Here is a 70,533-nt window from a genome sequence, read left to right on the forward strand (position 1 = left end):
AGCGCCGTCTATTGGGGCGCCGTCCTCAGTCTCAGCGCCGTCTATTGGGGCGCCGTCCTCAGGCGCAGCGCAGTCTATTGGGGCGCCGTCCTCAGGCGCAGCGCAGCCTATTGGGGCGCCGTCCTCATGCACACGCAGGCGGAACCGCGCAAGCCGACGGTAAATCCAGTTTGGACGCCCGACTGGAAACGCCTGACCCAGAGCCGCGTGGAAGGGGCGGGGCCCGGCGTGTGGGCGGGGCCGGAGCGCGGGCGGAGGGGCGCGCCCGCCAGTGGCCCCGCCCAGGAGCGCCCGGATCTCGCGAGAGTGGCGCGTGGTGACGCGCGCGCGGGAGGATCGCGTCGCTGGCGCGGGCGGGCGGTTTTGAATCTGGTCCGAGCGCGGGAAACGGCGGGTCCCGAGGACGAGGTGAGCGCCGGGGGTGCCGACCACCAAGGGCGCGGGGCGGGGGGCCGGGAACGGCGGGTCGGGCGAGTCGAGCCCCAGCCCGCATCCTCCGCGTGGGCCGCGTCCGAACCCACGGCCCGGCCGGCGCCTCTGAGGAGGCGACAGAGGAGGGCACCGGGCCTGGGCCCACGACGCCCGCGCCTTTCCCGGGACTCACCCCCAGGAAGGACCCCGCCCGGCTCGGGACTCACCCCCAGGAAGGACCCCGCCCGGCCCGGGACTCACCCCCAGGAAGGACCCCGCCCGGCCCGGGACTCACCCCCAGGAAGGACCCCGCCCTTCCCGGGACTCACCCCCAGGAAGGACCCCCGCCCGGCCCGGGACTCACCCCCAGGAAGGACCCCCGCCCGGCCCGGGACTCACCCCCAGGAAGGACCCCGCCCGGCCCGGGACTCACCCCCAGGAAGGACCCCGCCCGGTTCTCACCCGAGAAGATAGCCCGGGTCGTGCGCGCGAACCTGCTGTCAAGCGTCTCGGTTCTGAGGGCGGTTAGCCCGAGGGGCTCTGTTCTTGGTGCCGGCGCCGCCCGCAGGTGGCGTCGGACCTGGGGGGTGATGGCGGAGCGAGGATCCCGCGCCCTGGAAGCCGCGCGGGGTGTGCGCACAAACCGCACCGCGCCGACGGCGTGGCTTTGGGCGGCGGGCTGGCGGGAGGTGGGCGCGGTGGGCGCTGGTGGCAGAGCGAGGGGACGCGCAGGGTGCGGGAGGCGGGCGCTCTGCGCAGACGGGACCCGGGACCCGAGGCCCAGGAGGGACCCGAGCCCAGGAAAGGCGCGGGGCTCCCAGAGCCGCCGGTGGAGAGCCGAGTCCTCGTAGTTGGCTACACTTCTCCGTCCTGTTGCTTGGTTACTTATTTATTTTCATTGTTAATCCTCACCTGAGGATACCCCGCCATGATTTTTAGAGAACGTGGAAGAGGGGCGGGGGGACGACGACCATGAGAGAGACACACGTGGGTGGGTTGCCTCCCAAGCATGCCCTGGGCCGGGATCGAACCTGCAACCCAGGTCCATGCCCTTGACTGGCAATCAAACCCTGACCCTTTGGTCCTCCAGCGGATGCTCTAGCCACTGAGCAGACCATCCAGGGCCAAATGTTGCTTGTTTTTTAAAGTGGTGAGCGGGCACCAGCCATTTTTGGTTGTCCAGCTGTGGCCCTGCTTGGCCAGAGGAAGTTCGGCTCAGAGTTGGCGGGAGGTGTGGAAGGAGGTGGCCAGACTTCACTGGTACTTGTATGGGGAAGTTATTTTCTACTTTTGTTGGTTTAATTTAGACCCTCAGATCTGAGATCCTATATTTAACTTGGCTCTTTTTCCCCATAATCATTGCCATTGGTACCAGTAATTTTCCATATTGCTTCATGTATAACTGCAGGTTTTTGTTTATTATAAAGTGAGGGATCCTGTTGCATATATGGGGTGGGCAAAAGTAGGTTTCTTGTGCCATTGTAACATTCTCTTGAATTAATAAAGCTACTGTAATAATAATAACCTGGGTGTCTTTTCCATATAAACAACTGTAAACCTACTTTTGCCCACCCCTGCATGTTTCATCATTTGGCTGTGACTTCATCTTTGGGTTGGTGTCTTTCAGACGGCATGGGTAGTTCAGGTAGTATCAGTGGAAAACAGGGTTTCTTGGGGGACACAAGTTGAGCTTTGGTTCCCGCAGGGGTTGGGAGCAGTGTGCTGGGCTGAGCACACCTGATACTCACGCTAACAAGCTCCCAGGTGAGCCTGTGTCACACTAAAAAACAAGCAGCTGTAACGGATTTTTCTGGAGGCCCTTCGGAAAGGGACCGTCTTCAGCATTTAGCAGCCAGGACCAGCCTGTTGTTTGCTGAGTAGACACAGACCTGCTTGAGCACCTTGTGGAGGTAACGAGGTACATGGTCCTCCTGGGGCCATGTGGGTTTTTCGTTCCTTAGTTGGCAATTTCACTAACAATCGATAATAACAATGTTATGTTGACACTATCCTCAGTCATGAAAATAAGGAAATTATGTTTTAGATATGACTTGTTTTATGTCAGAATATTGTTAGACACTGTCTACCATAGGTGGTCTCTACAGTTTACCATAGGTGATTTCCTTGCAGTTTTGGATGTTAGTACCAAATTACGTCATGTAGAAGATATAATTGCAAATGCAAGTTTTCATGCATTTCCCACCAGGGTTACAGAGTAAATGACGTGTGAGACGCGATTTCTTCTGCCATGGAAAAACGTGAAGTGTTCATTCACGCGGTGTCTAAGGAGCTGATTGGGGAGTTTTTGCAGTTCATTCAACTTGATGTAAGTTTTATGTTTGGCTTCATTGTGATTTTCTCTGTTAATGTAAACAGTTTTCTAAAATTATGTTCATAGATGAAATATAGTCATCTCAGTGAATCCTTAGGGATCAAGGTTTACTTAAAAAAATAAAGTGCAGTAATACAGACCTGCTGATGGACAGCTACTCACAGATTGTATTTCCTGCTTTTAAGAGGTGGTGAAGGAAGCGCAGTGAGGTAATGCATGTGCTCTATTTACTTAAATATTTGCTGCTCTGTTCTATGTGCATGGTGGCATAGTGAGGAAGACAAGACACTTCTTTGTCCTCAGGTTAGTATAGTGTTGTGGATCTAGGTGTGTACATGCAGCAGAGTACGTGGCAGAGATGGGGGAGGGGGCAGCCCCAGCCGTGGACTGCTTCCCATCCCCATGGAAAGACTATGAAGCTCAGCCCTGGAATATGGCACATAGAAGTTGGCCGGTCAGAGGCACCTTGTGTTTGAGCATGAAGGGTCAGTGGAGTGTATAAATGCAGCATGAGGGGAGGGGCACAGGGGGCAGAAGCTGGGTCCTGGCTTTCTTTACCACGTGAGAGAGTTGAGACTGTCCTGAGGCATGGGACCTTTGAGCTGAGAGTGACCTGTGTGCAGAACAACCAAAGGGAAAGAGCAAGTGGGGCAGAAGAGACTACAGAAAAATCAGAGCTGCCCTTTGGCTGCACGTGGAAAATAGGTTGAAGAGAGGTACACGGAGGCAGAGAGTGTGAGGAGGCTGTTCCCTTCAAATGGCTGGATTAGGACACAGAAACGGGAGGGGGTGGGTGCCGGCACTGTGGATTGCTTGGACACGGGTGGGGAAAGGGCCTGGGAGGGTCTCTGTTTTCTGACTTGTAGAGCCATTCAGTGAGGTTGTGAACTTGGGCAGGGGGCAGGTTTGGGGGAGAAGATGGCTCAGTTTTGGGCGTGTGGAGTGACTGCTGGGGGACGTGAATAGGACAGCCCAGGAAGCGGATGGTAGATGTGTCTGAAGCCTGGGAAAGGTCTGGGCTAGAGACAAAGTCGAATGTCATCAGCTCCAGTAGAAACTTAGTCATGGGGTCGTCTGTAGTGGAATAAGAGAAAACGAGCCTAGCTCAGGACTCTGAGGAACCCCAACGTTTAAGGCACTGGCCCCAAATACTGTGACTATGGGCAGAAGAGGCACACCTGGCTCGTGATAATGCACTAAAAGCAAGTTACTGATAACTCAGAATTAGAGAAGAACCTAATAAATTGGTAGCAACATGCATCAAGTTATTTTTCTTTGTGAGGGAAATGAGCTTATACTATGATTTGTATTATAAAATGGTGTCCTGTAAACTCAAAAATAACCAGCAGAAACTAGGCTGCACTCACCACAGAGGTGTCCATACGAAAACTGTGTAGGTGATTTGTCTGAGGCACATAGTACACGAGTGGTTTGAAGTCTAAGATTATCGCAAACAGCATACCATAGTGCTAAATAAAATCACAAACCAAATTGATGATGAAGCTAAGTCAATATTAATTTAAAATCTAAAGGCAAAAGTTAGCAACATCTGGGTAGCACGGTGGACGCAGGGTCACCTGGTGCCGTGATGAGGAAGGTTCTTGGAGGTGCCTTCATTCGTTCCAGCTATCCCATCATGGGCGGGAGAGCCTGAAGGGTACGGCAGCTGCTTTGTGGCATATCCTTCAGTTTGCCTTTGTTTGATGATCTGGTTAAATTCATTGTGTGGGTTTTGGCAGAAACGTGCCGGGGAGGCCCCGTTATTGGTGCTATAATTTTGATTGTCGCTTAGGGTGGGTGTCCACCAGGTTTCTCCATTAAAGCTTGGTAATTAATAAGTGACCTGTGGGGAAGTTGAGACGAGGTAACTACCCTACTTCTTATCATACTTGCACACACTGGGTTTAGCAGCCATTGGAGATTGTTGCATGAATCAGTAATTACTATCATGGTTCTAAAACTGATTTTCCAACCCCATATTCCATCTGTATTTTTCCACTGGCATTCTGTAACGTGCCAGTGTGTACATGTGTGTATTATCAGCATGGCCCCATGATGATTACTCTATTCATGGGTTATAATTCACTACTGTCACTATTTTGGTGGTCAGGTTGGCTACAGGGAGTCCCTCTAAGCTGGATTCTCTGCCCTTTGATAATGGCCTCTATTTGCTGTGTCAAAGAGGAGGTAAGGTCACGTGCTCAGAGGGAGAGGAAGTGGTGGTTGGAACAGTGGTTTTAAGGATAGTTGAGGGGCTCTGAAATAATCTCATTGGCTAAGGGGAGAGAAGGATGTTTACAGGTGACTAGAAGGTGGGTGTTGAGGTCTGCCACTGGGTTGAAGACCAGAAACTTAATCGCAATCAGTTGGCCTGGCCGCACTGTTACTTTAGCTCTGGCACACTTCTGTAACCTAATTATAGGCCTGAAAATGGTAGACATCTGGATGGATTGATTTTAGGGACGATTTTGCTAAGTGGGTGAAATTTTAAACTCAGAAGATTAGGATACTTGGCTGAATAGGTGGAGGAGGGGTCTGCTGCTTTCTGCTCGATGACCCTGTCCTTCCTTGTGGGAATGGGTTTTGAAAACTGTAACAAACTTTTTTTTTTTTAATATATTTTTATTGACTTCAGAGAGAGGAAGGGAGAGAGAGAGAAGCATCAATGATGAGAGAGTCATCGATCAGCTGCCTCCTGCACGTCCCCTGCTGGGGATCGAGCCCGCAGCCTGGGGCATGTGCCCTGACCAGGAATCGAACTTCGATCTCCTAGATCCTAGGTCGATGCTCAACCACTGAGCCACCTCAACTGGGCCAAACTCTTGAACTTGTATCAACATGAGCAGTTAAACTTTTCCTCTGATGCCTTTATGAAAAGGGTAGAACTGATATTTTGTGTTCGAAATGTAACACTTGCTGTTTATTTTATAGGAAGATGCTTCTGACCCTTTCAACCTAAATGAATTACTAGATGAATTATCAAGGAAACAGAAAGAAGAGCTATGGCAGAGGCTCAAGAAGTTATTAACAGACGTGCTCTTAGAAAGCCCCGTGGAGGGGTGGCAGCCCGTGGAGGCCCAGGGCACAGACAGTATGGAAACAGAACATGGTTCAAAAATGGTAGTATTGGTCTTTGAGAAACAAAATATTTTCCCTTTTTTGGTTAAAAGATAGTTATTGTGTATAGTTGAATTTTAAGTTAAGTAAAATTTAAAATTTGAAGTCAAGAGTATTAGAAGTTTGTTGTACTTTTACCCTTTTATAACCCTACATCATTAACCTAGTAGTCAGTGCTGCTGTGCTTTTTGGACAACTGAATTGTTTGTATTGAACTTTAATTCACTTTTTAGAATAAGCTAGAAGTGTGACCTGACTTTTATAAATTTAGTAGCTTTTACATTTCTTTTAAAAGTTGAATTTTACATTGATTTTAGTTCACTCGTACTTTGATTTTTCTTTATAGAAAAAAATCCTAGAAATAATTCATGCAGTGACATCTGTGACTCTTGCTTCTGTATCTGTAATAAATGAAAGTGAGAACTATGAGGCCCTACTGGAATGTGCTGTTATATTGAATGGTAAGCTGCCTGTTGCCGTGGGGAATATTTAGAAGGGGGGTGATGTGAAGGGAAGGGGTGCGAAGGCTCCCTGTTGCAATCGGGCTCTCTCACTTCACGCAGACAAGGAGTAGAGTGTTCTTCCATGGGCTGTCCTGTGTAGTTACTTTACTTTAAGCTGCATGTAAATGTTTCAGGTGGCGCAAATGTGCATTTCTGGGCAGCTGACTGCCATTGTTTGCAGGCTTCCAGGAATGTCTCACCTGACCTAGGGACCAACACTTATTAAGGGAAAAAGGCCTGATTCTAAATTTCTCAGCTGGTGGTTCCTGCCAGGTAGTTTAAATTTAACCAAACGTTTGTGACATTGAACTTTTTCTTTACATATGTTATGACCCTGACCATGGAGTAATTGTTGACTCTTAGGGGAGTTTTCCTATACAATACTAAAATTTATAGCATGGTACTTTTCAAGTTTTAACTAAACTGTAAAACTGTAGTTATTAATTTAGGAGGAACACTAGACTGAATTAATTAGAAGATGTGATTATAAAATATTGTATAAAATTATTTTATAGATATAAAAGTAGTTTCAAGTAATGATTTTTAAGAAAAACGTCCCGTGTGCCCTCATCTCCACTGTGTGGCTGTGAGGAACTCTGTGTGCCACCTTCTCAACAAGCTCTTCGTTTTCAGCATCACTCAGACTCCTGTGTCTGTGTAGTGCATGTGACGTTGTATTCAGAATCTTGCACTGAAATGGTGTCTTATTAAGAAGTTGTACCTAATCAGTGTGAAAACAGTTCCCAGGTGCTTGGTGAATGTTACCACAGTTTACTTATTTGCACCATCTCCAAATAACTTCTGTAAAATGATTGGTGCTGGTATTGTTCTTGTTTCCAGTTTTGCAGTAGTGAGATGGATTCAGAGGTCTGTGGGTTATAATTACGGTGCATTGTTAGTATTTTAATTATTGAGCTTTTCTGTTAATAAAAGCACTATAGTTTTTGTATTTATTATAATAGTTGCTTTTACTATTTTCCACCAATGAGCCAGAATTTGAAGCCAACACACTGAGGGTGGTTGTAGCGGATTCGTGGTTGCAGACCTGCTGTGACCCTGTTGTGAACTGTTTCATAGTGTCATTGCACCTATTTTGGACGGCTTCAGTGCCTGCCTCTTCAGTGAGGGGGTTGGCAACATGCCCCTGAGTCTTCCCATTCTGAAGTTCTCTCTTCTAATGGATCTGCTTTATAATAGCAGTAAAACAACTTTTTAATTACCATCATTTGTGGCCTATAAATAATGTATATAAGCCTTTGGCAAGTCAAACATAAACTAATATTTGCTTAGCAACCCTTTATAAGCCATAGAATCTATACCAGCGATTTTCAACTTGTGCTGCAAGAAGTTTTAAAACCTGCAACCCCTGACTATTGAGTCGGGCGCACTGACTTCTGTTCCCTTCGATTGTCAAATAAAAAAATGACAACAGCCAACACAACAATAGCTGTCAGCGTGAATGAATCAAAATTACACCTATTTTTTATGCCAGGCAAAAATTACATTTTTGGTGTGCCTCAGAATTGTAGAAATTAGTTTGTGTGCCGTGAGATGAAAAAGGTTGAAAATCGCTGCTCAGTGCTATTGAATTTGAACCAATATTGATTTCCCTTACCAGTGGAACAGTTATGGCCTCTCTTTTAGGAATCTTATATGCACTACCGGAATCTGAACGAAAGCTGCAGAGCTCCATCCAGGGCTTGTGTGTGACGTGGTGGGAGAAGGGCCTGCCTGCCAAAGAGGACATGGGGAAGACGGCCTTCACCTTGCTGCTCAGGAAGAGTCTCCAGACGAAAACCGTATGTTTGCTTGTTAAGTGTGCACTTGACTTAAAAAGTGAGCGCATTTATACCAGTTAGGAAATGTGTTTGCTCGTGAGTGGCCTGACTTCAGTGGCTTCTCCTTTGTCTCGCATGAGTGGCCCTGGCCTCCCTTGTGTCACTTCATGGTCACAAGGAGACTACTCCAATTCTGCCTGCCCGTGTGAGCTCAGGTGGGAAGAGAGACGGGAGTGGCAGTCCTGAGACAAGAGGCTGGGTAGCCTCCATGCTCTTGTGGTCCTCAGAGGCAGGCCTCCTGCTGGGACAGGACAGATGGGATGTGCACAAAGGAGGACTGGGGTGGCAGTCATCAGGCAGAGCCTTTGACCCAGGTGCAGTGCCCACTGTCGGAGTGGAAAGGGACTGCTTCAGACTGCAGCCCAGGCCTGGGGACCAACAGACAAGTGTGCTGGAGGGTTGGATGTAACTTGGGCTATTTCTCATTGTGTAATTTTTGGCATACAGTTCACAAGTCCAGAAAAAGAACTCCTTTCTCCCCCAGTCAAGCAACAGCAGATACTTATATTCATCTTAGAAAATGGAGCAAATAAAGAAAAGGGGAAATGGAGATAAAGCCACCCACAGTTCCACCCCCAAGGTGATGGTTGTCACTTCAGTGATAGTTAGGAATTTCTCTGGCATTCCCTACCTTTTGTCTCTCCTACCTTATGGCAGGTTTCTAGAAATGAAATCTGTAGGTCGGTGGGTTTGAGCTTGCATCTCTTGATGCACATTGCCAACAGTTCTCTGGAAAGTGCGGGCTACTCATGTTCCTAAGTCCTTGTGAGAGTCACTGGCCTCCAGGGAGCAGTCAACTTTATGACAGAACCCTCAGCTGGCTACGTGACTTCTCCTGCCGGCCCTGGAGTGCCAAAAAGCCCTGTTATATGTCAGGACTTACCTGTACGCCAGCATTGACTTTAAAAAAAAAAAATCTATTTTCTGGCTATTTTTGTTAGGTTTTAAATTGCATCTTCCTAATGTTCGACACCTGCACTGTTCACTGCAGTAGCCAGTAGTCACATGGGGCTACTTAAATTTAAATTTAGTTTAAAGTGAAGGAAAGGAAAAGTTTTTTCCCCAGTCGCTCCAGTCATGTTTCAATTGGTGCACAGCCTGATGGCCTAACAGCTGTCACACTGCACAGTGCAGACGCAGACGTTTCAGTCACAGGAAACTGGGGGACAATGCTGGGCATCAGTGTCTCTGCTGGCATTTCCTGTTTTAAAAAAGTGTTCTCTCTCCCTGGCTGGGTGACTCAGTTGCTTGGAGCATCCCTTGACCAAAAAGGTTGTGGGTTTAGTTCCCGGTCAGGGCACATACCTAGGTTGTGGGTTCAATCCCCAGTTGGGCTGTGTATAGGAGGCAGCTGATCAATGTTTCTCCCTCACAGCGATGTTTCTCTCTCCCTTCTCTCTCTCTCTCAAAAAAAAAATCAATAAAAACATATCCTCCTGAGGATTAATAAGTGTTCTCTAGAGTTGCAAGTGACATTTGCAAATTTTTAACTGTTTTCTCTTGTCATTCTTTCTTTTTGATAATCTAGAATTGTAATTATTTATGATATAAAATATTCTTATAGTTGTTTTGAAAAGTGACCTTTCTGTTTATTGTAAACCTCTCACGTTTTTTCTTTTTTGCCCTTCCTAGGGTGCAGACATAAGTCGACTTTGGCATGTTCATCAAGCTTTGTATTGCTTTGATTACGACTTAGAGGAAAGTAGAGAAATTAAAAATATGCTACTTGAGTGCTTCATAAGTATTAATTACATCAAGAAAGAAGAGGTAACCTGTTTTTCTTTTCTGGTGTATCTGTGAACTGCTTTTTATTAATGGATGTCTTCTCCAAGTTCACATGGTTGCTGTTAGTACTGTGCTCAGTGTGGTAATGAGTCATCTGAGCCACTGAGAGCTATTTATTGCAAAGTGTTTTCACTGCCTGGCAATATTAAGCAACATTTACAAGTCATTGCTTATTTCATCATTAAATCAGATGGGGGGGAGGGGCTGTGCCAATCCTGGCGAAACTGATTGCATTTTAAATTAACAATGATTAAAAACAAGGTTGAGAAATCTCTTCCCCATGGATTAGGTCTGACCCTCAGACTTAATTCCTAATTGGCGTACACTCAGAATTGCCATCACACAGTCTTTTTTTTCTGCCCATCCAGTAAATCCATAGAGAGGCTCTGGCCCTCTGCTGCACTGTCCATTCTCATGGTCCCGCCCATGTGTGGCTGCTGAGCACGTGAAATGTGGCTAGTTAAATTGTGACCTTAAGTATAAAATACACTTGGATTCAAAATTTAGTATGAATTATACCAACACATGACCAATCTTGTATCCTTTGTATCCTACCTCCCCACCCCACTCGGGTTGTTCTGAAGCGAATCCTGATGTCATTTAGAATGATGTTCTAAAGGGGTGGAGTGGGAGTGACTCAGCTTCTGTGATTGGTGGTCTTATGTGAAAACCTCTGATTGAACACACTTGTGTGACATGCTGGCTCTTCTGCCACAGCTGTGTGGCCATGTGTGCCCATGCTGCACAAAGGGCTGGAACAACTGGGTGGCCCATCTCTCTCCCTGCCCAGGCTTGTTCACAGGGCTCTAGTGCTCTAGCTGAACCTCTGGAGCAGGAGGAAGTGGGGTGGGGGGACTTTCTGGCCCTCCTACTTAGTCCGTCATCCTTCCGGGCTGGTGAAGTCACTTGCTCAGACCACTCTGTTGGATAGGGACACTAAAGTGACACAGAAAAGGCTCTGAAATTACTGTTGCTTTGGATTTGAGTTTCAGTTAAGAGGAAAAAAATAATTAAGATCCTCAAAAATTTCAAGGTGAAGTTTTACAAAATACACATACTTTCTCAATCTTAAAAAAACCTTAGTATGAAAAAGAATGTAAAACGTTTCACTAATTTCATATATTTATGCCTGGCCAGCGTGGCTTAGTGGTTGAGCATTGACCTAGGATCCAGGAGATCGAGGTTCGATTCTTGGTCAGGGCACATTGCCCAGGTTGCGGGCTCGATCCCCAGCTGGGGGTGTGCAGGAGGCAGCTGATCAATGACGACTCTCCCGTCATTGATGTTTTTTTCTCTCTCTTCCTCTCCCTTTTTCTCTCTGAAATCAATAAAGATATAGTTTTAAAAAATAATGATACTTTTATATATTTATTATATATTTAAATGATGATATTTTGGATATATTGGCTTGCATAAGTATGTTAAAGTTAATGAATTCTTTTTACTTCTATTAAGGTGGCCACTAGAGAATTAAAAACTACAGCGTGGCCTGCGTGGCTCTGTGGGATGATGCCTTTCAGTAGTTGGTCATGAGCTGTGACTTTTTCCCATGCTAGGGGCGCACAGCAAACTTGCTCGTGTTTAGGATGTAGCCTTTGTGTTTAGTGGCCCAACAGGCATATATTTGAGGCAAAGAGGAAGTGGTTGCTCCTCCCTGAGCGAGGTGGGGACAGACTTCCTGGAGGAGGAGGAGTTCCAGTTTCAAAGCTTCTACATGGAGAATCTGCTTGAGACCTCACAGCCAGTCAGAAGTAGAGACAGGGTTTGACTGGTCTGCCCTTACCACAGTGCATGGTTTCAGCCAGCCAGGTGCCAGGGCCATATGTAGTTACCGTACTGACCCAGATCTTTGGCTTCTGGGGTCTGAGGGGCTGTGTCCAGTTCCTTTACATGCGCTTCATGAGGGCAGACCCTGACCAGACCACTTCCAGCCTGTGTTCCCTTCTGTAAAGCAGGGGTAGAGCTGTGAGGAGCACAGGAGGTGATGCACGTGGTACTTGAGTGCGGCGCCCAGCAGGCCAAGCTCACAGGAAGTGCTCTGATTGCACTTATTGCTGTTACTGCGTTGTCATCCCTGGAAGAGACTCTTCACACGGCCTGTGCCTCAGTCTCCAGGATTGTCAGGAAATTTGGGGAGCGTGAAGAAGCTGAGAGTGGATTCAGACATGTTAACTTTGTTTTCATTGGCCTACACACAGCAGTTGATGAATTGCATTTGTCTAACTTACATATACGTGTGCAAGTATATGTCAGAGGCACAAATATATACCTGTGAGCGTTACAACTTTTTTACTGGCATGCTCTTTTGAATTTAAGATATCTGAACTTGGTTTCCTAACCAGTCATTAATTTGGTTAGGTCAGTTTTCAGTCATTCTGAGTAAACAAAAAATATCTTGTACTCTACAGACAAGTTATTTCCAGTAAATACTTTTTTTTTTTAACTAGCCTGTTGCATGCAGGTTCCCCTGCCATGTGTGGGAATGTGTGTTGCATTTCCATAGTATTCCATAGACAGTGTGCTGGGAGCATTGAGGAGGTGCCGTCCCCAGGGAAATCCTTGGTAGGTGTGTTTTATGCACTCTACAGAGGGTGAACGTTTTTGCTTCTTAGGCTCATACGTGTGATCCAGCAGTGAATATAAATTAACATTGCATGAATGTGAATGCCATCTGTAACTTGAGGACTGTATGTACTTGGAAATTCTAGCCGGGCAACTACTTAGCCTCTTAAATGTACAAGTCATCTGTTTTCTCATTTATTAAAGATGAAATGAACTGATGTTCAATTCCATTCCCACCCCAAAACGGAAGATTTCAAGCATTTTTTGTTATGGTTATGTAGACACCGTGGCAGCCAGGCAATAGGTGTGCACACCGTTTAGCTTACTGCAGGCAGTGTGGTCACTGCCTGTCTGTAAGTAGAGACAGGAAGGAGCTTGGTGGCGTCTGCCACCACCTGCCTGTCCTGCAACCGCTGTTAGTGCAAGGCTCCCCTGGCCGTCCCACCCAGGAGGAGCCGCTTACCCATCTCACTTCAGTCTGCAGGTTCCAAGTTATAATTACAGATCTTCCTTTGTTGGGAATAGCAAACTTCAGTGTTACTAAACATTCAAAGAATTTTTTGTTTTTTACCAACTGGGAACTTTTTATTTGGTTTTAATTCATCATTGTATCCTATTTTCTAAATTTACAGGGAAGGAGGTTTCTTAGTTCTCTCTTCAATTGGAATACAAATTTTATTAAAATGATCCATGGAACTGTTAAAAACCAGCTACAAGGATTACAGAAGTAAGTATTAAAGGTAATATTTTGTGCTGCCTTAATCTGATTTTGAAAGATTCTATTTGTCTTGACTTTTTAAAGTTACATTAATCTTTTGGAAGCTTTAGAAATGACCTCTTATGTTATTTATTGTGGTCTGTTTTGTAAGTGGGTGTTTTATTTTCCATGGATAGGAAATCATTGTTTTTCAGTAATGACATTAAAATTGAGATGTTAATATGTGGTAGTTCTTTAAATAGTCAAATTATTCCGCTGTTAAACCTCAGCTTGGTCACAGTAAAGCCTTGCTGTGTCTCAGTGGCACATTTGCCACCATTTGAACTTCACACCTGCTCCCCGTTTACTGACACTGAGCTGTGTGACTTTGCAGGGAGAGTGCAGAGACACACCCCCGCCAGGGCCCACCCAGAGTTGGGTGCTCATGGGGAGGGCCTGCTGGTTGCAGAGCCAGTGCTGGATCTGCTCTGGGGCTGGCACTTAGTCTGCCTTTCAAAGTCAAGTCCTCAGGCTCTGGAGGTGGGCTTGTTGCTGCATTAAAGGACCCTCTGCCAGCAGCAGTGTGAGCACCGGGTTGGAATTGCTCCGGAATCTCGCTGTGAAGGGCCTGATGTTCACTAGGCCGCTTCCATTTCCTCATTTGCACAATGTTGGGGGAACCAGTGGAGTCCTAACTGCTGCTCTCAGGTCTGCAAAGTTTTTAGAATTAGTAGCCTGCAAAGTTTTGACAATTTTATTTAGATTTAAATTTTATGTAGATTTAAGAATTTGGTTCTAGGCTTATGTCCTGGTAGTTTCACAGAAAATAGGAATGTTCTGGGGAGGTCTTGACTGAGAAGGAAGAAAATAGTTTATACTTCAGTTCCAGTCTCAAAACTCTCCTTTCCTACTCACTGCGGAGGCAGTGGACAGTCTACAGTCACTCTGCACCAAGATTCTTCCCCGGGGTAGGGAGAACCTGGAATGATACATGTTAAAAGTATAATTCTTTGCATTAACTTTAAAATTTTTTTCATAGATCTTTGATGGTACACGTTGCGGAAGTTTATTTCAGAGCTTGGAGAAAGGCTTCTGGGAAAATATTGGAGGTATTTTCATTACGTTAGCACTTGTCTTTTGTTTTTTTAAGGTATATTTTTGTTAATTTCAGAGAGAGGAAAGGAGAGGGAAAGAGCTAGAAACATCAATAATGAGAGAGTCATGGATTGGTTGCCTCCTGCACGCCCCCTGCTGGGGATCGAGCCTGCAACCCTGGGCATGTGCCCTGCCCGGGAATCGAACCCTGATCGCCTGGATCCTAGGTCGACGCTCAACTGCTGAGCTGTGTCAGCCAGGCAGCACTTATTTTATTACATTCTCCTCCTGAGTGGTCACGAAAGAGGCTCCTGTTAGTGTCAGTAGTGCTTGGGTACATTGGGTTAAACAAAACATAGTATTAAAGTAATTTTACCTGTTTCTTTTTTCTGTTTGTAACGTGGCCACTAGAACACTTAAAACTGTGCTTGTGCCTTAGCTGGTGTAGCTCAGTGGTTAGAGCGTTGGCCCTCGGACTGAAGGGCCTTGGGTTCTAGTCTGGCCAAGGGCCGTACTTCAGATGCAGGCTTGATTCCTGGCCCCGGTCAGGGCACGTGAGGGAGCCAACCAGTTGATGTGTCTCTTTCACATCGATGTTTCTCTCTCCCCTCCACTCTGAAAAATCAGCTGGCAAATATCCTCGGGTGAGGAGAAAGCCAGACAAGGAAGGAAGCCACTGCGGCTTGCCGGCTCCTGGTGGACAGCACTGCGTGCGAGCCACAGGCTGCTCCTTTTACTACATTACTTTTGAGAATTTAGAGACATTTGTGTTGAATATGGCTCACCTCTAATGACCATACAGTGTCTGTATCATGAAGATATGTCTGTATGTATAATTCACAATCACAAATATTCAAAAATGTCAAAAAGTACCTGTCTGGTATCCCTTACATTTTCTCATACTAGCTTCTCCAATGTGTTTTCTTTTCCTCCAAGAGTAAAGTTTTTACCTTAAGTCAAAAGGGCGTCTTTCCTTTTGAGGAATGCTCCCAGAGTTGGTGGGTGGGGGGTGGTTTGCAGCCAGAGGGGGGGGGTGCCTGATGTCTAGAGTTGATTTCTGTCCACTCTGCTCCCCTGCCTGCCTAAGCTTGGTTTATGTGAGTGGCGTTTGTTACTGACTTCTACTTTTAGAAAACAAAAGATTATCAACTTCTGGAATAGTTTTATAGATTAATTTTTAGGAGAAAAGGCAAAACCAGGGCATTGTTATGCATTTTCTTGCATTGTTTTATTACTGCATGAAACTAGCTCACAATAAGGAATATTTGTCCCTCTTTTTTCCAGTAGTAGTTTAAAGCATAGAAACTTATAATTAAGAACTTAATTGTTTGACTAGGTCTGTGCCAGATTAGCACCAGTGATTGTAATTCTGTTTCCTCTCTTCTCACCAAGTTTTTAAAGCAAATTCAGACATGCCATCTTCTGTCTGTTCTTCAGTGTGCGTGTCTAGGAAGGGCTGTACAGTGCCACTGCCGCATGCAGCGGGCATTCTTAAAAATAATGAAGCCATATTTAAATTTCTCATCTCTGTTTCAAAAATGTCTTAAAAATTACTTATTTTTTTATTGATTCTTTTAGAGAGAGAGAGAAACATGGATATAAAAGAGAAACATCGATCAGCTGCCTCCAGCATGCACCCCAACGGGGTATCAAACCCACAACCCAGGCATGCGCCCTGACTGGGAGTGGAACCCACTGGCCAGGGCTCAAAAATGTCTTTTAGTGGTTTTTTGTGTGTGGCTCCAGCAAGTCTCCCAGTGGCATTTGCTGGCGTCCTGTCACTCTCTCAGGGCGCTTGTCCCTCCCTCCTTTTCATCTTTTTAAACCTCTGCTGTTGGTACATCGGAGAAGCTAGGTCACATTCTGGCTATTGTCCATATTCTGTAGTGTCCATACTCTGCTTGGTGGCTCTAAAGGCCCAGCTTGTGGCACAAGTCCTGGGAGGTGGAGCCGAGAATCTCCTTCATCCCGAGGTGGCAGTGTGGTTCCCACGTGTGGTGATGCAGGGATTTGTTAGTGGCCTCAGGTGAGGAAAGAACTTGAGAGGTGATGGAGGAGAGGTTAACATTAGTAGGAAGCCTCCCTATGCCTTAACTAAAGCCATGGCGTCCGGATATTCAGATCAGTCCCTTGGGGATTTGGGCTACTCCTGGCAGCTGGCCCTGCCTCAGTCTCCCCGCTGGAGGACCGTAGTGCCCTGGCTTACCTAGAAGCTCCCCACAGCCCACCCTGTGCCCTGCCCCTTGCGGTGGCAGCCCTGAAAGACCTCATTCCAGTCAATGTGGAATCCTGCTCCCATCTTAGAGGTAGGTCAGTGCAGTTCTGAGGAGTCTCTTGGGAAAGGTCCTGCCCTCTGAGGGTGCCCAGCCTCACTCAGTCTGTGAGCCCTGCTGGCTTGAACTGCCGATTGTCACAGATTAGTATCTCATCAAATAAGAGAAAGGAGACTAACTGTTCTCTTTGGTGAAATTAGAGAGAGGTGTACACTTAAACAGAATCTCTGGTGGAAGGAGCCAGTTCTCCCTCGTGAGGTAGAAGGTGAACAGATGGGACTCTTCTGTGCTCCACTGCTGCTCTGCTGTCCTGCCCATACACCCCAGTGTTACTCCATTGTGTTGTTTTTCCAGACGATTGAGGGCGACTGCATCCAGGACTTCATGTACCACGGGGTCCACCTTCCACGGAGATCTCCAGTGCACTCCAGGGTGCGTGAGGTGAGTGGCCTACCAGGTTTGCTGTGCCTTCCTAACGTCGGTCTCCCCGCATTCACTGTGCCTTCTTAACATCAGTCTCATTGTTTCCGTTTTCAGGTAACTGTTTTTGTTAAATTTTAAAATGAAGTTAAGCCTTGGTGGCAATCAGTTCTAGGGATTTTTCAGAATCTTTTTATTTTATTTTATGTCTTTATTGATTTCAGAGAGAGAAAGGGGAAGAGAGAGAGAGAGATAGAAACATCAATGATGAGAGAGTCATTGATCGGCTGCCTCCTGCACGCCCCCCGCTGGGGATCGAGCCCACAAACCGAGCATGTGCCCTGACCGGGAATCAAACCAGGATCTCCAGGTTCATAGGTTGGTGCTCAGCTGCTGAGCCATGCTGGTTGGGCCAGAATCTTGATGTTAGTGTCTGGCAGTTGTATCCTTCCCCCAAAAGCTCTAATTAGGGAAGCAATGGAATACTGTTACGGCCTCAGAACTTAATTAAACCACCTTAATTAAGTTCTTTGTCATAAAAATGTCCAGAATCATCACTTTCTAACTGCCACTGCCGCTTTTTTAAAAAAAATGATAGTTGAGATTTTTATTATTTACTTTTATACGTTAAATTTCCATTTTGGTATTCTGCAGACCAAATGGGATAATGTTTTGTTAGTTTCTCTTGGTAAGATTTTGTTTTTAAAAGGTCATCTCAGAATTTAGATCTGAATTTTATCCTTATATTGTCAGTGGTCTCACTAAATAAGCTCTGTTGTCGGTGCCCTCGTCATGCTGGTAGGTGTCTGGTGATCGTAGGATTCGGCCGGCAAGAGGGCTAGAAAGTCCCCTGTTACATTGATCAGCTGTTACTTTTGGCAGCTGAGTGTCAAGAAGCTAAATGGACAAAGGCCACCTCTTTCCTTTTTTGAATAGTGAAATTGCAATTATCTGTAGAATGTAAATATTATATAAAGTTTGAATGGATAAGAGAACATTTCTTTGTTATTGATGATTTAGTTTGAGTTATCCAAACATAAACAGCCCAGAAGTCACCCCCTGTCCACCCCTGGCTCAGCGTGGTTTCTTTTGTTGTGGCCACATGTGTGGTTTGGTGTCTCGGGTTCTGTTAGTCACAGGAGTGGCATCGTGTTAAACTACAGATCTGTGACATGGGTGCCTCCCTCATGGTACCAAGTGACTAAAGACTTCATATCTGTTTTTTCTGCTGTGGTCTGTGAGTGATTAAGATATTTTACGTGTAGATATCACTATTTGGTAAATTTACTGGAAAATGCACAGAAAGAATCAAAAGGAAGAATGTTAGATTTAACTTTTCAAGTGAAGTGCATTCTTGGACTCTAAGTAATTGTCCTCGCTGCTCATAACATAGTTGTTTCCTCATATCCTTTTTTGGATAAACATTATGTTTATATGATAAGTTATTTTATTGATAGGTTGAAAGAAGCTTCAGGAAGTCACTGGAAAGTGAAAGTCCCCACATTGATGATGAAAATCTTCTGAAGCTACATGATAGCAGTGGTTGCCCCAGTCTGAATACACTAAAACTCACCGAACTGTACACTTTAAAAGAGTGACTTTTATGATATGTGTATTATCTCAACAAAGCTGTTGAAAAATGTTTCTGTGAAGCAAATATGTACATTGATACCCAAACTTGATAATAGTACACAAAAAACAACCTATAGACTCATATCACTTATCACATCAATAAAAAACTAAAGGTGAAAAATCAGAAAACACAATCTTAAGACTGTGGTCTTTTAGGTTAAAGTTGATTCAAGTTCACTTAAAGTATAGGCCGTCACATTATAGCCTGTTTCATTTATTTTCCACTTTTATGTATATAATCTTAGCCCCTTGAGTTGTGGATTAAGGAAGTGAGGCAGACTTGGTGGTGTTGGGGACAAGAGTCTGAGGAGTGGCAGGAACACCCGGGCCAGGTGGCTCAGCTGGTTGGAGCAGGGCACATACCTAGGTTGCAGGTTTGATCCCTGGTCGGAGTATGTGTGGGGAGGCAGCGAATTGATGTTTCTCTCTCCTTTTCTCTCTCTAAATTCAGTACATATATCCTCAAGTGAGGATTAAAAGAGTGGCAGGAAGATTGTGGCAGTGAAAGAAAGGAGCAGAAAAGAGTAAAGGAGTAGAAGCTCAAAGAGCAGCTTGTTTCTGATCGTCCGGATGGCTTGGGGAGACTCAGTGTCTGCATTAAGCTCGTACTGTGAAGGGCCACTAGGCCGTGACACTCGTGGTGAGGTACATGCGTGCCTCTCCTGGACTGGCTCTTACACCCAAACAGGTGTAGCTAGCTCATTTTAGAACCATGGGCCGTGGAGAGCACTTGGCCCGACCCCTTTCCCATTTCACCCTGAAGGCTATGAGGTTGTGTGGCGGTTGGTAGGCCCTGATGGTCATTTGTGCCGCAGGCTTCCTTCACCTGCTCGACCGTGTAGACGCTGTCAGTGCATCTGCCTGTCCTTGGGGAGAGTCGTTAGACTCGGGAGCACGGCTGCCTGTCCTGCGAAGAGGGTTTTCCAAATAGGATCCTGGATGCTCGTTCACAAAGGAACATCACCCGTTTTCTCCTGTTCCTGGCCAGGTGCTGAGTTACTTCCACCACCAGAAGAGAGTTCGGCAGGGAGTGGAGGAGATGCTCTACAGACTGTACAAGCCCATCCTCTGGAGAGGATTGAAGGTGCACATGCCGATCAGTCTGTCGTGTGTAGACGCACGCCCATTCAAATTGTCGTAAGGCAGTAGAAACAGGACTGGAGGCCGGGAGCTTTGTGAAATTTGGGGATGAATGTTTTGTTCTATTAAAAGCATTTCTCAGGCCCATCAGACTGGGAGTCTGAGTTGGTTTAGTACTGACCACACAGTTGGAAGGGGGTAGTTGTGCTCAGTAAATCGGAGGTGGTGGGGTCTGCAGAGGTGGCTGGGTGTCCTGGTCCCTCCAGACCCCTGCTGAAATGGAGCCAGGTTGACAAACTAAGGGGTGTTCAGGTCAACACAGGAGGATTTCAGCCCAGGTGACTGGTGTCGGGGTGGAATGTGACAGTCACACAAGGTGGGTTTTGAACAAGGAGACAGTCTTTTTATGTCTGTCGACACTGGGCTGAGTTTGCTGACTAAGGAAGGACTGCTGTCTTTCTTTCGTGAGTGAGTCTATGTTGAGTACTAGGAGCTTTACTCTGGAATTTCATCCCTGGATCCTGAAATACTTCCTCATTTTTTCAGGCCAGAAACTCTGAAGTTCGCTCCAATGCTGCACTGCTGTTCGTGGAAGCATTTCCTATTAGAGATCCAAGCTTCAATGCTATTGAAATGGACAGTGAAATTCAGAAACAGTTTGAAGAACTCTATGTACGTATCCATGCAGTTCAGCTCCTTATAACCACAGCTCTACCTGGCCTGGCGTGCGTCCTGGCCGTCCGCCTATGTCTGCGGGTGCCCCGCCCCCAACTGCAAGCTTTCCGGATGTTGACATTCTTTAAGGAAACTGGTTCTCCCTGGTGCCTCTCAGACAGCATGGGCCCATAGTGCCCATTTCTCTTCCTCTTCGTCTCCTTTGGAACATTAATTATTTATTACTTCATATAGTTTTAAGTGTTTTTTGTGTACTCTTGTCTCCACAGCAGAGGTAGCATAACATAGGGGTTAAAGTACCTCCAGATTTGACTCCACCTCTTCCTTATTAGCTGAGTAACTTTGGGCAGGTCACTTTGTCTCTTCACCTGCGACCTGGGGTGGTGATACTGCCCACTGTAGAGCTGTGGGTCGTAGGAAGGAGCACACACTGGGTGTGTGTAAGGCAAGCCCACAGATAAAGCCTGTGGCAGCTGTTTTCTCAGATGACTAGCTTTCAAGAGAGGCATTAGGACATGAGGGGGCGACGTTTATTTCCTGGGTGTTGTGGGTCTTGCTCACCTTGCTGGGGAGTGCTGCCCTCTGCTTGTTGCTCCACACTCCCTCACATTCTCAGGTTTCCCAGCACAAGCTAAAAACATTTATTTCCCTAGTTAGTAGAAGAAAATTGTAGGCAGAGATAGAAAAAAATGCCATAATAATGGTGGTTACCCATGACACTCTTAGATACTTCATTTTGTTTGCTTTCTGACTGATTATGAAAAATCTCGGCAAGGCAGAAAGTTGAAATTACAGTATGATGTCCCTCTCCAGCAATCTCTGCTCTCTCTCTCTTTTTCTTACTGTTTTTATTGTTGAAGAAGCCAAGTTATTCTTTTGTTTCCCACATTCCAGGTTTTGCAGAACCTCTCCCCACAGTGCCATTGATACATCCCCTGCCCTTTGTCTTTCCTGTGAATTGGAGTTAACTATAGAGCCATGTTTTTGTGAGTTTTGTGTGTGGTGTGTGATTCTCCAGATGCTGCCCTGTATTTCCATCAGGTCCATACGACCATTGTCTGGACTGAGTCATTGAGAGGAGAATGACTTTATTCTGTGTTCAGTGTGTTTCAGCCCTGTGGGAACTCGGGAGTGATTTGGTAGTCGTGTCTAACAGGGTGGTACTCAGGAGTACCAGCATCTCGCCACAGCCGCCCAGCGGTAGGGCCGGGCTTGGAGGCCCTGTGGTCGCCAGGTCCTGTGGGTTGGATTGGCCAATACAGCACCACGTGGGTCTAGATGTCCTCTTTCAGTATTCAGCAGTGGAAGTGACTTGTGGCCAGAGATCCAGGGCCTGTGCATGGCCCGTGTTTCTATAACTTGTGTCCAGAGTGCTTTTGTGTAAAGCAAATGTTGATATAAAGGGAACTGATTTAAGATTTTTAAGCCTTTTTCCCCTCCTGCTTATAGAGCCTTTTAGAAGATCCTTACCCGATGGTCCGTTCCGCAGGGATACTTGGCGTTTGTAAAATAACTTCCAAATACTGGGAGATGATGCCTCCGACCATTCTTATTGATCTCCTCAAGAAAGTGACCGGGGAGCTGGCGTTTGATACAAGCTCGGCTGATGTGCGCTGTTCTGTCTTTAAGGTAGGATTTTAAGTTATTTATTTATTTATTTTAAATCCTATACACTATTTATTTATTGAAGATTAGTTAGAAAATACAGAGAAAGAAAAAGTTAAAAACCACCCAGAATCCTACATAGACATAGCACTGTTGACATGTTTGTCGTACGTCCAATAAGGTGTTAACAACCAAGTTAAAAATGTTTTCTACAGAAACTATCTTCTAGAAATAGTCCACTGTGTGTGTTGGGGGCCAAGGGGAAGCATTTTAGAATGGGAGCTGTACGTACTTAAAAATTTTTAAGTTATTATACATTAAAATTGACCTTTTTGATATACCATATGTACTTTTCATAAGAACCTACAAAAATATCTTTGCTCCCGTCACCCAGTCTCATTAGTTACCAGGACATATCCCATCTTGTTTCTCTGTAGCCCACCCATCGTCTCCCACAATTACTTTGAAGCAAATCCCAGACGTATCATCTCATCTGTAAACATTTACGTATGATCTTTAAGATATATGTGTTGTTTAAAATAATAAATCTTTTTTCCTAATGACTGGAAAGAGAAGGTGGCAGGGCATATCAACCTTCTGACACGTCAGAGCCTGGGCTGAGCTTGGGCAGGTCACTGGGCCTCCCATCTGGGGAGCGCGGGTCATGCAGGATGGAGTCAGCAGATGCAGGGAACCTGTGGGCTGGTGCCAGGGATAAAGGGCACAGGTGGCTTTGGAGCTGCTCCACCAGCGGTGGTGCTGTGTTTTTCTCCACTCTGAAAGTTACTGTATAGCTGCTCTAATCTTGTTTGGGTGAAACAGCGGATGAGCCATCATCAGGCATTGAATCCATACTAATTCATTAACCATATGTTTATGTTACACCGTTTAGAAAGTGTCATTTTCTGCAGGTGTGTTTACTTATTTCACCAGCAGTTCTGGTGAAGATAGACCTGGATGTTTTCCTACCTGAACCTATTTAGTTTTGATTTTGAATCTTTTCTTTCTCATTTCTTGCAGTGTCTGCCGATAATTTTGGATAACAAATTAAGCCACCCATTATTAGAGCAGCTTCTGCCAACACTGAAGTACAGTCTCCATGACAATTCGGAGAAAGTGAGAGTGGCATTCGTGGAAATGCTGCTGAAAGTCAAAGCCGTGCGGGCTGCCAAGGTGGGTAAACAAGGCTTTTCTTATTCCATACATGACGTAATGAGTGCATTTGTTTCCATTCACAGAAATAGAGAGCACTTAATTCTAAGGTTTTAGTGATCACATTTTAAACTAATCAATGTCTGGTATAGTCTGCCAGTTAAGCTTATAAAATTTATTTGTCTTGTGATTTCCATTGAAGAGTCTAAAAATGTCATCAGTATGTGTTTTCTTTTTGAAAACATTCATGTGAGCAGCTCCTACCTTACATTATATTTTTATCATGTGCACAAACGTTTTTGTTGAAATATTTTAAAACTTGGCACATAGTAAGCACTTAAACTGGGAGAATACCAAGATGAGATTTCCCTTCCTCCACACCACATTTTACAGAAGGAGGTGAGGAGACATTGGTTTATTATAACGTCCATGGTGCTTTCCCCAGCTCTAGTGCTGTGAGCTCTTGGCTGCATGTTAGTTGTAAGGGTCTCGACTTCATGATTATCTGGCATTTGTTACCTTTTCCCTCCACACAGTGGTTCTCTGAAATTCACTTTTAAAAAGGGTACTTTGTCATGCCCAGGATTTGGGAACAGGCTCACAGGTCATTCACTGTAGGGTCAGCTGTGCAGACCTGAGGTGCATTCATGCGATGACATGATGCTGCATGACTGTGAGAAGAATTGAGCTTATGTGGAATATACCTCTAAGATGGAAGAATGGAAGCAGGTGCAGACACCAGCTGTGTGACACAGAACACGACATGTTAGCTCAGATGTGCAGAAAACATTCCTCCCTGGAGAATCAGGAAGTTAGTGACAGCTGCCTGAGAGAGGGGATGGGATCTGGGGAGGCCTTATCACTGCTCAGGGTGTGTATTGCTTTATGCTTTTCAAATTTCAAACTGAATATTTTTATGTTTTAAAAAAAGTAGTTTGTGTGATCTATGTAGTAAGAATAAGAATACCCATGTTATCCCCAGTCTTACCACTTCGGTACTTTTGTTGCAAATCAGTTGACGGTGTGGTTTGTTTCTGGGACTTGTTCTGCCTGGCTCACCTGCTGTTTGTCCTGGGCCAGGGCTGCACCGCACCACACCCCCTGGATGCCGCAGCTCCCCGTGTATGCTGCATGAACCCCAGCCCCTGCCTTCAGAGTCCTTTGGCTACATTTAAATTTTAGAATCAGCACATCAGTTTCAACAACAAAGCTGGCTGCACTTTTGGTTGATTTTGTCTAACAGCCTCTTGAAACTAGATTCTGAGTCTGGAAGGAGAGTGCTTGGCTCAGTGCTGTCTGATTTGTGAATCTGCTTGCACAGGGCTGTGGAGGTGAGGGATGGAGAGGACATTGTTTCCCTTTATTAATAGGTCTCCCCAGGAGAACAGGAGAGACAGGTAAACAGACAAAAGGCCTGGGACCTGGATGGAGTTTGGGTTTTGTCTTAATGAGGTGCCTCTGTCATCTTGATCTTGGTTCTGTAGAGGCCAGGCAGAGAGTGGTTTAGCAGTAAGGTCCCTGCAAAGGTTTGTCCTTGAAAATCAAGGTCAGAGGTTGCTGGGCCTCAAGGCCAGAGGGTGGAGAGGCAGCTAATAGGAATGGTGGCTGATTGTCACCAGGTTGGAATGATGGGCTGCATGCTGCTGTCCGACACTGGTCATGCTCGTGGTACTCATGGATATGTTTGCAGTCATGGGTCTCCTGCATCCAGCGTTGGAGCAATGAGAGTTACCCTTTCTCTACTTCCATTCTGAGAGAGAGGGCTGAGCTCAGGGAGGTCCAAGCCTCATCTTAGTCTCCAAGGCCCTGGACAGAAGGACTGATCCATGGTACAGAATAAAAAGCCCAGGAGCGGAGGTGGGGCCTGGAAGGAGGCAGGGAATTCAGCATGTTTTAAAATTTCTGGGAAGAAGGGGTGATCACTAGAGCCGGGTCCTTGAGAAATGGACACGTCAATGGGGGCTCCCTGGTGCACAGATGGGAAAACATTTCAGGTGTATGTGTTTGCACAGGATTGCCAGCGAATAAAGGCCCAAGGTGGGATTTTTTTTTTTTTTAATGTTTTTTATTGATTTTTAGAGAGAGGAAGGGAAAGGCATAGAGAGACAGAAACATCAATGAGAGAGAAACATCATCCTTTGGCTGCCTCCTGCATGCCCCCACCAGGGAGTGGAGTGAGCCTACAACCTGGGCATGTGCCCTGACCAGAATTGAACTTGGAACCTCTTGGTTCCTGGGCTGATGCTCAACCACTGAGCAACACCGGCTGGCCCTGAGATGGGATTTGAACGTTTCACCATTGAAATCTGTTTTCTTTCTATTATTCCGAGATATTTTCCTCTTGCCTTGGATTTCTTGCCTAGAAGTCTGGCCCTCCTCTGTGGGCAGTGGACAGCTTTGATGCTTGTGAGCAGAGGGCCACAGGTCACTTCTGATCTGTGCTGTTATCTGGCAGCAGCTGAGGTCCCCTGGGCAAGCTGGCACTGGGGGGGAGGTACCAGGTCGATGGTCCAGTAGCCCTGGGTGCGTCTCCCAGGTAGGAAACGGGCTGTTCACTTAAGCTTTTGTAAAAACTGTTGTAAATTTTAAAATTCAGTTTTCATATTAGTGGGCCAAAACTTATGATGTTTTAGGAAATTTAAAATGATTAGACTCTGATAATCACAGCTATCATTTAAGTTTACTATGCATCGAGCATGGTGCTAATTATGATTAACCCTCCCAACAGCCTTATACTCGGGTACCTTATATGTCAGTGCTTTTTAAAATATGGATTTATTAACTGAAATTTCCTGAAGACGGGTCACAGATTCTATAGTCATTTGAAATTTTCATTTTTTCCCCCAAGATTATACAGCTCAGTTTTTAAAAGTTTTTGTTATTTTTTAGTTACAGTTGACGTACAGTATTATTTTAGTTCAGGTGTACAGCATAGTGGTTAGACATTCATATAACTTACAAAGCGATCAGGGTGGTAAGTCTAGTACCCTCCTGGCACCATCCATAGTTATTACAGTGTTACTGACTATATCCCCTGTACTTTACATCCCCAACACTATTTTGTAACTGCCAAATGAATTTTCTTGAATAAAAAAGTTAGTTTCTTTTTTATTATGCTCTGGAAATTTTACTTAAAATGTATTCAAGATTACAGTAACCATTGACCATTTTTTTCCACACATGCTTTCTACACAGTTTTGGAAAATATGCCCCATGGAGCATATCTTGGTTCGACTGGAATCAGATTCCCGGCCTGTGTGTCGGCGCCTGGTGAGCCTCATCTTTAACTCATTCCTGCCCGTGAACCTGCCGGAGGAGGTGTGGTGTGAGCGTTGCGTCACGCTGCTGCAGATGAATCACGCTGCCGCCAGGAGGTTCTACCAGCATGCCCACGAGCACACCGCCTGCACCAACATAGGTACACCCACTGCATCCCTGGGGCTGTTCTCCACGGAGCCTGGCTTGTGACCTGTGCTCACTGGGGGCGCGTTTTAAAGCTCCATGCTTGAGTGCATTGCTGCGTGATGTCCCTTAAGTGACACTTGTAATTATTTGGGATTATAATTTTACTAGTTAAAGGTAGTTTTGTTGAAGACACATGTAAATTAACTTGATTTTCTTACACATTGTAGCAAAGCTGATTCACGTGATCCGCCACTGCTTAAATGCCTGCATCAGGAAGGCCGTGCGAGAGCCGCAGGAGGAAGACGAGGAGAGGGGGAAGGAGAATGAGAGTGTAAGTGGACACTCGGCTGTGCAGGGCCTAGGCCCAGGCAGGCTGCCCCAGAAGGTCCTGCAATGGCTAGAGTTAGGAATTCAGGGCCAAAGCCTTTACAAACCAACCACGTGACCCCTTCACCAGTTCACCACCAAGCCCAACCTTGTTCATGCTTCTCACTAATAAGCACCCAAACCTAAGTGTCTGTGTCCTGTCGGTTCTTCACAAATGTGTTGTTTCTTTGTCTAAAAAGCATAAAAAGCTTGGCTGGTTCATCATTTCAGAGAGACTGTTGTACACACATATTACGTTAATCTGGTTTTAGATCAGAAGTGGGGGAATTCTCCCCATCCCCAACATTAGGAATTTTTTTTCTACTTATTCTTTTAGTATTGACATTCCAACTAATTATTTTGGAGGATCATAAATACTGTTTTTGAAAGAATTGTTGTATATCCTTTGTATTTCATTGTGGAGTTTGGGTAGGAGGTAATAGGAGGAAATTATTACTGGGAACACCTGTCCCCGATTTTCTTTGCCTTAAGTGTCTCCATATGTTTTGATTCTGTCAGGGGTGGCACACCTGTATTGGACTCGGACGTTAAAATATTTTAGGTGGTGGGACTCTTAACCTATGCCACAAGATTCTCCTAGAGACATCTTGGAGTTGACTTTCTAGGACTGATTTTTATTTAGAATTCTTTCTTTTTTTTTAAAAAAAGTAATTTATCGAAAGTGATTTATCAAAGGGATTGTTTGGCTGCTCTTTTTTCAGAATCCAAAGTGACCAGTCAGAGCCTAAGAGTAGAATGTTTGGGGGTTAGACATACTACTTGTCGGCACTATCTAAGCTTGTAATCAAACTTGTGTGCTAAGGACATTGAAAGTAAAATCTTGGGATAGTTTTGTGGTGCTCAACTAGGTTAGGAAACTGGCCTTGAGAAGAAAGGCACCCAAGACAGTTTGCACTCTTGCTGAAACATGGAACTGTGAGCCCCGGTGCTGGCTGGTCCTGCCTCGCTCCTGCCCTGTGCCCACCACCTCTGACACAGGCTGACAGGTTGCTCAGGGCTCGTGCGTGACTTGCATTGTTCACTGGTCTCAGGCTGTCTGGCTGCATGTCAGGAGGGTGCTGTTCACACACGTGCCATTGCACTCATACCTTGTGTGGCCACTTCCCCACCAGCCTTTCCTCTGTCCCAGTCAGGGACTACAGAGTTGGGACAGAGAAAGGAGATCATAGAAAGCGTGGTCTGCATTTCATCTGAATAGTTGGCCCTCAGTAGGGGCTGGATCAGCTCACAGGCCTTTTCAGCCTGGGTTTGGGAAACACCCAGCAGAGAGCATTCGGAATTGTCCTGCTTCCTGTTCTGATGGGGTCTGAGTTCCTCTCTTCAGGGCTTTCCCCTCCATATGTGGATTGGGCGGGCAGGATTCTTCAGGAAGGTGATCTCTTCGCTGCTAAGCACCTTCAAAAACCTTAGCTGAAGAGGGCAGTGCGGAGACCACCCCTGTCCACAGGGGGAGGGGCTGCAGTGTGCGAGGTGGGCACAGCGATGGGCAGTGAGCAGGCATCTTGGCCTGCAGAGCAAGCAGTGCCTCTGTCTGGGTCTCGCAGACTCGTGCTAATGGTGGAAATGGTTTTGCAAAAGAGCAAAAGCATATTTTACGAGACTAATAGTTGAGACTTATGTTTTTAAACATTGAAGGAATCCTCCAGTCTCTTTATTAAAAACCTAGGTGTAAATGAGAAAGCTTGCATTTTGTAAAGTTTTAGGTCATTTTGTCTATCATCAGAAAACACTAGAGCTTAGAAATATGTAGTTCCATTGTAATAACAATGCTAGAAGAGAAATACAGTTTGTTGTATAGATATTCTAAGCATATAAGGCTAAAAGCAAAAGTTTTTGAAGTGTCCTTTTACTTTTTTTTCATTGCTGTCTGGCTTCCTCTTTAGTGAGGTCTCACTTGGGAACTGAGCACATTGTAAGAAGTGATGGCTTCTGTTGGACTCTGTGACCAGGCTGCTGTGCTGGACATTGGAGCTGTGAAAAGTGGAATTAAATACAGTGAAATTTTGTTAATCTGTTATTTGTATCATTCCTACAGTAAGACTTTGGTGGTTTCATTGCTTTGTACATTTGCCTGGCCATACCTCAGTCAGAGTATTAAGTGCCCATTAGAAAGTATAACTATATAGAAACTACTATTGCTCTTTTTACATTCCCTCATTCATCACGCTACTTTCCATTACATTTGAGTAGGTAGCACATAAATACCAACACCTGAAATGAGTTATCCTTTGCGTCTCCAGGACATGGTGTCTGCTGCTACTTGCAGGTTCTCAAGCTGTGCTGCAGTCGCCACGGGGCTCTGCCAGTGTGTGTCTGGGCGGGGCACGTACGTGTACAGCTTACAGCGATGGCAGAAGAGGGATTTATTAGAGTGCCTCTGGTTTAGGCCAGACACTCAGATGATAGACAGCAGCGGTTATGGCTTATTGCCAGCGTAAGTTGGGAAACGTGAATGGGTGTATTATTTTAAAAGCAAGCCGAGGAAGCCCATGATGAGTGGGGTTGGTGGTTACCAGTTGTCACACCAGAGCCCTCGTACCTCCCTCCCTGTGGAATGGGCGATGTCACCGAGCTTCAGTAGTAACCACATTGAGTAAATCAGATTGTATCCACCCCCCCACCCCTGGTCTGTTCCCTTCGAGGTCTGTGGTGAGAAGTGACAGCCTTTAACAAATCAGAAGACATTTAAGAAGAAGCGTGCTCTTTCCTATTGTGTTATGTCCCTAGCTGATGACAGGTTATACATTTTGATTTTGAGAGGATTTTTAATTAATAAAAATTGTTTATTGAGAGGATATAGGGTAATTTAATTTAGAATGTGTTATTTCTTGGGTGGGCTTTTAAAAGCAGATCTACCTCTTAGAGATTCTCAGATACACAATAAACCCTGACATGAAAATAGACTTGGTGTCCTTCACATTTCTGCTCTATGCCCAGAATTCTGAGACATGCTCTCAGACATAGTGCTGTTATCTTATCTTAATGGTTGTTATGATTTGATTCTTTTGCAATAAAATCATGTGTATCTTAGGTTCTGGACAAAACCCTGTCCGTGAACGACGCCGGGTCCATGGCAGGCTTGCTGGAAATCATCGTGATCCTCTGGAAGAGCATTCACAGGAGCATGGAGAGGAACAAGGAGGCCAGGCTCTACACCATTGACAAGTTTGCCTCCGTGCTCCCCCAGTACCTGAAAGTGTTTCAGGTAAGGTTGGCACTTGTACGCAGGCACGTTGAGGTGACATTGGAGCAGAATAAGCAGAAGGGCCCAGCACCTCTGCCTCATCCTGGGGCCTCGTCTGTAGCAGGAGGGCTCAGCCAGCTCTCACCTGGCAGGAAGGTTGGCTTCTAGCCTTCCCGAGGGCGGAGGCCATGTGCCTTTCAGCTCCGTGTTCCCAGCAGCCAGGGGAATGTCGAGGGTAAGCATTCGGTCTCTGTGGTCTGTGACGCTATTTTAGAGTCTTTGCTGGGAATTGAGAAAGGGGAGTTTGTGAACGTGAGGATGCTGCAGCACCCAAGCTTTGTGGGCAGTTTTCAGCATTTGATACCAGACGATAAGCAAATGCGTTTCTGAAGTGTCCGAGTCATGTCTGTTATCAGGACAAAGATAACCACGGATGTTATTACTTATGTTTGGATGGAAGAAGCTTTCTCATTCCTTGACTTTTTATTTAACTTCTGAAGGAAGTTCATATTTCAAAAACAGATGAAAATATGACTAATAGTGAAAAATACAAATTATTCCCAATTATAAAGAGAGCATGGTCTGAGGGGGAAAGGTCATAGGTCTTAGAAACCACCTTCTCTGGGAGAGTTTTCTCTCGGCTCTTCTGTGAGCTGTCTTTCTGTGACTGACATGCTCCTGAGCTTCATTCTGCCTCTAAAATGCAAACCGCTGCCCATGAAAGTAAATCACCTCTGCTGCCAGAGTTTCCAGCACATTTAAAGCTCAAATTCCACTGGACTGAGAAGCTGGCATTCCCTTAGGAGTCTCAGAAGACGCTGGATGAGATGACAGTAGTGGGCTGGGGGTATCTAGGAACCCAAGGGGGGCCATTAATTAGTTTCCTTAATTCCAAGTGATTCTGGCAAAAGAGCTCCTTTCTCCGCAGGAGCTTGGAGAACCACGTGGCCACCCTAGTGAATGAACCGTCTGCAGTGTTGGTTACGCAGAGTGGAGGCAGCAGTGATGGCCCATCTGCTCCGTGACACTGAGAACATAGTTCCTTCCTTACTGGGGGAGGGTGCAGTTAGCGCTGAGCACAGATTATTAGGGATCCTATTTTGATGTTGCTTCTGTTTCCGTTTAAAGTACCTTTTCAGAATAGTTTTTATTTGGGACCCACCGGCCCTCATTCTCCCAGCCATCCGAGGGTGTTTTTACTGTGCTCTGCTATTGCATCAGGTAGTGGGAGTGCTGCCAGTTCACTGAGAGCCCTGCCCGCTGCCCTCCCTCAGCCCTACCCACCACCGGCCACACCCTCGGCCACGTCCTTGTCGGGGAGGAGGAGAGGTGTGGCCTTGAGCGGGCTGGTGGGGCCTGGGGCCCTTAGTAGTTGTGAGGCAGCTCCAGCAAACTGTTCTCCATGCTTCCCACCAAACTATCCCGTCTCCCGGTTATTTTATTTGAAAGTTTTTCTCCGACTAGTTTCATTCCGTTGAGTTTCGTGTTCAGGGTACCAGCTGTGTGCAGATAACCTTTCTCCTTTTATCAGCATTGTTTTCACAACAGAAGTCAGAGTCTTGACAGCAAGAAATCTGTGTATTCTGGTTCCTGGTGCAGCCCCAGGCTACACATTGGCGCCTGGTACACAGAAGGTGCTTCTTAAATGTCTGCACAAATTAGCCATCACACAGTAGTGAAGTGTCGCGTGGACCTGGAGGAAGGCTGTCCCATAGCTGCGAGCGCTCCCATTGGGTACGGCCAGGTCACGCTCCTGCTGTGACAGCGTGGGAGTAGGAAGTTGTATGGGGGCCTGCAGAGCATCACTGTGTTCGAATGCCTTTACGCTTTGTTCTCCCCTTTATGCTTTCAGGACGACCGCTGCAGGATCCCCTTGTTTATGCTGATGTCCTTCATGCCGCCCTCTGCTGTGCCTGCATTCAGGTACCTGTCTGGGCAGCAGTGGAGTGGGAGCCCCGCCACGGCTGTGCTTGTTATCCCTCTGACACTCAGCAGACTGCCCTGCTGTAGCTTTAACTTCTCAGCTGCTGCCTCCTTCCCAGCTCCCTTCCTCTCCCTGTGCAGGGGAGAGCAGGTTGCAATTTCCCGTGGCTCCGGAGTTGCCCAGGAATCCCGTGGAGACTGGGGCTAGAGCTTTCTGAGCCTTAAGTCGGTGCTTGTCAAGCCCCATGTGCTGGGACGCTAGAGGTGTGCCTCTGTCCACCATCGTGCGTTGGCCAGTGTGGCTGCAACATGTGGAGCGTGGCCATCTGGGTGGGGTTGTGCTGTGAGTGCAGAATGCACGTGGACTCGGGAGACTCAGTGTGAAGAGTGTAAAATGTCTTCAGTAGTTTCCTTTATCACATCTTAACATGATAGCATGGGTAGGTTGGGTTAAATAAGATATGTTAGTGAAACTAATTTTACCTGTTCCTCTTTATTTTTTAAATATGACTACAAAATTTAAATGATATAGGGGCTTGTTTTTGTGGCCTGCATTACATTTTTTATTTGATAGCGTTGCTCTAGAGCACGGGTAGGGAACCTTTTTTCTGCAAGGGCCATCTGGATATTTATAACACCCTCACCCTAATGGGATGGCCGGGACTGCTTCTCTTTGGGGAGCCTTGGCAGGGTCAGATCAGATGATTTCGTGGGGCCGGACATTCCCCATCCCTGCTCAGGAGTGTTGGTTAGCTCAGTGAAAATTACTTATTTTTACTCATCTTTATGATAAAATTAATGTGTTGATGCTAAACAGACATCGTTATCCCTGAATTAGGAGTCTTAGCTCTGGAGTCTGACAGACAACATGGAGCAAAGGGGGTTTATGTGACCATGCCAAGGACTTGACCCTGTATCTGGGCTGACACTTGTCTCCCTAAAGCCGCTCTCAGTCCGGTGTCTTGTGCTGGTCTCAGCCCGTGTCTAAGGGTGGAGAAGTGGGAGTATTTGTTCTGGCCGTGGAGAAGGTCCTGTGACAGGAGGGACTTACGTGCCTTCAGTTCTCAGCTGCTTTGTCTTCCTCACCTTTTAGAAAAGTGGGAAACTGCTATTGAAACATTTGGTCTGACCTTGTGTATTTGGCATGTTCAGCTGCAGTGTTATCTCCACATTGAGAAACCAAGAGGAAGGGGCTGGGGACAGGAGCTACTGCACTCTGCTGGACTGTCTCTGCTCCTGGGGACAGGTGGGACACATCCTGGAACTCGTCTGTGACTGGCTGCCCGAGGAGCCACCCCAGAGAAAGGTGTGCACGTGTCACATCTCTAAGTCTGCTGGCGAGGGTGACTGTCCGCGTAGAGCTCTCCGGGGACAAGTGTGTCAGTTTGTTGCTCTCCTTCTCTCAGACTAACTCAGCGTCTAAGCGGAAGGTGCAGATCCATGACCCCCGACCCGTGAAGCCCGAGTTGGCGCTGGTTTACATAGAGTACCTGCTGATCCACCCGAAGAACCGAGAGAGCCTGCTTGCTGCGCCCCGGAAGAAGCTGAACCACCTTTTGAAAGCACTGGAAATGTCCAAGGTAACTATAGAACAGATACGGGCACCGTGAGAGGTAGTCCCTCCACGAAAGAGCAGGTGTGACAAAGTAAGTTCTGAATTTTTCATACTTATCGTGAAAGTTTTCCCGGCTGGGGAGGAGTGGAGAGCTACTTAGTCCCCTCCCTCACTTTGCAGACAAGGACATGAGATGTGGATGCCTAACAGGTACAGGAAGCAGGGCAGCCTGTGGGTTCTAGGAAAAGCGGGGGAGTGTCCCCAGCACAAATGATGAGTGGTGCTACCCCCTATGACATGCTGGAGGGACGCCCCCTCCATCTGTGTTGCCGCAAGCAGACACAACTGCTCTTGTGTGTGGCCCGGAGTCCAGGCTGGAGGCTCCCACCTGCCCGTGGAGGAGAGGAATGTCCTGGGATTGCCTTTCTCTCCTGTGTTGGTTGGTCTGTCCTAATAGGGCTGACTTTGCCCCTCACTGAGGGCAGGTCAGAATTTACCCAGGGGCAAGGGCTTTAACCAGCTTGCTCCTTGGCTTCTCAAGCAAGAACTTAAAGGATTTCCTTGTTCCTTAGTGGGAGGTTCTGCAGGGGCAGAGGAAGTGAAGCCTGTGTGTTTCTTGGACAGCTTTGCTGTGTGATGGAGTCACCTCTGCTGCTCGGGGTTCCTCTCCTGGGGCAGCTGTGTCAGGTGCCTCCCACCGTCCTCGCTGTGCGTCCCCTCTGTGGTCCCTGCCACACTCGGTGTGGTGGTGACTTGTCAGCTGGTTTTCTATCTCAGGTAGACCTGGAGTCCATTCTGCAGTCGCCTGGTGGGAAAGCTGAGTACTTCAGTGAGGCAACTGCCCTGCGAGCCTTCAGCCTGCACTGCCGGCTGAGTATCCATCTGCAGCACAAGGTGTGCCGGTCTCCACCCCAGGGCAGAGCGGGAAGCAGTCGCCAGCAGTGCTCATTACTAAGTTGTCTTTCTGTTGTCTGTCTATCTTTTGTACAGTTCTGCACAGAAGGAAAAGTTTACCTGTCCATTTTGGAAGACACCGGGTTTTGGTTGGAAAACAAAGTTTTATCTTTTATTCAAGATCAAGAGGAAGAATATCTGAAGCGTCATCGGGCTGTTTATCAGCAGATTATCCAGGTCAGAATCCTTAACAGGCACCTCCCCCTCCTTACAGGGTTTGTCAGGGGCTTCAAGACTTTCTTTTCTGTTTTAAAGTTGTAACTTGAGAATTAACATATCTTTATGGAAATTCCTTTACAAAACATCTTTGTAGATACCTGCTGTGTGAGCTGGCTGGCAGTCCATCAGCTGCTGGGAACTGCACCAGCTGGACTTACTCCCTTTTTCTTTCTCTGGCCTTTGTTGGTGAGCCACGTTGCACACCTGTCTCTTACAGACCTACCTGACCGTGGGCAAAGATGTTGTGATGGTCGGCCTTGGTGATTGCAAGTTCCAGATACAGCTCTTACACTGGAGCCTCGCAATCATGCACACAGGTACTCGCACTCCTTAAAGGGCTATTAGGACAGTTGACAATCAGAACCAGTCCCTCCCTCACTGTGCTGGTCAGGACTGTGGCTTTAAAGTGACAGGTGAGGAGCACAGACAGCTTACACCAAAAGAGGGATGTGTGGGCTGGTGCAGCCAGGAAGTTCAAAGGTGTTTCTGGGATCTGATATCAGTGAGTCCAGAGTTTCTGACGAGGCCTTGGGGGCCTCGCTGTGTTTTGCTCATTGTTGTGTGACTTTGCCATGTGTGCCTTGAGCACTGGCTGCCAAGCTGTCTGCTCCCCCGTGCTCGCAAAGGTACAGGTCACAGAGCTCGTCTGCCCAGCCATGCAGGGCTGTGAGTTGGGTTATTTCATGTCCCCCCCAGGACCCCTGGGAAGTTGCCAGTACCCCAAGGACAGGGTCACCTAGGAACTAATATTGTGAGGCCACACTGGCTGTGCACTTGGTATTAAGCGAAATGTGTTCAGTGGGTGAGTGAGGGGCCAGCCACCTGGGACCAGGCCCAGGGATGGTCTTGATCATTCGTCCGTGGGTCCCAGGGCTGCATTCTCACAGCCCCATCACCTGATGGTGGGAAGAGTGGGCTGTGGTCACAGTCAGGCTCAGAGGAGTGCTGCTGGGCTGTGACCCCACCCCCACAGCCCGGGGAGCCACATTCTGCGTGGACTGGCTGTGAACTGCTGTCCCTGTGCATCCTGATGCTGCACTTGCTTCCTCCTGAGATCTATAGAAACTTGAGAATTGGCTTCTAAATTTCTCTAAGCCTAGATATTTACTTGAAGAGATTGAAAATGAGATTATCATGTTTTGAAAATTAGATTCAGTGAGCCTAGCTCAGTTGCTCAGTTGACGCTAGCCATGTGCAGTCTTTTTTTTTTTTTTTTAATCCTCACCTGAGGATATTTTTCCCATTTTTCAGAGAGTGGAAGGAAGAGAGGGGGGTGGGGGGAAGGGAGAAACATCAATATGAAAGAGAAACATCACTTGGCTGCCTCCACACACGCCCTGACTAGAATCAAACCCACAACCTGGGTGCCCTGAGTGGAACGAACCTGCCATCTTCTGGTGCCCGGGACAGCACTGCAGCCAACTGAGTCACACTGGCCACAGCCTGATATTGTTGCTTTTAAAGTTTGAGGTTTTCCTCTTCATTTAGTTCTTTGTAACTCTTACTTTCTTTTGTGAAACAGCATCTAAACTTAAGCTTAATTGTTGAAACACTAAAAATTGTTTACAGTTTTTAAACTTTATTTTTCATTTAAGACTTATTTTCCCCCAACCACTGAATCTAATTTTATGTAAAATATGCTTTTTGAGGAGCTAGCTAGAATTTTAGATCCTCAGTGTTGTCAGTTTCACCATGTAGAGGTGTCTGTTCCCCCAAACAAGGCCCTCGTTTAGCAACTTTCAACCTGTGAGCTGTGAGAATTTTTAGAACAGACAACATGTGACTGTTGAGTCAGGGGCTCTGACCTCTCTTCCCTTAGATCATCAAATAAAAAATGACAACAGCCAACTCAACAATAGCTGTCAGTGTGAGTGAGTCAAAATCATACCTTTTTTTGTCAGATTGGCAAAAATATGTTTTTGGTGTGCTGCAGAATTTTAATAATTAGTTTATGTGCCATGAGATGGAAAAGGTTGAAAATCGCTGCCCTAAGCTACAGGCATGACCTCTGACCGAACTGAAATGATATTTGTACTTGTGCAGAGGTTTGTAACTATCAGGGTTTCCGAGGAGAGAATCCACTCTGGTCGTTATTGTAGTCCTGTCACAGATGGGATTGCGCTGGGAAGTTTAGCTGTTCACTGGACTAATGCAACATTTTAATTAAAAACCAGTCACCCCTAGATTATTACTAGTTAAGCATGGTCTCCTCCAGCATGACGTGCATCTTCCAGAAGAGATGTCCTCGGACACACATAACCCAACAGTGCAGGACTTTCTGCTGCAGCACATGTGTGCGGTGTGCATCCTGCCAGTCAGGCGCCGACAGTGACGGCTGTGGTCAGGCGACCTGGGCTGCTGTGACAGCACGAGGAATGACAGACCTTGAAAAGGATACCTTTCCAATAAGAGTTACAGCAGATACTTGACTTTGTCTAAAATGGAGAGGTAAGGGCAGACTGATTGTGACCTGGTCCCTGGGGGGAGCTGGGAGAAGAGCGCACGCCCGGCCAAGCCAGGAGGAGCAGGTGTGCCTGAGCTCTCAGCCTTTGGGAACCCAGGAACCAAGCTCACAGTGTCAGACTGACGGACGCTCTGCCCAGCGGCTGCCTGTGAGCCGGTGCGCTCCGGGGAGCAGGGACTTTGTCTACTGTTTTCCACGACTGTGAATTCTGACATGTCTCCAGGAATTTGCCGTGTGTTACTAAGCCACTGTCTACATGTATTTGGTCCTAAGGCAATTGCTGCTTGAATATAATGAAATCACTTTGAATTAAAATTTTTAACTTTTCCTGTTTTTGTCAGTAATTGAAGGTACGAGTTAAGTGAGAGGTTGTCTCCCACACCCCACGCCTATGATGGCTGTAAGGCCAGACCTTCCTGTTTTCACAGTCCTGAACCTCACACTTAGGCTGCTTCTGAGCTGTTTGTACTTCATTTCAGGGGCACAGTGTTCCCTTCCCGCCTGTTCCACTGTGCGGAGGGTGTGTCACTTGCCTCCTTTTAAATAAAAGAGATTAGTTTCTTGAAAGTTTCTAATATGTTTGCAAAGATTTTAGAAGCTTTGTGGATTCTGGTCATGACAGAGACTTCTTGAAGGGTAAACTCGGCTGGAGCACAACTGTTTATTTTATTTACTTTAGCAGATAAATGGGTTTGGGGTTAGTGTCTTACCCATCTCAAGTAGAGCTTACAGTATCTAAAACGGAGGTATAGTCATGATATCTAGGATGAGTTGTAGGATTAGGCCCACACGTGGAAAACATTTCCCCAAGTTAACACAACACCGGGAAGGCGGTGATTTGGAAGAGACAGACAACAGTACACTCAGAGTGTCAGAGGTTTCGCAGAATTAGCTGCGAGAGAGCAGTCACATTGTGAAAGCTCTGGGCCGTCGTCTCAGACTGTGCTGTGGAGCTGGTGCTGATTGGATGTCACTGTTATGGGAGAGAGAAGACGTGTTCTCTAACCAGCTGTCCAAGGCACCACACTGGCACGTGTGCAGTGAGCAGGTTCCCAGTGCCTGAGTCAGACACTGTTGAAAGTATTGGTCTTATATTTAAAGGAACAGGTTTTATTTATGTTAAAATTTAGATTAATCCAGTCAACCTGCCATTGGCTTACCAGTAAAAACCTCTTTAAAATTACCGTAATTCACATGTATTAAGTGAAAATGTGTAAGAATTTCAATTAAATTATGTGATTAGGTAACAGATTTTTCCAATTTTCTTTCTAGTGAAGGGATTCTTCTATGTTTCGTTACTTCTTGGCATTCTGAAAGAGGTAACTGGAAGTTCCTTGACGCAGAAAACAAATTCAGATGAAGAGGTTGCAGCACTATTTGATATGGTCCAGAAAGTCTTCCAGAAAATGCTGGAGTGTATGGCCTGGAGCTTTAAGAAGCAACCAGAAGAAGGCCTGCGGGTACTCACGTCTTCACAGGGCGGGGTGGTTAGCCATCAGGTGGAGAAGCTCAGTTGATGGGTGGGGTGCAGAGAGGGTGTGCTCTTGTGCGAGCTGTTAGCACTGCTGTGTCCCTGGGCTGCTGGGTCAGATACAGCACCAGGTAGCAGATCATTGCTAGCCAGCGTCCTTCAGGTGTGCTTGCCCACCTTCATAGCATAACATGGCACACTTTGGTGTGTGAGATGGTAATATCTGCACCTGGTTGGGAGGTGAGAGTGGGCCAGGAGCTCAGGTTTGACTGTCAGCCTTGGAACAGGTGTTCATGCCTTGAGATCACAGACCAGCAGTAAGAGCTCACCTGCTAAGCAGGACATGAAGCAGAGAACTAATTGCAAGAGGCTACTGAGAGCTTAATTGCTATTACACAGAATTTCCCCCATAAAATGTATTTCTGAGAGTGCTAATTCTGATTGTCTGTATATGACGACTTTCCCTGATTAAATGCTAATTTCCGTCTTAGTTTACCCTCCCCTCACACACTGAGCACCCGGTTGTGAGTGAGAAGCACAGAACTGGCAAGGCCCTTGGTTCCCTTTGCCAGTTGGGTATCGAGTGACCTGGGTGCCACATTTGCTTTGCTTCCAGAATCATGTTGTCGTTGGAGAGCACCTCGTTTTTCTAAAGAGTGGTTAAAAACATGAGTGAGCTATTTTAAAAAATATATATATCTTTATTGATTTTAGAGAGAAGAAGGGAGAGGGAGACAGAGAGAGAAACATCAATGACAAGAGTCATTGATCAGCTGCCTCCTGCACACCCCTGACTGGGGATCGAGCCTGCAACCCGGGCATGTGCCCTGACTAGGAATCAAACCCTGATCTCCTAGATCCTAGGTCAACGCTCAACCGCTGAGCCATGCACAGCCGGGCAATCAAGTTATTTTTTAATGAAGATTTTTAAAAATGCTTACATGGGAGCATGTTTATGAAATGTTGAAAACTTTCAGTTTTATTCTGTTCTTAGCTGATAGAGGTAGTTGAAGGCTGGTGGCCATATTTTCTGTAGCCTAGTTTTTGAGTTAATTTGAAATGTTTCTGTCTTCGATGAGTTGGTTGGAGTGTCTGTCGTCTATGGAGTGTAATTTGTGCCAAGGTCTTTCATATTCTCACCAAGTCCCTTACCATTGACTGAGCAGCTTCATCAGAGCACCCAGCTAATGTTTGCTTTGTGTCAGTGATGTTTCTTTGTCTTGTCTTTCTTTCTCTATTGATATTATTGACACTTTTGTTCTTGGAGGTTTTTTCTGTGCTTTTGGGGAAACAGTGGCAGGCAGGTATTTGCGAGTGGGCTTCTGTCATTCTATAGCCATGGTACTGAGCGATTTGAGTCTGCAGCAGGAAGGGGAGGTGGGTGTCAACCAAGGGCAGACTCGGGGAGCAACTCCTGCACCTGGGGGAGGACAGCGGGGATGCTCACTCGTGAAGTGCCTTTTCTCTAACCACTGAACTACCGATGTGCTTTCTCGTAGCTCCTGTACTCTGTTCAGAACCCACTGCACGAGTTTATAACAACCGTGCAGTCTTGGCACGTGGACACGCCCGTTCACCACGGCGTGCTTTCCACGCTGATGGCGGCCTCTATCGTCGAGATCAGTCACCGGCTGCGGAAGGTGAAGTTCGTGGTTCTGAAACTTCTGTGTTTCTTGTTGACAAGAACAGGTGCTCTTTTCTGCCAGCAGCACATTTTGTGTTTTAAGAAGTATTTTTAAGAAACTCACAGTTTAATGGGGATTTGCTTCTACAGCTGCTGGACCTCACAGGTAGTCTGTATTTTAGAGTCATTTGACTGGGAAAATAAGTGAAGGATGTTGTCATTCTTGATTAAAACCAAACTAGTCCTTCCTTCGTGAACGTTTCTTTTTGCCATATTTTAGAGGTTTAATTGAGCTGACACACTTCTTAAGATTCCTTTCTGCTGACGAGACAAAAGTCATGGTTGGTTGTGAGTGGGTTCAGGACTCCTCAACACGGTGTTGGAGGAGTGTACGTGTGCACCTGACTCTCAGGGCATAAGTCTGACTTCTCTTTCCAAAGCACAGGAGGCAGCTTGAACACATAGTGTATTCATTCCTACCCCAGGGCACGGGCTACTTTCCCCGCAATGGCCTGTTTTATGTAATTAGCCTGTGTGCTGAGAGATCAACATAATCAGGGTCATAATTTAACTCAGTACAAAAAGTGCCGTTTCTCCATGAGGAATTGGAGGTGTTGAGGGCACAAAACAGCGACTTGAAAAGATGTTTTCTCAGCAACAGAAGGTGGGACCTGACAGGGAACATCATTGAAGTATATAAATATAGATATATGTTATATAAATTTTGTATCATAAGATCATGTATTTTTAAAAAGTTAACTAAATTTTGCCCTGGCTGGTGTGCTCAGTGGTTACAGCATTGTTCCTCCGACTGAAGGTTCGTGGGTTCAGTTCCCGGTCAGGGGCAGTATCTGGGTTGCAGTTTCCATCCCCAGTCCTGTCGAGGATCGATGTCTCTCCCTGACATCCGTGTTTCCCTCCCTCCCCCTTCCTCTCCCCCCCCCTTTCTCTGTCTATCCCTCTGTCTCTCTCCCTCTCTCTCCATTCCACTCTAAAAAATCAGTGAGAAAATGCCCTCAGGTGAGGATAAACAAATGTGAACTGAATTTAAAACACTGATAGGCGTTAAGGCCTCCTTAGAACTTGGAGAAGTCATTTGGTTTAGGGAAATCATTACTAGACTTCACAGAGTGAGAGCCAGAGCTTACCCTCTTCAGTGCTGAACAGCTGGCAGTAGTAGAGGCCAGTGAACGGCCCACCCTCTGCCTTTGTAAATATGTTACTTTGGAGACCAGCTGGCCTGTTCTTGACGTATTTTCTGGGGCTGCTTTGTGCTATAAGGGCAGAGGTGAGTAGGTGTGAAGATCATTTGCCCACAAAGCTGAAAATACTCACTGTTTACCTACCGCTTTAGAGAAGTTTGCAGACCTCTGTTCTGTGTTCTCACTGATTTTGTCCGTCTGCCTGTCCCCAGTGCAGGTCAGCACTGGATTTTCCCACCGTGCATCTGGGAGCTTTATAAGGAGGTGCCTGCACCCTAAGGCTCCTGCCTGCCTGAGGGACTCGTCTCTGTCTGCAGCCGGCATCACGCAGTCTGTTCTCTTGGGCTTTCCTCACTCTGCACAATAAGCACCTCATGCGGATCTTTTTTTAATCCAGTCATATAACCTCTGCCATTAAGTTGGATGCTTCATTTGTTGATTTTAATGGAATTATGGATATGCTTGGGTTTAAGTTGACCATTTTGATGTTTGTTTATTAGCCCCCCCTCCCACTTTTCTTCCTTTCCTGCTACTCTTTGATGAATCAAGTGTTTGTACTGTTCTGTCCCCTCTGTTGACTTTCCAGGATCGTTTGCTAATTTTCCGTGGTTCCTCCAGATTTTAGTGCTTGTGTCACCCTCAGCCTCCCTCCAGCGTGTGCTGCCCCTGCACCTCCTGTCCCCTCCAACCTGACTTGTCACCCTCTCTCTATCTGTGCTCAGTCTCCAGACACGTGTCCACATTACCCAGTCGAGTCATTTGTCATTGTATCAGAAATGCACTTACAACATTTGAGAGGTAAAGCATTTTAATGAAACAGTGCTGTTCCACATGTAAGAGTCCCCACAGGAACCATGAGGAGGAAGGCTTGTCAGGAGTGCTGTCTAGTTGTCTGAGTGGAATTCCCTAAGGCAGCCACAAAATAGGCAGAACACAGTGGCTAGCGACATGAGGATGGGTGGGCATGTTCACGCCCCAGCTGGAGGGCTCTGGATGGAGACTGCCTGGAGCCATGTGCACGTGGAGTTTGTTTCTGGTAATGGATGACCTTAAACCGTAAGGTCACAGTGGTAGAGGGCAGAAGTCCTGGCAAGGCCCGTTGTGAGCCCAGAGCCTTGGTCCTCACTGCTCCTCAAGAGGACATTGGCCATGTCGGTACCATTTTCATTTTCACAGCCAGAGAGGGAGCTGCTAGGTAGAGGCTAGGGGTGCTGCTCAGGACCCTGTGGGGTACAAGGCACCCCTACAACAAGGAATTCTCTGGTCAAAATGTCAGTAATTTTGAAATGGAGAAAACTGGGTCTGGACTAATAACATGAGTTAAATATGCTTAGCATAAAATGTTATTTACAGAAGGTGATATCAGGTTAGAGACTGTTTGACGGAAGGCTTGTTGAGATGATCTTTTTTCTTTGCTCTAAATAAGACGCCTTGTATATAATAATAGGTTAATCAAAGTTATTGTGGAAATTTCAAGTTAGTAGAATCATTTTTTGAGTTTCTGGAAAAAGCCTTTCTCAAGCATTGAAGAAAACCCAAAGCCGTGTGGAATAATTTATGTCTCCGTCTCAACTGATAAGTTACTGACTCAAAACCTGTTTTTAGGTTTCTGACGTAGAGGAGCTGGCCCCCCCAGAGTGCCTTTCAGACCTGCCTCCGTTTTCAAGGTGTTTAATAGGAATCATCATAAAATCTCCGAGTGTGGTCAGGTAACCTTTTTCAGTATCCTGATACTCATACTGTGGCTGCATCCCTGAGCTGACTGTGCTGTTCCTCTCTCTCAGAACTTCTCAGAGCTTGGCTCTCTCTGTGACAAAAACATTTTATAGAATTTTCTCTTTTTATCAGTGGCTAAAAACATTTACATTATGCTATACATTATACTTACAATGTAAAATATTTATATTACACTGAAACATTTACATTGTACTGTATGCTAATACATTGTAAATAGTACATAAAATACTGTTACATTATACTTACTATGTAAAGTAGAATTTCTCTAACTTTCTGTAAAATACATTCAAATAGCCTCTAGTTATGCTCCTTATAACTAAAATTCAATTAAAGGTAGGCATTTAGAATGTCCATGTGTAAAATACTGGTTACTGTGTGTTGTGTGCTCCCAGAACTTGATTGGGCGAGACACTGGCGTGGCTTCCACTGGGCACTCCGCTCTCCCATTTGTCCAGCCCACTTCATTCGCCTAAGATCTAGGCTTGTGGCACAGACAGGACTGATGGGTTAAAGGAAGAATAGTTTTGCAGATACCTGTGGAACTTTAAATAGCAGATAAGTTCAATGAAAAGTTTGGAAAGCATTGTTTTTAGCAGCTGTATGTTATCTTCCAGTCACATACTAAGTTTTTATGTATATCGTGTGTGGTGTGTACCGTGTCTGGTGTGTATTGTGGACATACAGAGTAGCTTCCGTCACTTTACCAGAAGGTCCCATTCTGGTTGGGATGTGTCACCTGTGGGGTTGACGTATTTACAGTGGAAAGTGTGGGAACTAGAACTCACGGTGGTTGATGAGCCTTACCTATATTTGTCTTCTGTCAAGTATTAGGCTGTACATGATCAAGTAATTTCAGATGTTTGTTTTTTGCAGGTCATTTTTAGATGAGTTAAAGGCATGTGTTACTTCTGATGATATTGAAGGAATTGTGTGTCTCACAGCTGTTATGCATATTATTTTGGTGATTAACAAAGGTTGGTTAAAATTCTCTTACATTGTCCGGGCTATTTCTGGCTCTGTCTTAGAACTGTTCTGAAGCATCTAGGAACTCAGCTCCCGTGTGTGATGGTCCCCTGCTCTGACACTTGTCTGCCTGGCTCCACTCGGCTGAGCCTGCACCCGCCGGTAACCTGCTGGCTTGAGCTGCTTAATGCAGTTCCTGTCCCCATCACCTTTCCCCACTGGACCCATTATGCGTCCCTCCTGTGCCTCAGAATTGAATTTTTATGGATTTGTCATTTGTTATGTATGTTTAAAAATCTGAATATGTTTTTGCTAGTGGTGTGTTTTGGGATTGATGCTGAAAGTACCTGCTGATTTGCGCAAGCCTTCGCCTTGCCCATGGGACCTTCCCAGTCAGAGGAAATAGTGCTGGGAAAATACCTGGAAATAGCTATAAAATGCTCCCCTCAGCGTGCAATGCAGCAGCGCCCTGCAGATGGAGTGCTGTTAACCTAAGTCTTTGTTCAGTTTTAATAATGTTGAGATTATTTTCTAAGATAATGTGTTATACCTAGAGGGTGCTCCCACTGAAACAAGCTCTCCCATAAGCCTGAGTGCATTTATGTCTGCAGTCTTAGGATAATACTTTGTGACTGGTTTGCCCCAGGCCACACATCAGAAAAGCCTCCCATAAGGGAGTGTCCCAAGTTGAGATCTGCAGGGTGGAGGACTGTCTCCTCCTTGTGGAGGGGGTGAGAATGGAGGTTGGGTTGCTGATGACCACCAAGTACTTAATAGGTACTTAAATATTTGCTAAGTGGGTGGACTTTGAAATGGAGTAGGTGTCATCCTGGTGGAGGCACAGGTGAGCATGCACTCTGATGGGCAGGCTCCCGGGTGGAGTTCACCGGAGCTCTCTCTGCCTCAAGCTTCGAGGAGCTTCATCAGCATCTGATCCTCACTCTCTTCCCTGTGGGGGGTCAGTCCTGTCCACAGGCAATAAGTGGGTTAGCTCCACAGAAGGAGTAGGGGGCTCAGTCATGTTGAAGTTGTGCCTGCATTGATGTAGAGGTGATTGTCTTGTGTGGTCATGTTAAAGTCTTTTTTCTGTCTGTAATATACTCATAGGTAAACATAAAAGTTCAAAAGTGAAGGATGTTGCAGCCACTGTTCACAGAAAACTGAAGACATTCATGGAGATCACTTTGGAAGAGGACAGCCTGCAGAGGTAAGGCCGCGCCCCTGCCGCAGCCGTGCTGGACAGTGCTGGCTCTCCCTTAGGTGTATTTCACACCACGTGCTTGCTCCTACCTGCAGCCAGGTAGTTAGAAAACAGGATTGTAAGGATAGAAACATTTTATTGGCAAAACCCCTGGATCATATGTTTAATTTACTTCTATCTCTGTCTTCAAAACAAAAAACGTTTGTTTGCAAAATATGATCCAGGAAAGTAAGGGCATACAAACTTATTTTACAGATTATTTTTGATGGTTTGCTCTGTTTTTGAAACTATGAGCATTCCTAAGATAATTTCCCCTTCCGCAAGCATTTACACTAGGGATGGGAATGTTCCTCCAGAGACTGAAGGGATTCGTGTGATTTCCTCCCTTCGGGTGGCCGGTGGCCTGCTGCCTGGGACATGTTCACTGGGCACCTCCGGCCACACGTCTGTACTGTTTGTGACGGACTGTGCAGTGTCAGATGCTCTTACGATGGATTTGACCCTCAGGTCAGCCACAGAAACAGTGTTTTTCCTGCTGTTTTGTGAACTCGTTTACAGAGCTCTGAACCAGGTAGTCCGATTTCTAGATGCCGGGGAACTAGCCCCTTTCTCCTTGGAGAAGGGCTTTCAAAATCCTGAATTGCTAACTAATAGCTAACGAGTGAAGACAGCTTTGTTTCTTCCTCCCCAGTCTGCACACCTTGCCTTTCCTTTTCTTGCCTTATTGCATTAGCTATGACTTTCAGCGCAGTGTTGGAAAGGGTGGCAAGAGGGATGTCCTTGCCTTGTTCCTGATCTTAGTAGGAGACTTCCAATCTCTCCCCAGTAAGCCGATGAGAAAGCTGTAGGTTTTTCGTACGTGTTCTTTATCAAGTCGATGGTAGAGAACATGCTCTGCTCCAAGTTCATGAGTTTTTATTATGAATGATGGGTACTAGATTTTTATCAGTAGTTTTTCTGCATCTATTGATATGATCATTTGATTTTTCTTCTTTAGCCTGTTGATGTGATAGATGACATTAATTGATTTTCAGATATTGAGGAATGCTTCTGTCATTACCAACAGTGTGGATAATTAAAAACTATACATAAATAGACTGCTCTATAATAAAAACACAGCTTATCTCATATTTTCTCAGAAAACTGATTGCCTGCCTCACTGTGGCTGTGGCTGTGGCTTTGGCTGTGGCTGTGGTGGTGCTCTCCAGCATGTGAGCACAGCCCCATGGGCAGTGGGACCTCCCCTGTGGCTGTGTCTGTGGCTGTGGCGGTGCTCTCCAGCATGTGAGCACAGCCCTGTGGGCAGGAGGGTTACAAGGGGGTGGGTTGTGAACACTCAGCTTCTGCCTGTGCTTAAAGACCCTTAGACTCAGGTGGGTGGACACGTCACCAAGTTAAAATGTCTTGTCACACAAGAAGAAGAAGCCTGGCCCAAGGTTTAATTTGTCTGAGGTTTGCCATTGTCCTTCCAGCTCTAAAACTCCAGGTTTCATTCATTTTGTCCTATAATAATATTTATTTTTTTGGTCTACATAGTGTATCAACCCTTTCCCGCATAATAGGAGCGTGAATAAATATAAAATATAGCTGAATGTTTTTAGTGCAAGGCTCTTAGGGTAGTCAGAAGACAGACAGCTTGGGTTTGAGCCCAAATTCTGCCCTTATCTGTGGTTTGGTCTTGGGCAAGTTGACCCCGGGTGCCTTGCTTATAAAAGGAGCATATGTGATGCCCCAAGGCCCTTGTGTGCTGGCTCGGTGCTTGGTCCAGAGCTGAAGATCCAGAGGTCATGTCTTTGCTGGTCTAGACTTAGGTCAACTTGAGTGGCTGATGACCCTAGAGTATGCACTTTTGCCAAGGCAACCTTTTGTTTTCTCTTAAGTATTTTAAGTTCATGCTCACTTAAGTAGACAGTATTTTGAGTAACTGGGGTGTTGGTGACTTGGTGTGTCCTGTGTCCATCAGCTCCTGAATGTGATAGAGGGTGCTTCTCTCTCTCTGGCCACCAGGAGCTCAGGTCTGGCTGACACTGGCCGTCATGACTGTCCTGGTCTCTCTAGCCCCTAAAGAGCTGACCGGGGGCGCTCTGTCTTTTCCATCACTGAGACTGGGGGACCTGGAGCGCTGTGGGAGCATTGGGAATGTTGGGTGCTCACTGCTGTGGCAGCAGCTTTCACAGACCTGTGCCTCTTACTGTCCACCCCCTCTGCTTCCACCTGAGTGTCCACAGGGCATAGACAAGAACAACCACACATAAGGTGGCCCAGCAGTTAGAGAGAAACCTTCAGAACAACAGCTGTAATAAAGGAGCAACGGGAACAGCAGATTCATTTTTTAAATGAATCTTTAAAAAAGAGATCATTTGTAGCTCCAAAGCATGATCTAGAACTAAACCCCTTGAATAAAAATGTCACCAACACACAGGAGCGATGTCACTGTTGAGAATCAGATTCCAGATGGTCTGAGGGATCACATCAGAGGAATATCTCAGAACAGATACCGATAAAGAGAAGTTTTGGGGACAAAGACAGACCAGGAAAATAGACCCAAGACAGGCAGTAATGTAACAAACAACGGGAGAAAATTTCCCACAGCTGAAGAAATGTGTAATTTTAAAGATTTTGTTGTTTCTTTCACTAAATTCTGGATGGGATTGATGGGAAAGTCACACCTAAGTAAGTCAGTAAAATTCCTGAATTCCAGGGATAGAAAGAAAATTTTAAAATGTTTCTAGATTTATACTGGCCCCTACACTGGCTGCTGGTCCCATGTGCAAACTGAGCCCATGAAATGTGGGTCTGAGCCAAGCTGTGGCCAAGGTGTAGAATGCGCACCAGATTCTGGAGACGGCATGAAAGAGATTCTCAAGTTTGTCAGCGGTGGTTTTATGTTAATTACAGGTTGGCTGTATTGGGCTAATAAAAATATTAAGACAAATTTCACCTGATTCTTTTGATCTCTTTTGCTGCAGCAACTAGAAAGTGCTGTTACACAAGTGCTTGTACTGATAGTAGACAGAGCTGTGTGGGCCTGTGGTGGGTGGGTCATCTGCACTGGGAGCAGGACATAGGGGCGCCGGCTGAGGAGATGCCATTTGGGGTAAAGATTGGTATTTGTGTCTAGGCAGGAATTGAGAGCTTAGCTGGCCCATGTACCCTCTGTGGGGAGTGCTGAGCAAATATGTGTCTTTAAGTCTTGGGAGGGAGATGCACTGGCAGATGCGAGCTGCCCAGTGAGGCTCTTGATGTGGAGCAGACCTCTCCAGGGAGTTAGGATAAGGTCCTAGGAAGGGAAACTCAGCAGGCCCAGCCCACACCTGGCTCTGTGGGGCAGGCAGGGGAGGGGTGTGTCATGGGGCGGGGGGCAGGTATGCAGGGGAGGGGCAGGAAAGTGAGGCATGTCTGAAGGCCTCAGGTGATGGAGCCAATGGGTGTCATGGTAATAGCATGTCCTCCTGTCTGTAGAAGGGGGAAAAGTGGGTGCTGGAGAGGACGTGTGCACATCGTAGTTGAGTCAGCTGTGTGCCGAGTTGTGGTTCAGAGCCTCATACATGAGAGCACCTGTCAAAGCATGGCCAGTGAGCATGCCTGTTGAATAGTAGTATTTTATTTGTGCAGAGGGTTCCTTGGGGACCCCTGAGCTGCTGGCCATGGGGACAGTGATGACTGCTGCATTTACTGACAGTGTTTCCACATGCTGTGTCCACTAAGGCGATACGGCGGCTTCCTTCTCAGGAGGAACAGTCAGGGAGACAGTGACTGATTGTTTCAACTTTCTTTTTATGTGTATTCGGTCACAAGCCATTTTTAGATTTGCTTTGTGAAAATGTACATTTGGATAATTTGGCCACTTCTGTAGCTAATTTTTTCTTTCCTTGTGTTTCAGATTTCTCTATGAATCATCATCGAGAACTTTGGGAGCATTTTTGAATTTATAACTGAGCCAACATCTTTGATTATGGGAAAACAGAGAAAAGGGACTTATGGAAAATGAAATGAATGTGTATTTTCCTAGTGTTTTTAATGTGAATACTCCACATAATAGAGAAGGTGGATTTATTTGGGGAAGGTCTGAATTGGAAGCCCAAAGGTTCTTAAATGTTTGCCCAGTGCCTGCAAAATAATGTATTTAATGTAAAGGACTCCGGAAACCCAGGGTGCAAAGAAAAAGAAAGACACCTTTCTAGCAGACCTGGTTGTTTTAAAAATGATATATATATATATATATGTATATATATAATATTGATTGCAAACTGTAATAAAGCAATGAAAACATCTATCTGTATACTTCAAAACTACTAGTCCAAGTTCTTCCCTTAGGGATGGGTTGAATTCTGGGGGATCTCGTCTTCCCCCAGGAGAAGATGCTGCAGCAGAGGCCATGGCTGAGCCAGGGGAGGCCACACGCACAGTCCTAGGAGCCACTCAGTCTGAGGCTGAACCGCCATTACTTTTCTTCCCAAGAGCTGTCACGTGCCATGGACGACTTGCCCCTGGCTTCCTGGCTGCATCGTTCTCGACCCCATTGCGCCTGTCCCGGTTACCAGGAATCTCCACGTTCATTCCAGATCCTTGGCCTCGGGTCCTAAGCCATGGAGAGTCAGCAGCCTGGGGCCTGGGAGGCCACCGAGTGACAGGTGGGAAGTGAGTTCCTCAGTCACATGCTCATTCTGTACTCAGCCTCCCGTCAAAAGAGTAAAACACTCAGTGTCGGGGCCTCTGTTTCCCTACGAAGCACAGAAGTGGATGGCTCACTGCAGGTAGGGCGTTAGAGCCGGGCTTGACACAGGGACCCCTGAGAAATGAGGTGGGCTTGTTGTCAGTAGTTGTGAACACATGGCTGCCATAGTCTCTGTTGGTGGATGTAGTCTTGTCTTTGCCCTGGCCCGAGGGTGGGGAATACCTGGCCTTTGGGCCATATACGGCCCGAGAAATCATTTGGTCCGGCCCTGCCAGGGCAACCACAGGTAGGACTCGAAATTCAATAAATCTAGGAGCTTTTTTTCATAGCTAACTTTTAAGTTGATAATTTTGTATGACTTGTGAATGATGTTATAAATATCCAAATGGCCCTTGGCAGAAAAAAGGTTCCCCACCCCTGCCCTAGCCCTTGTGTGAGTCAGTTTGTGAATATCCAAGCTCCCTGAGTGAGGCTCCTGGGGGGTCTCCCCAGATTCCTAGACTGTGAGATCAGAAGTAGTTTCTTGGGTTAGTTGTAGCCCTCGCCTCCAAAACTCTGAGTGTTTTCTTTGTGGGAAGAGGCTAGTCTTAAATGTACACAGGCTTTTAAGGGTAGTAAGGTGTTCTCTTTTGTGTTAATCTTGAAGGGCAAAATAATCCAATTTGTGAAAAAACATAACTCCATTTTTATTGGGCCAAAATAATTCATAAAATCCTGTAGCTCTCTCCTGACTGAGCCACACTTTCTGAAAATGAAGGACATTTCTGAAAAAGGCTGTTTCTGCAGATGTGCGTTAGCCCTGCTACCAGTATATGAGGCTCTCTGGCCCTTCTGTCTGCAGCCTCCCGTGTGTGGGGCCTCTTGTCCAGGAAGGGAACATCTCCTGACCTACATTTCTCCACTCCCGGCACCAGCGCCTGACAGGGAGCCCCTGTCCCTTGGGCACGTCCCTTCAGCCCGTGACACGGCACGCAGCTGCTCCCGTGGGGGACAGTGTGTGTGGGCTCAGTGTGATGAGTTTGAGAAGCTTGTGCAGACGGTTTCACTTCACACTTGAACGTGGAGGACCTCACCCACAGGAGGCCTGGGTTCCTGGAATCTCCTGCTGCCCATATGAGCGAGCGGCAGGAAGGTGCCTGAGGAGGGTGGACATTGTCAGGCTCCGGTCCTTACACGTAGATCGGCTCTCCTACCACGACGTATCCAATTTTGGTGAGGTGCGCGCGTCTCTGCTGAGCTCCACCGTCACCCCCACAGCCTGCCGACCCTGTGTCCTTGGCTGTCCAGCCTCGGTGACTAGTTTCCCCGCGCCTTGTAGACGGGCCTCTGGAGGGCCAGAGGTTGCAGGGTTGCTGATTGTGTACAGGGCACAGCTGTCCACACAGCAGCTTGTAGGATTTCCTTCCTGTTGGACTCACCTGTGAGTAGTAACTGGTCTTGCTTTTCTTTTTCTTTTTTTAATTTATCTTTATTGTTGAAAGTTTTACAGATGTCCCGTTTTCCCCCCCATTGACCCCCTCCGCCTTCCTCCCACCCCTCCCCAGGCCTGCCCCCAGTCTTGTCTGTGTCCATGGGTTATGCCTATCTGCATATATGGTCTTTGCTTTGCTTGTGAAGAAACTTTCGGAGATAATAGTTCACAGCCAACATGCATTCTCTATCTTGCTGGAAGACCACTGTTGATGTTTCTGGGTAGATCATTTTATAGAATAAAAGTAAATTTCCAAGATAAACGTGTGTGGGATTCATGCTTGCCAAGGAGCCCCAGAGATGTTTGTCATAATACTCGGAAGGTGAATATTACCTTACATGGCAAAACAGGCTTTGCTGATGTCAAGTTTAGGACCTTGAGCTGGGGTTTCCCTGTATTATGTGGGTGGGTCCTAATGCCACCATGTGACCTCATGAGGGGAGCCAAAGTGGAGGCCGGCACCATGGGGTGGCAAGTCCCCTGAGCCTTCTGGGAGCGTGGCCCTACCCCGCCCCCAACACGCCCCCTCGCCTTGATTGTGGCCCAGTGACACCGAGGGCTTCTGGCCTCCAGAGCCCTGGCAGGATACGCTCTAGCCCATTCTCTCCTGCCCCGCCCCATGTACCCTCCTGTTCACCACCACACGGACGAGTGCGAGTCTCCTGCCACCAGCGCACGAGTGCGGCAGGGAGGCCTTCCTGGAGGCGCTGCCACCCCTCGCTCTGCGTGCACTCCCGCAGCGCGGATGTCACCACAGCACAGCTGCGCTCAATGGGGGTGACAGCCAGGGCCACGGAAACGCTGAAGTATTTAAGCGACGCCCTGACATCGCCGTCGCTCGCTGCCCTGACGTCAGCATGCACCTCCTGGCGAGGGTGTTCCCTGCTGGGGTCGCCCAAATGTTCATTCCTGAGGGTCCAGAGCAAGCCACGACCACTCGCGAAGGAAACAGCCACGTGCTGGGCGGTGCCTGCTCACGCTTCGAGCTGGCACTGTGACTCGGGTGGGGAGGGCTACGGGCGGGGATTTGGTGCCCGCGGGTGAGGCGGGGGTGGGGGCTCAGGAGCAGCGGGGGAGGCTGGGCGCCCGCAGGTGGAAGAAGGCCGAGGCCGGGGCGAGGGCGCTGGGGCGGGATCGTGGGCCCGCAGGGGGTCGCGGCGGGGTGCCAGGGGACCGAGAGAGGGGCGGGGATCCAGAGCGGCCTCCCCCACGCCCTCCTCCCCGCGGGGCCTCTCGGGGGCGGGGCCTGCAGGGGGACGCGGGGCGGGGCCTGGAGCGGCAGGGGCGGGCCCTGGGCGGGGCGGGGCCTGGAGCGGCAGGGGCGTGTCGGGCGGGGCCTGCGGGCGGGCGCGGGGCGGGGCCTGGATGGGCAGGGGCGTGTCGGGGGCGGGGCCGGCAGCGCTGTCCGGTGCTGAAGCCGCGGCGGCGCGGAGCGCGGGGAGGAGAGGCCGCCATGGACTGAGCGCCGCCAACATGGGGCCGCCGCTCGCGCCGCTGCTGCTGCTGCTGCTGCTTCTGCTGCCGCTGCGCCCGCCCGCCGCGCCTGTGCCCCTCGCCCGGCCGCTCCCGGGGCTCCTCGGTGAGTGGGGGGTGCGGTATGCCGGGGGCGTCTGAGGGAAAGGGGGTCGGGGGAGGGGTGTCCGTGAATGAGGGGCTTGGGGGAGGGGCATCTGAGGAAATAGGGGTGGGGGAGGGGGTCTGAGGAAATGGTGGGGGAGGGGCCTGAGGAAATGGGAGGCGTGGGGAGGGGCGCCTGAGGAAATGGGTTTTGGGGGTGCGCCCGAGGATATGGGTTTTGGGGGTGCGCCCGCTGAGTGCGGGGTCGGGGCCGTGCAGGGGTGAGGCGGTCGCGGGCCCCAGCGCGTCTTCGCCCCCGCCTCAGTTTCCCCGCAGCGGCTCTGGGTCCGGGTTGCCGGGTGCTCTGCCCTTGTTGGCTGGCGTGGGTGCGCCCCGCGTGTTCCTGCCGCGCGCGGAGGGGCGCGGGGCGTGGGTTCCGCCGCCCGGCCGGAGGCCCGGCTCCCACCTGCGTCGTCGCCGCCGGCGCAGAGCCCGCCTCCCTCCCGCCGCGCTCCCTCCCGGGTGGCCGCGGGGCGGTGTTTGGGGCTCCCGCGGGTTAGGGGCGCAGCTCCCGCGGCGCGGCACCGGCGCCGGCTCGGCCGCCCGCCCCCTGCTGGCCCCAGTCCCGGCTGGAACGCGGGTCTGAGCGCGGCCGGCCCGCGCCTCGGCCCGCGCGGGCGTCTCCCGCTTCTCCGTCCTCCGCGCCCGCGCCCTGGCCTGGTGGCCGTGGCGCACCCCGGGGGAGAGCTGGGGGCGCGAAGGGGGCCCCGCCCCGCGTGCAGGCCGGGGGGCCCCGCGCGCCGGGTGCCCGCTGCCCGCTGCCCGGCGCCGTCAGGCCCTGAGGCGGCCCCCTCCCCCCGCGCGCCCGCCTCGCCCGGGGCGGCGGGGCCCGGGCTGCTTCCCGGCGCTGCCGCCCCAGGGCCTGGCCCGCGGGCCAGGACGCCCAGCCGCGCCGGCCCTCGGCCACCGTCCCCGCTTCCTCCGGCTCGTGTCACCTCACGGGAGAGCTGTCTGTCCAGCTGGCCGGACGCCACCCTCCACGTACACGGGTCGGAGACGCCAGCCGGGAGCTCTGGGGAGGGCACCATATGCCAGAGCAGGGTGGAAGGTGGTCGCCCCATTTCGCAGCCCAGCCCGGGGTGGCCTTGACCCCCTGGAAGCCCCTGCGCCCTGTGCACCCCGACCTCGTCCCCGGCACCCTCCTCACCCTGGATGCTGCTGCCGTGTCCTCAGAATCCACCTACAGTCCCCAGAAAGTGCAGGGGAAGCGTGGTCGCCTGAAAGACATGGCCTGCCGTTTCTCTCTGTCTGCCACCTGGGTCTTGTTTGATCCCAGTCCTACCAACTTCATTATTCAAATAATGATGCAAACGAAGGCTGCCCCTTAGATCGGCCCCGTCAGCCCCTTGTAACCTGTTTACTAGCTGTCAGCACTCAGCCTGGGTGGAGGCCTGCTGAACACCCTGGTCCACAGAGGCCCAAGCAGCCCAGTGGCAGTGGGTGCCCCACCTCCCCTTCCTCAAGGCCCCCTTTCCCCTTTAACCCTTTAGCTTCCTGCCCTCGCACCACCCATGCACCCTTGTCTATCTGGTGCACAAGCCTTCCTTGTGGCACCTGGTGTACCATTATCTGTGACAGTCGTTGGGGCTGAACAGGGCAGGAACAAGGCAGGCACCCTTTTCAGTGATACGATTCAACTCTGCTTGTAGCCAAAATACCATTGCCATGTCCGCAGCCTTGTCCAGGACCGTGTAGCGATTTTCTTCTCATTTGCTCCCGTCTCTGGGTTCTCCTTTGCCCCCTCCTGCTGCCTTTCTCTGCAATTTCAGGACATCCTTTTGTTTGGTACTCAGTACTTTTTTCATAAATCTGACTTGAGTGTCAGCCCTTTGTCTTTAAGCCGGTCTTCGGTGACAGGGAGGCGCGTTTGTGAGCCGGCTCAGGCAGCCTCACGATTAAATTAAGGGCAGCCACATAAAAGACCCTCCTCCTTTTGCTAAGGAGATGCTACGATTTTCCTTCGCCAAAGGTCGCAGCCACCCTTTCCTGCATATTTTGCTTGGAGAACCCAAAGTCACACCTCACCAATGCACCTGTCTTTGAAGACGGCCGAGGGTTTGTTTCCCTCCTTTGTTTCTTCCTCCCGATTTGCCCACATATTTTTCATTCACAGCAAGCCCACGCGGAGCTGAGCGAGGAGGAGCAGGAGCAGGCTTCCTTTGTGAACTAGGTGGCGTGATGGTTTATTTTTAAATCAAAGCACCCTTCCTCCTGCCACAGAAGCACAAGCCCATCCTTGCTTCTTGGGGCCCAGAGCCCTTGATTCTTCTGGTTGGTCGTGAGGAATGAGAACCCTGCCCCTCCCCCAGAGCGAGAGCCCCGCTGCCTTCCCGGAGCCCAAGCCTTTCTCTGCCTGTTGTCTCCTCCTCCTGCTGGGCTCCTTCACCCTCAGGTGCTGATGTTCCTGTGCAGAAGGATTGGGGTGCGTGGAAAACCCTGGGCTTTTGGGAAAGGGAGGCGCCAGACAGTGGGCTCACCCACAAAACCAGCTGCATTGGGTGGGACTGTCGTGACGGTGTCCTGTGTCCAGAGATGGCAGTTAAATGTGTCAGACGTGTGAGGACTGTGTGGGTTGACTAAGACAGGTTTTCAGATGGTTTCCTCTCTGTGCTAAGCTCAGCTGAGGCTCAGCATCTCGCAGCTCTTCTTTAAAAGCCCATCTGTTTTACTCCTGGTCGCCAAGCTCACCCTCAGTGGTGCCCACCAGCAGGTGCGGGGGGAGGGGTGCTCTCCACTTCCCTGGTGGCCCAGTTGGGCCTCATTGCACTGGCACGTGCTCCAGGAATTCCTCCACACTGTGAAATGTGAGGACCTGTTGGTCCCGGTGAAGATGGGCAGGAGCAGCAGGTGAGCCTCGGGTTTGGGCTGAGACTCTGTGGTGAATTCTGTGTCAACCGTTGATTGTTTTTTGTGATAATTTCTGCATTCTGAGTTTCTTTTGTCGTGAATGCCGCTATTCACCCGGTTTTCTTTGGCATTTTGAAAGCTGGGGATATGGGGTGAGGTACGCAGGAGAGATGGGGTCAGCTGAGCTGTCCTTACCCACGGTCTTACTAAGAACAGTTTCCACTAACATACTAACATACCTTAGAATTCTAAACTCCCTTATGAAAAGGTGTTTGTAACTAAATGTGGCCCAAACTAAAAATAGCCACCTGGGCTTGGGTGGCAGGTACTCAAGGTATGCCTGCATGTGTGCAGTTTTTGCTAGTTTAAGGATTGTTTATGTGGGGAAAGGTGGAAAAAAGCTAAAGACATAGGCAGAAAGGATTTTCATTCAGATGTATCCTGGTAGCTGCTGGCCCAGGGAGGCTCGGCCAACTAAGAACCTGTTACCTCTCCTGACAAGATGTTCCATTTCCAGAGAAAGCAAACAGCCGAATTCAGGGCAGATACCCTCTGTGCTGCATAAAAGCACCTGGCAGCTGTTCTCACACTAGTCTAAATTGACCTTTATAAATGTAGACCCAGCTGGACTTATTTTTTTAATCTTGGTTGATAGGAGGCCAGAAAACCAGAGAAGCAGAAAATAGCCAATGCACTTGGCTGCTACCTGGAAACAGTTTGTTGAAGGCAGAAGGAAATTTCTTCCTTTAATTTGTGCTATCTCTGGCAGCTCGGCCACAGCCACTGTTTAAATACCCAGGGCAGGAAATGAGAGGGGGCGTGGTTCTTCTGGAAACACTTATGTTCACATAGAAAGTAGGCTCTTTGTTTGTTGTTCTGTTTCTGTGTGAATAAGAGGCGGCTCCAACACCGGCCTAAGGAAGTGGACTTGGGACTGAGGTGCAGATGCGTGAAACACAAGGTCCATCTTCTCTCAAACGTGTGCCTGATGTGAACAGATAAGGAAGCTGGTCAGGGTTTTGTGATGGCCACTTGGTGTTAGCTCTCCTGTATGGAGGTGGATAAGAGGGTGTTGGGCTTATTTTGTTTTTATCTGTTCCGTCCGATCGTATGGACTGTGATTCAGAAAATGCAGGGACACTGCGTGGAGGTTCAGGGGCACCGTGCGGGAGGGGACGAGCTAATAGCTATAAAACAGGTTGAGGAGCTTTCTTGTTTTCACTTAATTAGAATTATACAGCCCTGACTGGTGTGGCTCAGTGGTAAGAGCATTGGCACTGAAGGGTTATGGGTTCAATTTCCAGTCAAGGGCACATACCTGGGTTGCAGGTTTGATCCCCGGCCCCAGTTGAGGCAACCAATCAATGTGTCTCTCTCTCACCAATGTTTTTCTCTCTCTCTCCACCTCCCCCCTCCCTTCCACTCTCTCTAAAAATCAGTGGAAAAATATCCTCCTGTGAGGATTGACAAAAAAAATTTGTCATGCAGTGAACGATTTTTTGTTGTTGTTTTGGTGTACTGATCTATGTATGGATTCTGGTGACGTGTGCTGGAAGTCCTGTCACCCAGTGCACATGCTCTCCCCCTGCAGTGAGTGTCAGCTTGCCCCGTTCCCTGCGCCTTGGCAACCCCTGGAGCTTTCTCCCTGTGGTTCCATGTCCCCCCCAGAATAATGTCGACAGGGCAGTGTTTCTGTCTCAGTTTCACAGATGGAATGAGTGAGGCTCGGAGTGGCTAAGAAGCACATGGCAGGACACCGGGGTTGGGATTGGGCCTCAGGTCTTCTCCAGCCTAGAGTCTTCCTTTCTTTTCCGGTGGGTGATTCCAGGAAGGGGAAGGGTTAACTCTGTAGGATGCCAGTCCCAGCAGAAAGATTCTGCACAAGAATAGGGCCGTCTGACTCTTGCTGTTACAGGGACCGGTGATTTTCATATGTCAAACTGCCTTCTCTAAGGAGCTTCTGAAGCTCTAGGATCCTTGGACCTGTTACGAGAAAATTTGAAAATGCTCTTTGACCATAGGCAGGGGTGGGGCTGTTATTTTTCCGAGTTGGGTTTTGTTCTGGGTGTTAGATGCAAGTATTTGGTTTCCCTCTGAGGGAATTTTGATGTTTGGAACAGGATGACTTGTGAGGCACCTTGAGACTTCCGGTGATGGTAGGAAAGCAAGTGTCACTGTAGAAGCCTGTGCTTGACGTGTCCACAGACGGCTCAGAATGCGGCAGAGCTTCCACCAGATTCTCCACCTGCACCTCCATTCTCTGCGGGTCTCTTTCTGTTTTGCTTTGTTCATTCACTTGTTCTGTTTTAGATTCTACATATAAGTGAGGTCACATGGTGTTTGTCTTTCTCTGGCTGCCTTCTTCACTGAACATAATACCCTAGGTCCATCCTTGTTTTTTGTTTTTTAAAAAACATATATTTTTATTGATTTCAGAGAGAGGAAGGGAAATGGAGAGAGAGAGAGAGAAACATTGATCAGCTGCCTCCTGCACACCCCTGCTGGGGATCAAGCCCGAAACCCTGGCATGTATCCTGACTGGGAATCGAACTGGGATCTCCTGGATGGTAGGTAGATGCTCAACCGCCGAGCCATGCCGGCTGGGCTCTAGGTCCATCCATGTTGCAAATGGTAAGATTTCATTCTTTTTTATGGCTGAATAATACTCCGTGTACATATGCACGCATTTCTTTACTCGTCTGTGGATGGGCACCTGGATTGCTTCCACATCTTGGCTACAATGAACAAAGCTGTGTATATATCTTTTTAAATTAGCATTCTTGTGTGGTGTGTTTTTTTTTGAGGTAAATACCCAGGAGTGGAATCACTGGGTGTATGGCAGCTCTATTTTTAATTTTATGAGGAATCCCCATACTGCTTTCCACAATATGGCAGCAATAATTTCTAATCCGAACAACAGTACACGAGGGTTCCCTTTTCCCCACATCCTCACCAACACTTGTTGTTTGTTGATTTATTGATGGTGGCCATTCTGACAGGTGTGAGGTGATACCTCATTGTGGTTTTGATTTGTATTTCCCTGATAATTAATGATGTTGAGCATCTTTTCATATGTCTGTTGGCTGTCTGAATGTCTTCTGCCCACTTTATTATTTATTTATTTATTTTTGTATACTTTTTCTTGTTGATATTATCACAGATGTCCCACATTTCCCACCTTTGCTCACCTCCATCCAGCCTCCACACCCCCTCCTGGCCTTTACCAAACCGTTGCCCGAGTCCATGGGCTATGTGGATATGTCCTCTGCCCATTTTTAAATTAGATTGTTTGTTTTTTAGGTGTTAGGTTGTATAAGTTACTTAAATATTTTGGATATTAATCTCTTATTGAATGTACCATTCTCAAATATCTTCTCCCATTGAATGGGTTGTCTTTTCCTTTTGTTGATGATTTCCTTCCCTGTGTAAAAACTTTTTAGTTTGAAGTAGCCCCACTTGTTTATTTTCATTAGATTTTTAAAAGGTATTAATACCAACACCAATCATTTCAGACTTGTTACAACAAAAAGCCCACTTCAAAGTAAGCAATGAAGGTCCGGCCAAAGTGGTTCATTGGTTGAATGTCACCCTGTACACTGAAAGTTTGATTCCCTGTCAAGACATGCACCTGCGTTGTGAGTTCGAACCTCAGTCGGGCGTGTACGGAAGGCAACAGATCGATGTCTCTCTCTCCCTCCGTCTTTCTAAGCATGTCCTTGGGTGAGGGTTAAAGAAAAAGTAAGGGACAGTGAGGCGTCACTTTCATAAGAAAATTCTAAGAGTAGTGGCAAGTAGGCCAGGGCAGCTCAATTTAGCCTCTTGCTGTTCTCTTACGAGGTATCCTGGAGGGGAGAAGGAGACTTCCCTCCTGTGACGTGGCCATTCTGTGTCACCGTGTGGTTCTGAAAGCCCATGCGGGCTTCCAATGCAGCGTCCTACATACAGTACAAAGATGTGTTTGGAAATGGCTTGTTTGATGAAAGAAATTTTGGGGAGAGAGGCTGACCTGGTTTCCAAAGGGAAAAGGACTTTATTTAACAGTGCCACTCAAGTCTGACCCCAACAGCAAAATACAGTCAACTTATAAATGGCCGGAGCTGCCAATAAAAGTGGCCCTGGGAGGCCACGGCTTGTTCCATTTGGGCTGTGGCTCTAATCCAGCTGAAAGTGGTAATTAACCTGTGGGATGGCTTGGAGGCAATGCAGTAGTAACACATATAATCTCTGAAGTGGCCCCGTATTCTAATGGCACCAGACGAGGCACACCAGGGAGAGGGCAGCTTCTTCGTGGGTGGTGAGCAATGGAACCGGATGAGGAAGCAGCGAGGGTGGCCCTCCACCGGCCTTCCCACCACAGGGCTTCTCTGCCCTGCAAAGGCTCATCTGCTTTTACCAAAATACACTCAGGATGCCTTCAGCCTCTTCCTCTGCTTTCGCCTGGAAATAGGCTGAGGTTGTGATCACCAGACTCACATTGGGTTTAAGTGTGGTAGAAGCAGACACAGGTGTGATTAAAGCCCTGTGGGAACACCAGGCTCAGCTCCCAGAGGGGCACCCACCCTCAGGACCTGGCCTTCCTGTGGCCTTGAACCTGCTTCTCCAGGGTGTTCTGGTCCTGGATTCTATGAAATAGTCAACACAGATGAAAAGAGGATTCCAACATAGGTGGAAACTGCAGGCGATTTCCAACAACGTGGAAGATGCCGTTTCGTTGCATCTTGTTGGCGGGTTGGGTGGCTGCCTGTTCTTCCAGCTCAGTCGTCTTACTGTCTGCACTTATGCTCATTAGAAGTCAAGAGAAATGAAGGGCTTCACCTGTGATCTCTCTGAATTTACACCAGAACCAGGGCCAAGTTCTTGGAGATTTTAGAGGATTACGTGAGATGGTGGGCGAGTCCTACTAATTATTCCCGAAAGGTCCAGGTTTCTGCATTTAATGTTGGAGGCTGACAGCCAGACAAGGTGGAATACTCTTACTATTGCAAATAATATTACCTTGGTGGCTCCAAGTCATGGCTGAATTGACTATTGAGATGTTTGCAAAAGAATTACCATTAGTTTTTGAATAGTAATATCATTTATGGGTTTTTTAATTGATTTTTTAGAGAGAGGAAGGGAGAATGAGAGAGAGAGAAAGAAACATTAATTGGCTGCCTCCCTCGCATGCTCCGGCTGGGGATCGTACCCGCCACCTTTTGGTTACAAAGGTATATAGGATGACACTCCAACCAACTGAGCCACACCAGCCAGGGCTGATTTATATTTTTTAATAAGCATATTTAACTAGGATGCAGGCTGATCATGTTGTAATAATGAGAATAATTAATGATGATAACACTGTCTGGAATTTATTTCATAGTCCCTTCTGAAGAACTAAAAGGCATTGAATAAAATAAATAGGGCATAGCCCTGGTCAGGTGGCTCAGTATGTTGGAGCATTATCTCACACCAAAAGTTTGCAGGTTTAATTCCGGGTCAGGGCACATACCCAGGTTCAATCCTCGGTCGGGGTGTATGTGGGAGGCAACCAATCGATGTTTCTCTCTCTCTTTCCCATCCTCTCTCTAAAAATCAATGAAAATATGTCCTCCGGTGGGGATTTAAATAAAGAAAAGAAATAAATAAATAGGGCTTAAATAACAGTCCTACCTACACATTTTTACGTGTTTGAGTGGAAAGTGTACTATAAAGAGATAGCACATACCCTTTTTCGGACACACTAATCACTTTCTTTTAGAATATGTAATATTTGATAAATGCAAAAGCCAGAGCTTTGTGTCAGAATCCAGTTGAACAAACTGATGTCAGAAGCAAAACCATGCAGAGACTTTCATTTCTTGCAAAACCTATTTTGGACTGAGATTCCTCTTCTGTCAGGAGCCTGGCAGGTCCCTGTGCAGGTTGGCCCAGTGCCCAGGCTGTACCCCGCCTGCTCGTGAGTGCACGAGTTTCCATGCACATGTCTCCCTTCCTGTGACCACACCAGGGCTCTTGCTTGCTTTTGCCTTGTTTGAGGCAAGAAGCAGGTGCTTTAAGGGGCACATCAGGTGAGGAGGGTGAAAACCCAGAGAACCCTCTGACAGGAGCCTTTCATCACTGCAGGTCTGAGCAGGAGGAAGCATTTTTTAAATGGAAAATCTGTTTTTCAGAATAAAGCGTAGATTCCTATCTTAGTCCCCTAAGGAGCAGGATCTACTTATTTTCTTGTTTCTATGGCAATTTCCCCTAGTTGTCTATCCCTAACATAAAATGAACTTGGGTTTTAATTATCCTCGCCCTGCAGGGAGTGGTTGCATACATGCAGGTCAACTAATGAGAAATGTGTACCCTACATTGCTAGTACCTGTGGAAGTCACATGATAAGCAAATGACTGTGAGAACAGACCAAGGCAATATCAAAACGACAGTTTGGGCCCTGGCTGGTGTGGTTCAGTGGTTAGAGCGAAGGGTCTTGGTTCGATTCCCAGTCAAGGGCACATACCTGGGTTGCAGTTTTGATCCCTGGCCCCAGCCAGGGCACGTGCAGGAGGCAACCAATTGATGTTTGCCTCTCACATTGATGTCTCTCTCTCTCCCCCTCTTTCTCTCCCCTCCCCTCTCTAAAAATCAATGGAAAAAATATCTCTGGGTTAGGATTAACAACAAAAAACAAAACAACAAAACAAACAACAACAAAAAGACAGTTTATGAATGAAAAAGTTGTTCCTAAAAAACACAGTAGCTTCAAAAAATACAGTAGGTGTGTAAGGAACAAAAGGAATATCAGTCTTAGTAACAAAATTAGATTCTGCTTGGTTATATCTGTGTTGTATCTTTGGGAAACAAGATGTAATTCTCAAAGAACATCTTGATTTAGTGCTGTTCTGGGAAGGTGAAAGTGTGCAACTGAGCCGAGGATTTGGATATTTGTGTAGATATGCCTGCTGTTATTCTAAAGGCTTTGAGGCAGTGATGTCGATGTGGCATCCACTTTAGGGCACTTGTAAACTACATTATTACATTAGTACATTAATTAAGAAGTCTGTTAGTAATGTGAACAGTTATATGTTCTGTCTAAGTTGATACTGCTGAAGAATATATAACATTTGGTTAATGGTTAAATGTTTTCCTTAGGAAATCTGAAAGAACAGCAGATATCCAGGGCAAATTTAAAGTCCAGCACTATGGAAAAATGAATGTTCGAGACTGTTACAACTGATTCTACGTAAAATAACATCTCACAAAGATTGTATATTGAATGGAGACTAATTCCAAAATCAAAGCCTTATTTTGAAAGATCTACCCAGGTGTGGTATATCGTTACCACGTCCCAAATGCTATGCCAGTTCTTCCAGGATATCAATAGCTGCTGGGAGAAATGGTCCAACAGAGACAGGACAGCCCCGTGGGGACAGGCACGGCTTTGAGAGGTCTCCTCATTTGGACAAGGCTGACAGGGTCCGTGGGCCCTTGGACACCAGACAGAAGCAAGAGCTGTCTCCTGGAGGAAGGCAGCATCATTGCAATGTCATGTGGCTTCACAGTTGTTCACATCGCTGACCAGGTTCAAACAAAATGACATTTTTAGGGAAATTCAGATGTTTATCCTTCGCTGGGCCCCTCTATTCTCACTGTGAACTAAGAGTTTGTTTTCCACTGAACTATACAATTAGTCGGGTAGAAAAACCTCTGGTCAGGACAATGGACTGAGCACCTACTGTGCACCAGGCCCTGTACCAGATATTGGACATGCAAACACAGACAAGACAGGGTCCTTGCGTTCCAGAACCTTCCCTGCTTTCCCAGAACCTTCCCTGTTGTTTAGAACCTTCCCTGCTTCTAGAACTTTTTCTGCCTTTTAGAACCTTTGATGCCTTCCAGAACCTTCCCTGCTTCCAGAACCTTCCCTGCTTCCAGAACCTTCCCTGCCTTCTAGAACCTTCCCTGCCTTCTGGAACCTTCCCTGCCTTCCGGAACCTTCCCTGCCTTCTGGAACCTTCCCTGCTTCTAGAACCTTCCCTGCCTCCAGAAGCTCACCAAGGCCTTTCTCTTTCCCATGCATTCCTAGTGCTTGTCCTATACTGGAATTTTATTGTTAATTCAATTTAATAACTCTGAAGAACTGTTTTCCACACCACACACACTGCCCTTGGTGTGGGAAGCCCTCCTATGTCCCCACAGGAGAAGACTGGTGAATTACTGCTGCATTTTTTAGTCCATGGGTATTTATTTTGTTGTGTTTCCTAATTCTTGCCAGGAAATGGAAGTGGTGCCTGTGAACTTGGCTTTTACCTTTGAGACCCTTAAGAAATAGATGCTTTTCATTAGATGTGCCGGCAAACATGGACCTTGTTAAAAAATAACATGCAAAAACAAATGAAAAGTCCCAAACCCTGCAACAGACAGAATAGAATGAAATGAAACGGAACTGGAGTGCTAGGTCCAGCTTGTGCTTGGGGGTCCCGGGGTGCTGGGCATTTGGGAGGCAGGGGCGTGTCTGGCCTTCCTCCCTCCTCCTCCATGATGTCTGTGACTCTGCTGTCCGGGCAGCTGCTCGATGAGAGAAGAAAGCTCTTGCGTAAATCTCTAAAACGGTAGAACAGCGTCACAGAATTGTCTCTTTAGCCACTAACTACAGTTGACCTCGACCTGCCGGTTTATAAAGTGCTCTGTAGGCCAGTGTGCAGTGGCTAAAAGGTGACCCATCATCTCTAGGAGCCCTGCCGCCAGGTGATGAGTTCAGGCCCTGGGAGGTCATTGTTACCTGTTTCTCTGCTCTGTGCGGCTCGTGTTTGGAATTGATGACCTTCAGCTTTTTCTGTGGGCTGTATCATAAATTACCAACTAGGAAAAACAAAGTGAAGTGTTGGTGGAAGGGAAATGAGGGTGAGAAGGAAGGGCTCCTGTCTGGATTTGGCACAGGGTGTTGTGGGCAGGTGTAGATGCTCAGCTGTCTCATCTGCACTGCACAGAGCAGTTTGTGACTCGGGGCAGGCTGAGCCTTCCGGCTCAGTGGACAGCACCTGATTCTGCGCTGGATTGGAGGACAGGAGTTGAGAGTTTCCTCTCCTTGGCAACTCCGTTTGACACAGGCTACCCCGTGTTCACTGCCACAGGCGATGTTACTATTTTTTGGTTATCCTCACTGGGGGATATTTTTTCCATTGATTTTTAGAAAGAGTGGAAGGGAGGGAGGGGGGAAGGCGAAAGAGAGAGAGAAACACTGGTGCGAGAAAGACATCAATTAGTTGCCTCCTGCACACACCTCAACACAACCCAGGTATGTGCCCTTAACCAGAGTCGGACCTGAGTCTGTGGACCGATGCTCTAACCACTGAGCCATACCGGCCAGGGCAATTAACATGTTTTTAATAAATGAAAGCCACTTCCTTTTATTCACATCATAGTGGCAGTAATGGATGTCCTGGCAGCACGCTGGTCATTTCTGCATCCAGGGTGACCACACCATTCCCACATCTGGGATGGGCATGCTTCTGGGTCCTAGGCTGTAGCCCTTCCAGAGCCTTCCCCTCCCCCAAGAGCTCCCGACATTTCCCTGCTCCTCGCTGTCTGACTGCTTCCAGAATGATGCCCGCCTCTCGCCTCCGTCCCTGGCCCGTTCTTCCTTCCGCCTGTGTTTCCAATCAGTTAATTAACATGGACGTTGGGTTGCCTGCTTTGGGGGTGGGCAGGAACTCGTGTGTGTGTCAGATAACGAGTGGGCCTGCAGGTCTGCAGAGAGCCACCCAGGCTCAGCCTCGACATTTCACATCACAGTAATGAAAAGCCTTCCTAAAATAAACGCTGCCTGCGTAATGTCTAATATATTCTGCGTGGAGGGTGGAAAATGCAGTCGCAGGCACAGCCCGGCTCAGCCTGTTTGTCACAGTGACAAGACAGCCTGTCGTGAGCTCGGGAATTTTCTGGCCTAGAAAAGATCTGAATAAACACCATAAATACCCAGGAAGCACAGAGCGAGATACATGCATTCATTCAGTGGGATGAGAGCCGGTTAGCTTCCTTTAAATTTTTGATCATTTCCATGGTGTTACTGTTTGCTAACAGACCCACAGTAAAAATTGGTGTCAGGGAACCTGTGACACCAGGAGCTACACTGAGAAGGCTGTGGGTCTGTTTCACTCTCTTCCCCCCCAGAAGAAGACAAAGAAAAATCCTTTTCTCCTTTGGAGACATTTAAAGGAGGGAACCCAGAAAGGGCCCAGTTTCACTAGTCCAGGACCCCTCACCTCAAAGGTCACAGGGAAGGTGGGCCGAGGGGTTTTGGGCCTGGAGAGGGGTCAGCCGTGTCACCATTGGCCTCTGTCTGATGTTCTTTTCTTCGAGCTATTAGACCTTCTGATGTCTGCGGACAAAAGTAATGTGGTTGATCTTCAGTCATCACAGGTGTTTACACCTCAGAAGAGGTTTCTCAGAGCAGGAGAGTGGCTCACAAAGGGACCTACTGTGCTTAGAGGCCAGCCCTGCTGTTGATGAGCAGGCTTCATCCTGACAGGGAAGTCACTGCCATCTCTGTGTCTGTTTCTGTGTCTGTCACAGGAAGTCACTGCCATCTTGGTGCCTCAGTCTCCTTGCCTGTCACGGGCGGTTGTGGTGAGGCTTGAGTCAGATTGCTTCTGTTTATCGTGTGCATTTGGGACATCATGGAGTGGCATCCTGACCCCTAAATGCACACAAGTCTGGTCCCGAGGTCACAGATCCCACATAAGAGGGGTCTGAGTTTGGGGTCCTGGGTGTACTATGTCCAAGGGAAGCTGCACTTCTGTGGACACAGCCTCTTAGTGCCAGACCAGGTGGACCCTGTGTGGGGTGGAGATGACTGAGTGGGGTGGGGTGGGACTCTGTCTTCCCCTAGAATTATCTTGGCTGCCTGCAAAGCTCTCCTTCCATGTAGCTGTCTTTAACAGTTGCCTATTTAGCTCCGTTCTGAGGATTGGTGTCACATAGCCACAATCTGCTATGAACTGCCTGAACCGTGCTCTGAAAGTTAACACAGCAAACGCAGTCGAATCCTGCCCTCAGACTTGTGCGTGGCATGGGCCCCTCCAGCCAGGAACTTCAGGGCTTGTGGAAGAGGAGCCTCGTACCTGTTTGCCCTCCCCTTGCCTCTCGCCCCACTACGTGGTTTCCATGCTGTGTCAGCGTCTCTGGGCCGCGCATTTTATAGAAAAGCAGCACCAGGGACGGGCTTCCTGTGGTTCCTCCTGAACGCAGATCCTACTAAGAAAGGGACCACGCAGGCCCCTGCTTGTCCCAGGGCCTGATTCTTACTGAGTCTGCTCTAGCAAGGCCTTCATCTTCATTTGTGTTCCTGGCTAATTTAGGCCACAGAGGCTTTCCTGGGGCTGAAGGCCCCTTTGAGAGCCACTCTCCTGCTCTGAGAAACCTCTCCTGAGGTTATAAACACCTGTAATGACTGAAGATCAACCACATTACTTTTGTTCACAGACATCAGGAGGTCTACTAGCTCCAAGAAGAGAACATCAGACAGAGGCCAACGGTGACACGGCCGACCCCCCTCTCCAGGCCCAAAACCCCTCAGCCCACCTTCCCTGTGACCTTCGAAGGTGAGGGTTCCCTACCTGGTGGACGGGCCAGTTTCCCTGGGCCTTAACTGACAGTCTCTTGCCTGCCCTGTAAACAAACATGTGCCAAGTGAATCAAAAGCAAAACGGGTCTAAATGGAGATTGAGGGTGCAGTGGTAGGTGAGGGGGTCAGACAGGTGCACTCCCAGGGGCACTCAGGTGGACTGCTGGCATTGGGGCTGGGGCAGGAGCCTGGTTCCCTGCTAATGCAACTCCCTGGGGCTGAGTGCCATCCATGGTCATGTTTGGTCTCCAGGCCTCAGAGTCCTGGGGTGACCAGCGAGGGCATTGGAGTAACCAGTGAGGGTATGGGGTGGCCCCACTCCCATGCCCTCTTGGTGAGAGTGGAGTGACCTCCTCCTCTCACAGGGCAATTGGCCAGATTCATCACAAAATGCACAGCTCTAAGACCTGAAATTCCACTTCTAGAAATTTGCTTACAACCTCCTTGCCCACATGTGCAAAGGTGTCTGCACATGAACCTTCACCGTGGTGACTTTTGTTAGACCACTAGGAGCAACTTACCTTTTTGTGATAGGAGACTGGTTAAATACATGACAGCAGTCACATCCTAGAATCTGGCAACTGTACAAAACGAGGCGGAACAACCTCCAGAGATTCAGTTAGTGGTATAGAGTCGGCTGCCGCCTGGCACTGCTCTGTGCCCTTTGTCATATTGTCTTGGTCAGTCCCCACAATGGCCCCATAGTGTTGGAACCACTATGATGTGTGGTTCCAAACTCACTCAGGCACTGTGGCTCCAGGACCTTAGTTCTTAACCACTGTAATAAATACACACGTGCAAGGAATGACCCTACTGGTGGGTTATAAAAATATATACATATAGCCCTGACTGGTGTGGCTCAGTGGTTGGAGTGTCAGCCTGCACACTGAAGGGCCATGGGTTCAATTCCTCGTCAAGGGCACGGACCTGGGTTTTGGGTTTGCTCCCTGACCCCAGTCAGGCGTGTGTGGGAGGCAACCAGTGGATGTGTCTCTCTCACATTGCTGTGTGTTTCTCACATTGCTGTCTCTCTCTCACTCTCTCTCCCTCCCCTCCTTCCACTCTCTGAAAAAATATATATACATATATTCTGTAAATAGAAAAGAGCATTCATTAGAAAGTAGGACTTTTTTCAGAGAGCTCACCACTTTTTCAAAGTTTATTAAAAGGATTACAGGAAGAAGGTGAGACAGGCCCAGAGTCCCTTGGGGTGTCTTGGGCCCCTCCTGTACCCGAGTCAGGCCGCACTTGGCCTCGCCTAAGGCCATGGTTTGCAGAAGGGGTTTGGGCCTGAGCTGACGATGACGACGACCCAGTGTTGGGGACAGGAACTCACATCCGGTGCCTGTCTGAGCCGCTGGGAACAGCTGAATGCTGTGTGATTAGCTCCATCTGGGATGCGTATTCGTTGTAATGAAGCCGTATTTCCTAGGTTTTATAGGCCAGTTTCTCAGCTTGCACCAGCTGGGTGCTGGCACAGCCTTACCCAAACTTCAGGCTATGAAACATCACGGCCAATTTGCAAACTGCTGTATGAATAAGACTTGCATTTTGTTATGCTCTCAGTTCCTCCCAATGCTCCCTGCCGGTTCCGTTCCATCCTTCCTGTGTTGAACTTCAAGCCAAGGCCTTTGGTGGACTGTTAATGCTGGATGATCAGTTGAGATTCTGTCCCCTCCCATCCCCCAGGCCTTAAGCTGCAAGTCTGCCATCTTGCCTTGGAGACAGGGGTTTCTGCTCTCAGGTCACCTCATGCAGGAGGCATTGGGAGCTCTCTGAGCGTGATGGTTTGGCCATGGCAGACAGTGCCAGTGCAGCCAGGTAGACATTCTGTCCCGGAGAGCATTTCCTGTGGGAAGTACTGAGCTCCCAGCCTCTGCTGTCCACTGGTGCTAGGGTGGGTCGGGACACAGCCCGTGTCTTCAAAGGAACTGTACTCGGTATAAAGAAGTCTTTTTAGCCCTGGCCGGCATTGCTCAGTGGTTAGAGCACCGGCCCGAGGGTCCTGGGTTTGATTCCCAGTCAAGAGTATGCACCTGGGTTGCAGGTTCCATCCCCATCCCCGGTCAGGGCTCATGGAGGAGGCAACTAATCGATGTGTCTCTCTCCCTCCCTCCCTCCCTCCCTCCCTCTCTCTCTCTCTCTCTCTCTCTCTCTCTCTCCCTCCTCCTCCTCTCCCACTTCTACTCTCTCTAAAGATCAATGGGAAAAAAATATCCTCGGGTGAGGGTTAAAAATAAATAAGGAATTAAAAAGAAACCTTTTTATGTCTTTGGTTTGGTGTTTAGTTAATGCACTCTGTCCACGTGTGAGTGGGTGAGCTGGGTCCCACTGTTTTGGCTTGGGCCCCAGCAGTGTTCATCACATCATCGATCCTGGATCGCCGGCTGCAGGCCTCCAACCCTGTAACTGTGAGGTTGATGGTACAACGGAGGACACACTTCATGAATTATTAAGGCCGGTGGTAATTGAGAGCTTCGTGCTCACGGTATATTACTCAGCACATTCTTCTTCAGGCCTCCAAGCAAGCGTGTGGGGCGTGTGTGTGCTTTTAAGTGCTAAATGGACTATTAATAATAGGGAACTTTAACTTAACGCCGACTTTATTTGTGGGAGGCGGAGGGGGTGTCTTAACACAGACAGGCTCCGGGCTTCCCTACATCGACTTGAATTTTATTTACTACGGTCGTTGCTGATTTCATGACCACATCTCAGGCAAAGGGGAGCAGAGGTGGGGCTGTTGGCCCCTCTTCCCAAATCAGGAGACTTGTACTGGAGGTCTTGAGAGTTTGGGGGATGCTTCTCCATTGGCCTCTGTGCTTATCCACTTGGCATCATGGAGGGGTGATCTGCGGTAGAGGGTCTTG

At 47.8% G+C, this 70,533-nt stretch overlaps 1 protein-coding gene across 3 annotated transcripts; it reads left to right on the forward strand.

Moving 5' to 3' along the window:
* Window positions 1–340: 340 nt before the first annotated feature.
* Window positions 341–49,740, forward strand: NCAPG2 (non-SMC condensin II complex subunit G2). 3 transcript variants are annotated; one of them, XM_087820891.1, is made up of 28 exons: window positions 341–408; window positions 2,618–2,737; window positions 5,675–5,863; window positions 6,207–6,321; window positions 8,008–8,162; window positions 9,834–9,968; window positions 13,181–13,275; window positions 14,285–14,354; window positions 16,968–17,054; window positions 19,654–19,749; window positions 20,292–20,417; window positions 21,870–22,049; window positions 23,046–23,198; window positions 26,373–26,595; window positions 26,810–26,913; window positions 30,001–30,174; window positions 32,006–32,076; window positions 33,229–33,382; window positions 33,483–33,656; window positions 34,409–34,525; window positions 34,622–34,762; window positions 35,022–35,121; window positions 38,541–38,728; window positions 40,239–40,379; window positions 43,171–43,274; window positions 44,176–44,276; window positions 45,373–45,472; window positions 49,350–49,740. In XM_087820891.1, the coding sequence occupies exons 2-28, from the start codon at window positions 2,660–2,662 to the stop codon at window positions 49,399–49,401; spliced, it is 3,423 nt and encodes a 1,140-aa protein (XP_087677017.1). In that variant the 5' UTR covers window positions 341–408; window positions 2,618–2,659; the 3' UTR covers window positions 49,402–49,740. The 3 variants fall into 3 exon arrangements, with proteins under 3 accessions (XP_087677017.1, XP_087677019.1, XP_087677018.1); XM_087820893.1 differs by having other exon boundaries at window positions 342–408; window positions 38,541–38,587; XM_087820892.1 differs by lacking the exon at window positions 34,409–34,525 and having other exon boundaries at window positions 342–408.
* Window positions 49,741–70,533: the final 20,793 nt, after the last annotated feature.

This window comes from Miniopterus natalensis, chromosome 10 (assembly GCF_054644295.1).
Source record: "Miniopterus natalensis isolate mMinNat1 chromosome 10, mMinNat1.hap1, whole genome shotgun sequence".
NCBI lineage: Eukaryota > Metazoa > Chordata > Mammalia > Chiroptera > Miniopteridae > Miniopterus > Miniopterus natalensis.

What these genes read in the sequence shown, in the direction of transcription:
- NCAPG2 (XM_087820891.1), top strand. Translation starts at nt 2,660, where the DNA reads ATGGAAAAACGTGAAGTGTTCATTCACGCGGTGTCTAAGGAGCTGATT. An exon ending in CTTCTGGGAAAATATTGGAG is followed by an intron (nt 14,355 to 16,967) that starts GTATTTTCATTA and finishes TTGTTTTTCCAG; the next exon opens with ACGATTGAGGGCGACTGCAT. An exon ending in TCAGTCACCGGCTGCGGAAG is followed by an intron (nt 40,380 to 43,170) that starts GTGAAGTTCGTG and finishes ACCTGTTTTTAG; the next exon opens with GTTTCTGACGTAGAGGAGCT.